Genomic DNA, 72,089 nt, shown 5'->3' on the forward strand with positions numbered 1-72,089 from the left:
AGACTATTTAGTTTAAACTAATAATAAAGCAAATGAACTGAAATGTTTCCCTAAAGTTAAAAGGCTCCGAAGGTAGTCTGTTCTGGAGTCTGACTCAACTGCTTTAGAATTTCCATATGTGAAAAGTAGATATATAAAGTGTCACAGATTTTTCATTTAACATTGAATTTAATAACTTTTCTCGTTAAGGTGTGTGATTTAATAATATTATTCATAGATTGCCAAAAAAATGCATTATATTCGGTAATTAGAAAAATATAACTCCTTTTCGCATTTATACGAAAAAGAGTCCTTTTCGCACTTTAGGCATACCGATTATAGAAGATGAAAGTGATATTTGTATAAAATCATTCGTAAATAGAGACTGCCGAAGAAGCAATTATGGATAAAAATACATTGTATCATATTACTGCTGCACATTTGGGATATATTACTATGTCTCTACCTGCCTTAGCAACGACTTTTGCGGTTGCATATTCAGTTCTATATGACTTCCACGGATCAACAGCAACTCACTGTCGAGTATGTTTTACGATCTTTCGGATATGTCACTTTTTGGATAGGATTCACCAAAGAAGTATAAAATACTTTTATAGCTCTTTGGATTCAATTAAGATACACATGTACGAGGATAGTTATTTTTAATTCAAGTAAACAACAAGTAGACTCTATATGTCCTGTGTTACATCCTTGTATTGCATGATCAGGATCATCCATGGCATGACATCACTTTCTAAAGTAAATGTGTCAAACGATAATTGTGAATATCCTACCTCTGTGAGCTATTTGTCGTCATTGTTTGAAAAGTGTCGTTTTATAAAATATACGCTTTACAGTCGACTCATCCCCTAGTCAACTCGTCACCCCAGTCAACTCGTCCCCGATTTGGTCATTTCGTCCCCCTCGGCGATTTCAAATGGTCATTTCGTCCCTCCTTTTTGTCCCCCTTTTTTAAAACGTATTTTTGAAAAAAAATCAAAGTATGATAAATTAAGTCGTTGTTTTTTTCAAATAAGTATATTTTATGCTAGAAATATACATAAGTTTCCGTTTGTTTTAAGAACTTTTTGCTTTAAAAATTATCGATTTAACAAGGAGAATTTTCTGTTTTTTTTCCTTTGTTTTTGTAAGTCTGCTATGTTGGACAACATGATTGCTGTTTAAATGTCCGTATTTGATGCTGCTTATTTTCAAACTCTTGAATAAGATTAAACTTTTTATTAAACTTTTTTTATAACAAATAATTTCCTCACTCTAATCAATCATTAACACATTTAATTCTACTAGGGGAAAATTTTGACACATTTCATTTGGCCAATCAACAACTTTTCATGCAATAAAATACCATTAACACCTTCCAGTCAGCCCAATCAACGCCTTTTAATGTGATCAATAACCTTTAACACCTTCCGTATGCAGGGATATGCTCATTCTACTTTTTTTTTAGAAACCACTGTCTCCCTACATTTGAAGTATTTATTTTATTTTAATGACAAAAATGAATATAAAGCATGTTGGTTATTTTTAGTTAAACATATGTGACAGATATTAGTTGTTTATTTATTCTTTATTGTATTTCTAATTAAAACTTTCCTTTATTATGACCAGGTGTAAGGATTTATTGCTCTCTCTTTTCTTACTATGATTTTTAAAAAGTTAATTAGATTTTCTATTATATTATATTTTTAATACTAAGGGCATTGTATTTAGTTATGTTATTTCAGTTAATTGTCTTTTATTTTCAGTATATTTCTTTTATTATTTTATCAAACCTAATTATTTAAAGTTAACTATTTCCAATATAACTCCTTCAAAACTCTCGATGATTTTAAATACAAGTTTTCAAAGTCAAAATATCATAAAAAAACAAAAATGCCTAAAATATTAATGGGGACAAGATTACCAAAAGGGGGACGAATTGACCAAAAAGGGGGACGAGTTGACCAAAATGGGGACGAGTTGACCAAATTTTATCATGAGGGGGACGAAATAACCAATTTTGGGGGACGAAATGACCAAATCGGGGACGAGTTGACTGGGGGACGAGTTGACTAGGGGACGAGTCAATGTTGGCAAAAAGCCGGTCAATATGAGTTTTGACCGGGCCGGCGGTCAATACTGGTTAAAACCGGTCAATACCGGTCAATACTGGTCGATTCAATACTTTGGTCACTCTTGGGTGGTTAATACTGGTTTATTCAACACTTTTACATAATGCTCATTCACAGATTAGAACAGGCTGTAACATTAATGCAAAAATTATAAAGCAATCTGAATAATATAGATGTTGTTCCATAAAAAGTATAGTGGTCAATACTGGTCGATTCAGTTTTGGTCCTTGGCAATGTGTCCTGGTCAGGCTCAGTTCTGGATAATATACTTAGACTGGTCAGTGGTCAATACTAGTTTTTTCAATGCTTTGATAAAGTTACCATGTTCAAGCACCTCATTAATACAGAGGGATTATTGATCATGACAGCTAATTAGTGACTAGATAGACAGACCTGCAACATATCATCTATTGTATATTGTAAGACATGGTGTCAGTTACTAATTGTCACATTGCATTAGACTAATGCAATGTGACACTTGCTATCAAAACACAAAAAAAACCACTTCAATGAAAGGGTCCAGTTGTAGGCAGCAATTTTTCATTGAATTAAATACTATTAAAAATAATTAGATTTATTACTTGTGAATCAAACACTTAACTGCTACAGTTTATGAAATACTTTCTACAAATGAAGTTCAGTTAAAGTAGCAGTTTAATGACCAGTATCAACCAGTGCTGACAAACTGACCACTTCTGACTAATTTGGGAGTATTAATTTGGTTGCTTGAACTTAATATAATTCATGCAAACACCTTCATCAAGCCTCAAATGCTCTTAACAGTCATTATTTAAATTGTTCATAAACTCTGCAAAATATCTTTACAGTAAGTATTGACTAATTGACCAGTATTGACCAATCGACCGGTATTGACCACTTCAGGGAGTATTGACCGGGGCGGTTTTAACCGGTTAAAACCGCTGGTTAAAACCGGGGGCGGTTTTAACCGCCCAACATTGGGACGAGTTGACTTGATACCAAATATACAAAGATTCATTTAAAACTTATCAAAAACTGTAACGGCATCATATCACTTTATTTTAAAACCACACAAAACTGGTAACCTATTTTGCTGCACTAACATATATCTCTTTGCCAAAAATCGCTTTACACCATGTATTTAAATTGCTGACGCTTTTTCATTAAGATTTTTTATTCTGTTTTTTTTTGTACTTTCTTGTCAAAAGTCTGAACTTTATGCCCATAGAATGTATCATTTATTTACTCTTTGAAAGAAATAAGTACTGGTACTGATGATAAACCCGAACAGAAAATGAGGTTTTTTACATGTAACTTTTTTATTCTGCAAATTGTAATCAATGGTAGGTATCAAAATAAAGCTTAACATTTGCTGAAAACTTTACATAATCCAAATTTATTTTCTGTTAACAATCTCACACGAAGTGAGGCCTTGAAGGGGGTTTGTAAAATGTGGACTGTATGAACGTTGACTGATGATAAATTCGAACATTTTGTCATTTAGATCTACAAAATTTTCTTCATACAATTATACTGAAACCTCCCAAAAGCTGCAACATTCATTCCTGGTCAAGTAATGAAAAGTTATCAAATGTCAGGCCTTCATGTTTTGACAGTGAGCATGTGCAAAAAACACCCTCTTCCCCAGTAATTTTGGATAACTATTTTTTATAGAAATAAATGTAAGTCATTTATTTATACAGAATATTTACCAATTTTGCTTTTGTTTACACCAGTTGGTGTTGTTAGTGGAAACTATTAGATGGTGTGTTCAATTTTATGAATAACTGATTGCAATTGAAAATTTCCCAGGTGGTCGACTTTATCATCTGTCCGGGTTTATCATCAGTACCAGTAATTAAGATCGCACGTACTGTTTGAAATTTTACAAAGAACTAAATATCAATTTGACCATTTTTATAGAATTTTGCCTACATTCCTGTCGATTTCTTATTAAAGTCGTTATAGAATTCAAACTATATTACAAAAGAATTTAAGCAATGCTAAAAAATATTGAAGCGCTTATAATAAAAAATGAATGCACTACGCGCGTTTTTTGTGTATGTGTAAACAAAAGCAATGTCGAGCGATGTAAATTAGATATTACGATAGGTCGCACGTGCTCGTGGAATGGAAAATTACCGGCATGACGTTTTGGTAACTACGATTCGCGGGTAAATTAGATACTAGATTTGTAAAAAGATGTCCTTTTGTCAGATTGCCTTCCGGTTATAAGCGGTTTGGTTGTCGTCTGCATCCTATTGCCTTGGGCAACGTTATCGGCATAATTGACACGTGTTCGGAATACACGAGATAATAAACAATCCGCTTTATCGATTTTCTACTAGCTGACCACGGGTTACTTTCTCACTTGCCATAATTATTTATGCATTATTTGTTAAATAAAATAATCGCCAGTTTCAAGCACCAAAATAAGTTTTTCCCTCTGATAAGAAAATAAAAATAATTATTTTCTCTGGAATGCAATAAAATTATTGAGTCAGGGCAATTTTATCGGGTCGGTAGGTAAAGGTCAAACAAACTTAATTTTATTTTAAGCCTCATACAAATAGTCTGAGTGACATGAAAATGAAACTGAAAGTGGCACATAGCAACCCCTTTTGATTCAACTTGTCACCAAATAACCAACCGCTTTCAATTTAGATATTTCTTTGAAATATTCAGAATTTGCAGTTGATATTAAAAAAATTACAAAGGTAGCTCTCATACCATTTTTTCAACCAACAGAAGTTGCTTGAGCCCAGCTTATTGGCAGTGAAAATGCCTGCGCACACTGGGAATTTCGCTCCTTAAAGTTTAAACCTATCATTTTGATGGAGATGATTTGAGAAGTGCAGCAGTCCACATTACTCCACGAGTGTAGGACAAAATCCCCTGCGGACAAAACCCCCTTCGCTCATTTTTGCATAGGCGGACAAAACCCCCTTCATGTTTTTTACAAGGAGGACAAAAACCCCTTTGCTTAATTTTACAAGGAAGACAAAACCCCCTTCGCGTTTTTTACAGGGAGGACAAAACCCCCTTCTTCCTAGAATCAAAAGGACAAATTATATAATAATAATTATATAACTAATCAAAGTGTCTGAGAGTTATTTAACAAATTACTTAACAGTTTGGTGAGAAAAACATACAATTAACAAATTATCAGGTCAATTAATTAAGAGATATTCAACACTTTTTTCAACAAACTAAAATAATAGTATATGTATAGTCTGATTAATTTCAAAGTTATTATGAAACCAACTGAAATAATTGTATATTATAGAATAATTAAATCAATTATCATTATTATAAATATTAATTATAATTATGTTCAAGACATCTCTTTTTGTTTGCCCTTTTGATTCGTTATAAAAAAAGCAAAGGGGATTGTCCTTGTAAAAAATGCGAAGGGGGTTTTGTCCTCCTTGTAAAAAATGCAAAGGGGGTTTTGTCCTCCTTGTAAAATTAAGCGAAGGGGTTTTTGTCCTCCTTGTTAAAAACATGAAGGGGATTTTGTCCGCCTATGCAAAAATGAGCGAAGGGGGTTTTGTCCGCAGGGGATTTTGTCCGGATCCCTTACTCCACCAGTCCCCCACCACCACTAGTCAAAATAAGTTGAACTTTAGATTGTTTTGTATTTGTGACTGGGCAGTCTAAATGTCAAAACTTTGAAGGACCAAAATAATGGAGGATAAATCACAATACACAATCTTGTAAAGTTATTAGTTTTATCCCCAACCCCCACCCCCCCTCAAAAAAAATAAAAATCACTTTCTTAGAATTTCATCACTGCTGCTGTACTAGACACCACAAACCCACACCCACTGCCATATTACAATTTCCTCTGCCACACACACACCCTCCTCCTCTGATTTAAATCTGCTGGTGTCTATTGCTGCACTTTGCAGGGCTCTTATTTTTAATGAAATTAAGAGTCAAATCATAGAAAGACTTGGATAATGTTCTACCTGATTTACATAAAAACATTGCCAGAATGTTTGTTGAAATGAAATCAATGACATAGCGGACACTTTAGGTTACCTGTGACAAGAATTTAATCAGGTGAGCGATACAGGTTTTTTTCAGTACTCTTGTCATATGAATGATAATAGTCATGATTTTAAGAAACAGTGTAATCATATACATTGCATAGATCTTTCTATAATTAAGTTCTGTAACATATTATTGTTGTAGGTTCGGAATATTCTACCAAGTATAAGTGCAGCTATTGCGAGATCTCCGCAGCAGTATATATGGAGAATATTTATATCACTGCATGCTGCACCAAGATTCATGTATGCTCTGGCTTACTATGGATGGCATAAACAAGTTCATGTTGGTAAGCCCCGTTTCTTATAGAATATCTCGTAGATGAGTTTTTTTTCTGGAAGACATTGTTTAGATGTAAAAAGAATTAATAATTCAAAAGTAGTATTAAGAAGGAGTTTTATCCAACTTCTTTATTTTTCATTGGAACTTACTCAGAAATACCAGCTTTACTTTAGGTTTAAGGTAGTTCTGCACGTTTGATAAACTGGAAGTAATGGCATAACATCATTTATTCGGAAAACAGAATAAAGCCTGGAATCGGCGTACAAAAATGAACATCATTTTACGAATTAATGGCAACCAGTAAGTAAATTTATTACAAGGGCAACGTTATTATCTTTCTAAAGTTAAAATATGATATTAAAACATCTTACATGTTAAACATGTTAAATAAATACTAATTTCAAAAAACTTCTTAAAATCTGACTGAAATGTGCTGATCTTGTTAATCATGGGCAAATAGCTAAAAAAAACAAGCACACAGGCCTACCAGTATTCATTTTATTTAAGAAGTTCGCATCCAAACGACTGCCCATGTTTTATTAATTGATAAAATTATTGGAACATATTTATTATTTCGAGTCTAACAACGCAAATAATTCGCATTTTACAGTACTACATTTTCAGCGTAATACGTCATTCGGGTTATATGCTGTTACAATTTACCCCCTGTGGTTAGAAAGAGTTGCATAGCCAATGGAACGTATAGATATTTGTTTCTTTTTATCAGAATTTTGAGAAGTATTTATAATTTAGTAATCTAACATCCCACAAACTAATTATGAAGAGAATCATCAAATTAAGCGATTTGACCCTGTGTTACAAGTTACGAGCTTAACTTTATATGACGTCACATCATTATGACGTCATACTTTATGTCATACATTTATGACGTCACCGCTGAATCTTAATTATGCTAATTGAATTCGCTCGTAGAGATCGAAATGTGTTTTACGGTCCTACACACAAGTCAGTATGACTTTTTATCATATTTATGTTTTTGAAATGCTGTTTTCAACCGTTTGGCCCTAAAATAATTCGTATGTAATGGAACTGAAGTAGAATCTCTTATGCCACAATCATAGGGGGTGAAATGTAACAGCCAACCATATTTAATCGTAGATTCATGTATAGGCGATTTCGCTATATGTTTATATAGCAGTTGCTGCAGATCATGTTAGAATTCACCATATGATAGGCGGCATATGATTATTTACAAATGTGAGAAGTTTTATTAAACTCTACATTGTAATAAAAATTCTATTTGCGAAAATGTTATCAAAATTGTTATTTTCCCATAGACTCTGTCCCAAACCAATCCAGCAAATAATCGAGCACACAACCCTATCTTACTTAAATTTCCAAAGTTACTAAGTATATTTTGAAGTTTTGAAAAGTTATGGTTTGACCTGAATGTGCAGAACTACCTTTAAGTTTATGGCTATTGGATTTGGGCCATTTGAACAAACTTAAGAATGGAGTGCAGAAAGAGACATTTTAGTATAAGATAGGCAAATATGGAAAATGTTTGCCATTATCGGTGAAGTACAAATAGGGCTGAAATTTTTGTAATTTTTTGCTATATTGCAATTTGAAATTCCAAAATATGCAGCATAAGATATGCTATAAGTTTAATATTTGTTGTGCTGGTACTCTTTTGTGCCGTGCTCTGTTATATTTATTCCACACATGACATTTTTCAGGGGCCAGGCAGACAACCTACATTTTTCTAGCGAAAGTTGCAGTGTTTTTACATATCATGGAAAATATGATGTTAGTTCTTCTCACATGTATCTCTTCAAATGACAACAGAGGTAAGTTTGTGGTAACATGTTTATTACAATTTTTATACAGTGAGACTCTTCTCGCCCGAGAACCTAGTCTGACTCTGATCCTCATTCCTTATGTTTCCTATGTTTAAATCTCTTGAAATTCTAGATAACCCAAGCCCTGGCCACTTCAAGCGATTGGTGTGTTACTGTTTATACAGTGAGACACTTCTCGCCCGAGCACCCAGCCTGACTCTGGTCCTCATTCCTTATGTTTCCTATGTTTAAATCTCTTGAAATCCTAGATAACCCAAGCCCTGGCCACTTCAAGTGATTGGTGTGTTACTCTAACTTAATGTTAGACAAGATCACTTGATCAGTTCTCAGAATTCTGTAATTTGTATATACAATTATTTTAACATCTTTCTGTAAGTAAAGGACTAGATAATGCATCCTTGCAGAAATTGAACAAAACTGTGAAACAAAAGTCAATACATTAATACCATAATATAGGCATGTCAACTGTTAATCCTAGATAACCCAAGCGATTGGTGTGTTACTGTTTATACAGTGAGACACTTCTCGCCCGAGCACCCAGCCTGACTCTGGTCCTCATTCCTTATGTTTCCTATGTTTAAATCTCTTGAAATCCTAGATAACCCAAGCCCTGGCCACTTCAAGCGATTGGTGTGTTACTGTTTATACAGTGAGACACTTCTCGCCCGAGCACCCAGCCTGACTCTGGTCCTCATATCTTAAGTTTCCTATGTTTAAATCTCTTGAAATCCTAGATAACCCAAGCCCTGGCCACTTCAAGTGATTGGTGTATTACTCTAACTTAATGTTAGACAAGATCACTTGATCAGTTCTCAGAATTCTGTAATTTGTATATATAATTATTTTAACATCTTTCTGTAAGTAAAGGACTAAGATAATGCATCCCTGCAGAAATTGGACAAAACTGTGAAACAAAAGTCAATACATTAATACCATAATATAGGCATGTCAACTGTTAATGGGTTAACTATTCAAATGTCTGATGATTATCAGATAGTTAAATTAGTAACTAGTTACTAACATTTTACCTTAAAATAATTTTCCTGCTCTCTAACTTATATTAACCAAACTTGATCACAGTGTTTATGTGCATGATATTTTGGCCAGGTTCAATAAGGTGCAGTGACTCTGAAGTTATGGCCCTAGGATTACCAAACATTATGAAAAATTGCCAGTGTCAGCTCTCTAACTTGAGAAGTTCTTGTCCAGTGTTCATTAAACTCTGCCATAATGCTAATGGGCTAAGTATCTTGGCCAAGTGCAATAACCAGCGGGATAGTCCCAGTCACAGTTACAAGTGAGTTATGACAGTGTTCACGTAATAGTTAGAAGTTCATATTACATTTTCTCCAAACTTAGTCAGACTGTTTATGGGCATATTATCATGGCCAAGTTCAATAACTGTGCTGGATTGTCTGTGTCACTCTGGAGTTACGTTGTATTTTAAAGTACTGTAGTTTATTTTGAAAGTCAAAATTAATTTCGTTTGAGGGGCATATTTTTCTAACAGTTTAGCACTTTTGTTGCCTGAATTAAAATTATTATCCAGCGTTAACAACGGGTGCAGACATTAAACTTGGAAGTAATAGTCACATTCGAAGAAAAATGTAGTTTTAGTGAAAGAGTAAAAAATCAGGCATTAGAAGAGAAACAAGCAGTATATTTTATTTAGTGAACCTGTTAACTGTTCAGAAGATTTAACAATTAGCAGTTAGACCTAAAAAAAGACTGTTTGTTTCTGGTATTCTGACCTAAACTAAATTTTTGGCCCGACCTTGGAGAAGTTTTTTTTTTCAACTGCACTTTTTATGCTTTAAACATGGTCAGTGATGTTAGAAATCAACTTACTGATGCTCTTAAGGCATAACCCTCTTATTTATTTTATTTTTTTTACATAAAAATATTTTCCGAAAAGTCCCACTAAATAAAAAAAATTCCCCCCCCCTCCCCCATAAAAAAATTAACCGACCTACCTACCCTATTTTTTTTTCAGCATGTTACCGGAAACAATCTTTTTTCAGGCCTTGTTAAAATAAACAAATAATCATGCCCCTACTTTGATCCCATAAAGTAAAACAAGATCTATTTTAACAGAGTATAGTAATATTTACTCACCAATGCTCCAGAAAACATGTGAAATTATGGAATAGATTAAAATATTTCATATTGATTGATTATCACCATTCACTCATCCATGTTCATTCAATGATTTATTAATTGTAGTTATGGAGTAGTGTTTTCATTATGTTTATGTCTGCCATTTCAGTTTTAAATTTGCAGAAATCTATTTCTGAAACAATTTTTCAGACTTGAGTTATTCTGTCCTATTAATATTTCATTGTTACACGTTTATCATTTGAATCAATGATTTAATGAATTGTCCTAGAACAGTAACATTTGTGAAAAGCTTTAGTATACAGTTAAATTGAGTTTACTGGTAAATAATTGATGTCTCTTTATTCTTTATTTATTGTGTTTGTATTCTTTATTATATGCCCGAAGGGATGTATTATGTTATAACCCCGGTGTCCGTCAGTTCGTCCGTTAGCAATTTCGTGTTCACTCTGTAACTCTTGAACCACTCAAAGGATTTCAAAGAAACTTGACACAAATGTTCACCATATAGGGACGACGTGCAGAGCGCATTTTTTGGATGTCTCGCTTCAAGGTCAAGGTCACATTTAGGGGTCAAAGGTCATATGATTGTGTTTCGTGTCCGCTCTGTAACTCTTGATCCCCATGAAGGATTTCAAAGAAACTTGACACAAAAGTTCACCACATTGATACGACATGCAGAGTGCATGTTCTGGGTGACTCGTTTCAAGGTCAAGGTCACACATAGGGGTCAGTAGTCTGTGTCTCAGTAACTCTTGACCTGCTTAAAGGAATGTAAAGAAACTTGGCAGAAATGTTCACCACATCGAGACAACATGCAGAGCCCATTTTCTGTATGTCTCGCTTCAAGGTCAAGGTAACTCTTGAAACCCTTGAAGGATTTAGAAGAAACTTGACACAAATGTTCACCACATAGACATGATGTGCAGAACACATGTTCTGGATGGCTAGCTACAAGGTCAAGGTCAGACTTAGGGGTCAAAGATCATATCTTCAGGCGTATATTGCTCTGCATTGCGGTGCTCTTGTTGATGTTTCAGATATACATGAGAACACCTTTATTGATGTTTCAGATATACATGAGAACACCTTTATTGATGTTTCAGATATACATAAGAACAGTTTTATTGATGTTTCAGATATACATGAGAACACCTTTATTGATGTTTCAGATATACACAAGAACAGTTTTATTGATGTTTCAGATATACATGAGAACACCTTTATTGATGTTTCAGATATACACGAGAACAGTTTTATTGATGTTTCAGATATACATGAGAACACCTTTATTGATGTTTCAGATATACTCGAGAACAGTTTTATTGATGTTTCAGATATACATGAGAACAGTTTTATTGATGTTTCAGATATACATGAGAACGGTTTTATTGATGTTTCATATACATTGTATACACAAGAACAGTTTTATTGATGTTTCAGATATACATGAGAACAGTTTTATTGATGTTTCAGATATACTTGAGAACAGTTTTATTGATGTTTCATATATACACAAGAACAGTTTTATTGATGTTTCAGATATACATGAGAACAGTTTTATTGATGTTTCAGATATACATGAGAACAGTTTTATTGATGTTTCAGATATACATGAGAACAGTTTTATTGATGTTTCAGATATACTTGAGAACAGTTTTATTGATGTTTCATATATACACAAGAACAGTTTTATTGATGTTTCAGATATACACGAGAACAGTTTTATTGATGTTTCAGATATACATGAGAAAAGTTTTATTGATGTTTCAGATATACATGAGAACAGTTTTATTGCATTTATAATTACGTCATGGATGTACATGCTGCTGACCATTGGTCTATGCAAGTGGGCAAGAAAATACACAGACAAAACACACAAAACCGTAAGTACAAGAAATAAAAATTTCTTTTCATTTAGCATGAGTAATTGATGAAAGTTCTCACCTGTAATGGATGGAGCAATTTATTTCTCCTTTAGAGTCCATGTTTGATGTCTTATTTACTTCCCAAGCATCTGATCTAGGCCTTTACTGCTGAAAAAATACTAGTTTTAGTAACTCACCCAGCTCTGAACATGGCCTGGTATGTTAACCATGACCAGGTGTTGAACCTGTTTTATGGTGATTTCAGAATTGATGGAGATATTTCAAGTTTAGTGGTACTACATTAAGAATTTTTTTTAAAGTAGTTTATGTATGATATCAGTAGTATTGCCTGATATTAAAACAAAATGAAGAAAAATATTAGTTCTAAAATAAGTAAATCAGAAATGTCAAATAAACATGCAATACTATTTACTGTTTGTACATGCAAATTACAACAAAATAACATGATAAAAATTCAAAAGAAAGCAGATATACATGTTATTTCCATGTATTTTTATGCCCGCCTTCGAAGAAGGATGGGTATATTGTTTTGCAGATGTCGGTCGGTCGGTCTGTTGGTTGGTATGTAGACCAATCCGTTTCCGGATGATAACTCAAGAACGCTTGGGCCTAGGATCATGAAAGTTGATAGGAAGGTTGGTCATCTCCAGCAGATGACCCCTATTGATTTTGAGATCTGTATGTCAAAGGTCAAGGTCACAGTGACCCTGAACAGTTAAACGGTTTCCGATGTTGACTCAATAACGCTTGGGCCTAGGATCATGAAAGTTGATAGGGAGGTTGGTCATGACCAGCAGATCATCCCAATTGATTTTGAGGTCAGTATGTCCAAGGTCAAGGTCACAGTGACCCTGAACAGTTAAACAGTTTCCGGATGATAACTCAAGAATGCTTGGGCCTAGGATCATGAAAATTTATAGGGAGGTTGGTCATCACCAGCAGATGACCCCTATTGATTTTGAGATCAGTCTATCAAAGATCAAGGTTACAGTGACCAGGAACAGTTAAACAGTTCCTTGATGATAACTCGAGATTGCTAGGGCATAGGATCGTGAAAGTTGATAGGGAGGTTGGTCATCACCAGCAGATGACCCTAATGATTTTGAGATCAGTAGGTCAAAGGTCAAGGTCACAGTGACCAGGAACAGTAAAATGGTTTCCAGGCGATAACTCAAGAATGCTTGGGCCTAGGATCAGGAAAATTTATAAGGAGATTGTTCATGACCAGCAAATGACCCCTATTGATTTTGAGGTCATTAGGTTAAAGTTCAAGGTCTCATTGGTCAGGAACAGTTAAACGGTTTCTGGACGATAACTTGAGAACACTTAGGCCAAGGGTCATGAAAGATGAAAGAGAGGTTCATCATGACCAACAGATGACCCCTATTGAATTTGAGGTCAGTTGATCAAAGTTCAAGGTTACAGTGACCCGGAACATTTAAACCATTTCCAGACAATTTCTTGAGATCACTTGGGCCTAGGATCATGGAACTTGGTAGGGAGATTGGTCATGACCAACAGATGACCCCTGTAGATTTTGAGGTCAGTAGGCCAAAGATGAAGGTCACATTGATCCGGAACAGTTAAACCCTTTCCAGATGATACCTAGAGAACGCTTGGGCTTAGGATCACGAAACTTAATAGGAAGGTTGATCATGACCAGCAGATTACCCCTATTGATTTTTAGATCAATAGGTTAAAGGTCATGGTCACATTGAACCAGAACAGTAGAACTTTTGTTTACAGTGAGCATATAATTTCTGTTCCTTGTGCAATTACTGAATGCATCAATGGGGGCATTTCTTGTTCAACGAGCTCTTGTTACAGAGTACAATGTACACTGGGACCCTGTTATAATGCTGTCGTCAGGGTCCAAGGTTCAAGACCCGCGGATCTAGTGGGGTTAAATTTATAACGCGGGTTGGCCTTAAGCGGTATATGTAATACCCCACCCACGTTTATGTATTAGACGTATTTTAAACACTGTTTTATATTACATAAGAAATTCTAAGCGTTTAAACGGGGCATTTATTTACCTTAAATGCTACTGGAAGATGCATTAAAAGAATAATAACGCTATGTCAGCTTCCATTTCGTCGTGATTTTAAAAGAAATGTGGAATTGTGTATCCCGGAAGTAAACATATAACACTGTGTGAGAAGCGCGCGGTCGTGAAAATTACATGTACAACGCAGGGGTTTTCTGTAACTAAAAGAGAAAAAATGCGGACAGTCATAAAAAATAATTTTGAATACATGTAGAAAATGGATAAAATAAGAAAGACAATTGTTAAATCACCGGCATTTCGTTAATTCCGATGTACTGAATGTGATGATTACGGAAAACGGCTGCATATTATTACAAAACTGGGCCTGTTGTTTCATTTTTTATTCACTCAAATGTTTGTGTCATCCGCTTAATTGGTGCAAACTTAAATGGTTTGATTGTTGACTGACCAATGTTACACGATTGTTATGCAAACAATCTAATTTTGACACGGTACTGATTGCCTAATTGTCACATGTCTACATGTATTAAAACTTTAACAAAGGCAATACGCAAACAAGTAAGCTAGCAGACATTTATTGATTTTTAGCTCACCTGTCACATAGTGACAGGATGACCTTTTGTGATCGCCCTTTGTCCGTCGTCCGTCCACAATTTCTTGTCTGCACTATAGAGGTTTCATTTATGATTTTATTTTAACCAAACTTGCACACAACTTGTATCGCCATAAGATCTCGGTTCCTTTCTTGAACTGGCCAGATCCCATGATGGGTTCCAGAGTTATGGCCCCTGAAAGGGCCAAAATTAGCTATTTTGACCTTGTCTGCACAATAGCAGCTTCATTTATGATTTGATTTTTACCAAACTGGCACACAACTTGTATCACCATAAGATCGCGGTTCCTTTCTTGAACTGGCCAGATTCCATTATGGGTTCCTGAGTTATGGCCCCTGAAAGGGCCAAAATTAGCTATTTTGACCTTGTCTGCACAGTAGCAGCTTTATTGATGATTTGATTTTTACCAAACTGGCACACAACTTGTATCACCATAAGATCTTGGTTCCTTTCTTGAACTGGCAAAATCCATTATGGGTTCCAGAGTTATGGCCCCTGAAAGGGCCAAAATTAGCTATTTTGACCTTGTCTGCACAATAGAAGCTTCATTTATGATTTGATTTTTAACCAAACTGGCATACAACTTGTATCACCATAAGATTTTGGTTCCTTTCTTGAACTGACAAGATTTGATTATGGGTTCCAGAGTTATGGCCCCTGAAAGGGCCAAATTAGCTTTTTTGACCTTGTCTGCACAGTAGCAGCTTTATTTATGATTTGATTTTTTACCAAACTGGCACACAAATTGTATCACCATAAGATCTCAGTTCCTTTCTTGAACTGGCCAGATCCCATAATGGGTTCCAGAGTTGTGGCCCCTGAAAGGGCCAAAATTAGCTATTTTGACCTTGTCTGCACAATAGCAGCTTCATTTTTGATTCGATTTTAACCAAACTTGCACACAACTTGTATCACCACAAGATCTTGGTTCCTTTGTTGAACTGGCCAGATTGCTTCATGGGTTCCAGAGTTATGGCCCCTTAAAGGTCCAAAATTGGCTATTTTGGCTTTTGCAGCCATATAGAGACTTCATTTATGGTTTTTTTGATACAAACTTCCAAAATAACTTCAACAACAATAATTCTTGGATTCCATGACAAATCAGATCCAAGCGTAGGTTCAGAGTTATTTTATATCTGATTACCTCCCCTGATTGTAATCAAAATGGATTTATATCAGTAAGGACTTATAGTACTTATTTGACATTTCATTATTGTCATTAGTTGGACTGAGCCAATCAGGGTAGATAACTATGGACTGATTTTATGTCAAATTACCTCCCTTTATTTCAAATTAAAATGGGTATATCTCTGTAACTAATGAAGATACTGATCTGAAATTTCATTTATGTCAACAGATTTATTTGGCAGATCCTTCCTTTCTTCACTTACAATAATTTTTTTTTAATTACTTCCCTTTTACATTACTATAAATAGCTTATTTTTAGTAACTTTTTTATTATTGGCCGTAGGGAAAAACCAAGACCACTTTTCTGTGGTACAACATTGATGGTACCTCCAATTTGTAGGTGTATTTTGACATATCTGTACCTTGTAAGAATTTTTTTTTCTTTTTGGTTAAATTTCTTCTCTTTGTTTTTACTGTCCTTTGGACTTAGATATTTTTTCTGAGGACCTTCTTGTCCTCAAGTGCAATGATAACAGGTGAGCGATATAGGGCCATCATGGCCCTCTTGTTTCACAGTCGTCATGGCAAAGGTGTTAATGTACACTGGTACATGTAGTTTTAACCCTGGTTATGATCAAATTAAATAACATCCGCGGACTTGGGGTTTTTTTTTTTTTTAGCTCACCTGTCACAAAGTGACAAGGTGAGCTTTTGTGATCGCGCGGTGTCCGTCGTCCGTGCGTCCGTAAACTTTTGCTTGTGACCACTCTAGAGGTCACATTTTTCATGGGATCTTTATGAAAGTTGGTCAGAATATCTTGATGATATCTAGGTCAAGTTCGAAACTGGGTCACGTGCCTTCAAAAACTAGGTCAGTAGGTCTAAAAATAGAAAAACCATGTGACCTCTCTAGAGGCCATATATTTCACCAAGATCTTCATGAAAATTGGTCAGAATGTTCACCTTGATGATATCTAGGTCAAGTTCGAAACAGGGTCACGTGCCGTCAAAAACTAAGTCAGTAGGTCTAAAAATAGAAAAACCTTGTGACCTCTCTAGAGGCCATATATTTCAAAAGATCTTCATGAAAATTGGTCAGAACATTCACCTTGATGATATCTAGGTCAAGTTCAAAACTGGGTCACATGCCTTCAAAAACTAGGTCAGTAGGTCAAATAATAGAAAAACTTTGTGACCTCTCTAAAGGCCATATTTTTCATGGGATCTGTATGAAAATTGGTCTGAATGTTCATCTTGATGATATCTAGGTCAAGTTTGAAACTGGGTCGCGTGCAGTCAAAAACTAGGTCAGTAGGTCTAAAAATAGAAAAACCTTGTGACCTCTCTAGAGGCCATATATTTCATGAGATCTTCATGAAAATTGGTCAGAATGTTCATCTTGATGATATCTAGGTCAAGTTTGAAAGTGGGTCACATGCTGTCAAAAACTAGGTCAGTAGGTCAAATAATAGAAAAACCTTGTGACCTCTCTAGAGGCCATATTTTTCATGGGATCTGTATGAAAATTGGTCTGAATGTTCATCTTGATGATATCTAGGTCAAGTTTGAAACAGTGTCATGTGCGGTCAAAAACTAGGTCAGTAGGTCTAAAAATAGAAAAACCTTGTGACCTCTCTAGAGGCCATACTTGTGAATGGATCTTCATAAAAATTGGTCAGAATGTTCATCTTGATGATATCTAGGTCAAGTTTGAAAGTGGGTCACATGCTGTCAAAAACTAGGTCAGTAGGTCAAATAATAGAAAAACCTTGTGACCTCTCTAGAGGCCATATTTTTCATGGGATCTGTATGAAAGTTGGTCTGAATGTTCATCTTGATGATATCTAGGTAAAATTTGAAACTGGGTCACGTGCCTTAAAAAACTAGGTCTGTAGGTCAAAACATAAAAAAACCTTGTGACCTCTCTAGAGGCCACACTTTTCATGGGATCTGTATGAAAGTTGGTCTGAATGTTCATCTTGATGATATCTAGGTCAAGTTTGAAACTGGGTCAACTGCGGTCAAAAACTAGGTCAGTAGGTCTAAAATTATTAAAATCTTTTGACCTCTCTAGAGGCCATTTTTTTCAACGGATCTTCATGAAAATTGATCTGAATGTTCACCTTGATGATATCTAGGTCAGTTTCGAAACTGGGTCACGTGCAGTCAAAAACTAGGCCAGTAGGTATAAAAATAGAAAAACCTTGTGACCTCTCTAGAGGCCATATTTTTCATGAGATCTTCATGAAAGTTAGTGAGAATGTTCACCTTGATGATATCTAGATAAAGTTCAAAACAGGGTCACGTACCTTCGAAAACTAGGTCAATAGGTCAAATAATAGAAAAACCTTGTGACCTCTCTAGAGACCATATTTTTCAATGGATCTTCATGAAAATTGGTCAGAATTTTTATCTTGATAATATCTAGGTCAAGTTCAAAACTGGGTCACATGAGCTCAAAAACTAGGTCACTATGTCAAATAATAGAAAAAACGACATCATACTCAAAACTGGGTCATGTGGGAAGAGGTAAGCGATTCAGGACCATCATGGTCCTCTTGTCTTTTTTTTTTACTCTCGAAAATTTGGGCGCCAAGAGTATACCGCATTATAACGAATACCACGGTATATCGAGTAGCGTTATAACGGGTTTAGAGTGTATAATTGTATTTACTTAAAATGGTTTTTGTTTTTTATAACAAAAATGTATTGATTTGACATTTTGTAGGACTGTGGTTCATACAGGTACAAGAAATTGTTTGCCTTTGGCAATATCTCATCATTTACTCTGGCTATCTATCTGTACTTCAGACACAACTGGTTCTGTGAACCCTACAGTAAGTATCATAGTTCATTTTGTGTTTCAGCATAAAAGTAAAACAGTAGGCTTTAGTTCCATATCAATGTTTACCATGTGACAGTCTTTTATTTTTTGCTTGCTTAATGGGGTTTAATGAGAAACTTTAATGTCATTCTTCAGTAGTATTTCATTAATTTAACAGTGCTAACTTAGTGTAACCAGTGTTCTGGATTGAGTATCAGTACAAACTTGCTGAGTAACAGACATCTTCGCATTATGGAGATGTGGCAGAGAAATGACTTCATACACTCTGTCTTCAGAGGACATGTTCTGCTCGCTGTATTTGCACTTACAACCTTTAGATTCAAAATCTTGTGTTCTACCTGCTGAGCTATTAGAGGTGGGGTACTTTTCACTGGTTGTTTGAAGGGAGAAATTACAGTTGCAATATATTCCCATAACATTTCAAATAATTTGCACACTTAGGCCATTTTAAGAGCTAATAATGATCAATTTTAAAAATGTATTATTTATAAAATAGTGACTGTTATAAATGTATAAATCATCTTTTTCCTTTTTAATTAAGATACTGTATATCATTTTGCCTTGAAGGTTAATTAAAATTTGTGTTTTTAGCTTGACTATTCAAAGAATAGGTAGAGCTATTGGACTCGCCCATGCGTCGGCATCCGTGTCCCGATTTGGTTAAGCTTTTGTATGTAAGCTGGTATCTCAGTAACCACTTGTGGGAATAAATTGAAACTTGACACAATTATTCACTGTGATAAACTGACTTACATTGCACAGGTTCCATAACTCTGTTTTGCATTTTTACAAAATTATGCCCCTTTTTTGACTTAGAAATTTTTGGTTAAGGTTTTATATGTAAGCTGGTATCTCAGTACCTGCTAATTGGAATGGATTGAAACTTCACACACTTGTTCACTGTGATGATCTGACATGCAATGCATAGGTTCCATAACTCTAGTTTGCATTTTTACAAAATTATGCCCCTTTTTTGACTGTTTTTGGTTAAGTTTTTGTATGTAAGCTGGTATCTCAGTACCCACTATAAATGGGAATTGATTGAAACTTCACACAATTCTCCATTGTCATGAGCTGATATGCATTGTACAGGTTCCATAACCCTGTTTTACAATTTTACAAAATTATGCCCCTTTTTAAACATTAAAATTCATTTAGTTGACAAGACTGTTGAAAAGTCGAGCGTTGCTGTCCTCTGACAGCTCTTGTTTATTGTTGAAAATTATGTGAGGTATTAAAATTCAAGCCCTTGATGGGATGAGCACATGTGTAAATTCATATAAAAGATAGGTGCCTATATTTATTGGATAGCAAAACATTGTGTTAATGTACAATATATCAAGTCATTCCATTTAATGGTTTGAATGTTACTTGTCTGACAGGTCTCAAAAAGTATCTGTTTCAGGAACTCTCTCATGACCTCTGAGTGTATTATCTGGAGTTCCACAAGGATCTGTATTAGGACCTGTCTTGTCCATTACCTATATAAAGGACTTACCCTCACACTTACCACACTCAGCAACAGACATGTTTGCTGATGACACAACCCTAACTGTGACAGATAGCCAAATTGAAACAGTAAATTCATATCAGACTACTCCTAATTACAAAACAAAATTAAAACAACACCAGAACTACAGCTATTCTTAAACAATGAAAAATTAGAATTTACAGAAACTGGAAAGATTCTCGGAATCCAGGTTGACATTTGTTTGAAATGGAAACTTCAAGTATAGTGCCAGTGTATATTGAATGTTACAGTTGAAATGTTTTGTAAACCTGCATGCCCACAATCTGTTCTACAATGCATATATTTTACCAACCTGGACTTCTGTTGTTTTGTTTTGGGAAACTACTCAAATGATCTGTTAGACAAAGTTATTAAGTTTCAGAAAAGAGCTCTTTGCATTTTCGAAAAAAATTAAAATGGATGAAATTTATTGACAGAATCGAATATAGAAAGGCTACCTTGATCTTCAAGTCACTAAAATCAAGAAAACTCACCAACATGCATGAAAGAAAAAATTCAGTTAACATCTTCCATTCATGACATGGCAAATTCCTAAACCAAACTTGGAATTTTAGTAAAAATCTTTGTCCTATTCTGGTCCTAAGATTCGGAAAGACATACCTGTCGGTGCGTCAGCCAGAGTATACTGAGAAATTTAAGAGGACTTATTTACAGCGGAAGTACTCTGTATGTGATTTGTAGTATCTTCTACTCTGTATACAGGTTTTTTGAGTTATATTGTTAATTATTGTTAATAAAAATGTTGTATGATAAAAACAAACAAAACAAAACAACTATGCATTGAATACAAATGTACTTCTATACTTTGATGATTATGTACAAATTAAATATTGTTATCATGCGTATGACTAGTATATATTTGTAACTTGTAAAGATTTATATTTAGAGGCCCACATTGAAGATTGGACTTGCCCAAATATGCAGCCTCGTGAAATAAAATCATTATTATTATTTTTTTTAATATTCACAGTTTACAGTTTGTTTGCGTTGTGTGAGTATGTGACGATCTTTACAAACATCCTGTTTCACGGTACTGCAGTGTTAGACATGCGGGAGTATTCTGCAGGCATTGTGCTCACAGACCTCTTGAACAAACACAGATAATGCAGCTATGATACAGTTAAGGCGGCAGGGAGATGTTATGTAAACTCCGCCCACTTGAAAATCTCTGGCTCAAAAACGTGTATTGACTTAAGACAAAGCTGAGCATATATACAAACAGGAACATAAAAATATATGCATCCCAATTTGATATGTATAAGAAATCTGTAAATCTAATAGAACTCTTTAAGCTTTGTTCAACGTAAATATTGTGATATAAAGTTGTTATACATGATAATGTTTAAGTGTGTAGAATTTGGTTAAAACTGTAAAAAAAGAGACTTAAATACCGATATTTCATCAAGGTTATGACATAGGCAGCAGGAAAAAATGTGTGATACAGTGAAACACTGCTAGCTTGAGTATCTCTGGCTGAAGCACCTGTGCATTTAATGTTTTTCACATTTGGATTGCTTAACTCTGTATAATTCAAGCATTTTACACATGCCCTTTCTGCTTCAAGGATCAGAGTTTTTACTGTAGACATTTCTGTGATTTTAAAAGATTGTTCAAATTTGAGTTGCAGAGTAATCTCTTTATGGGTATTATCTTATTAAGTATTAAAAGGCAATAATGATTTTTATGCCCCCCGGCATCTACTGATGCTGGAGGCATATAGCGATTGTCCTGTCCGTTCGTTCGTTCGTTCGTACGAGCTCACATTTGCATACTTAGGTGGCTATAGGAACAATAGGTAACTGTACTTTTTCTTTGATGTCATTCATTCCGTAAGGCTTTTATGTGGCTATTTTTCTCTTACGTGGCTAAAAGAACAATAGAGAGAACAAAAGAGTAGCCACATACGGTAAGTATCCATATGTAGGAACGTGCGTCTGTACGAGGTTAACCAAATGGGACCGTTTCGTCTAGCATCAATACCCCTTACTAGAATGACATGATACTAATGCAGATGTAACCTGTGACAATTCCTCATCTTCAGACATCACCTGACCTCAGTTTGACCTTGAACTTGACCTCGTTTTGGACTTGGGTTGCTTTGTATCGACAAGGATGCCACCGGGGGCATCAAGCGTTTATTGAACGCAGCTCCTTGTTAGTCCCCTACTGGTTGAAAACCAGTTTTGGGGACTATAGGAATGCACTTTTCCGTCATTCCGTCCGTCCGTCCGTCCGTCGGTCCGTCCGTCCGCAATTTCGTGTCCGGTCCATAACTGTCATCCATGAAGGGATTTTAATATTACTTGGCACAAAGGTTCCCCATGATGAGACGACATGTCATGCGCAAAACCCGGACCCTTAGCTCAAAGGTCAAGGTCACAATTGGAGGTCAAAGGTCAACGGGGCTTTTTTCCTGTCCGGTCCACAACTCTCCCATCCTTGAAGGGATTTTAGAATTACTTGGCACAAATGTTCCCCATGATGAGATGATGTGTCATGCGCAAATCCCGGACCCCTAGCTCAAAGGTCAAGGTCACAATTGGAGGTCAAAGGTCAACAGGGCTTTTTTCCTGTCCGGTCCATAACTCTCCCATCCATGAAGAGATTTTAATATTACTTGGCACAAATGTTCCCCATGAGGAGACGACATGTCATGCGCAAAACCTGGACCCCTAGCTTAAAGGTCAAGGTCACAATTGGAGGTCAAAGGTCAACAAGGCATTTTTCCTGTCCGGTCCATAACTCTCCCATCTATGAAGGGATTTTAATATTACTTGGCACAAATGTACCTCATAATAAGACGATGTGTCATGCACAACTTTCAGACCCCTAGCTCAAAGGTCGGGGTCACACTTAGCAGTCAAATGTTAACATAGCATGAACAGGGTCTGTTTCGTGTCCGGTCCATAACTCTGACATTCATTAAGGGATTTTAATATCACTTAGCACAAGTGTTCCCCATGATGAGACGACGTGTCTTGCGCAAATCCCGGACCCCTAGCTCAAAGGTCAAGGTCACAATTGGGGGTCAAAGGTCAACAGAGTTTTTTTCCTGTCCCGTCCATAACTCTGCCATCCATGAAGGGATTTTAATATTACTTGGCACAAATGTTTCCCATGATGAGACGACATGTCATGCGCAACACCCAGTACCCTAGCTTAAAGGTCAAGGTCACACTTTGAGATCAAAGGTCAAGAGGATTTTTTTCCTGTCCGGTCTATAACTTTGTCATGCAAAGCAGGATTTAGATATCAGTTGGCACAAATATTCCCCTGGATGAGACAACATGTCATGCGCAAGAACCAGGTCCCTAGGTCTAAGGTCAAGGTCATATTTAGAGGTCAAAGGTCAAATTCAAGAATGACTTTGTACAGAACATTTCTTCTTCATGCATGGAGGGATTTTGATGTAACTTGGACCAAATGTTCACCACCATAAGGCACCCTTGTTTTTAGAATTACGTCCCTTTGTTGTTACTATAAAAAGATTTTATTGTAACTTTTTTATTACTGGCGGTAGAGAAAAATCGAGACCACTTTTCTGTGGTACAGCATGCATGTTACATCCAATTTTTAGGTGTATTTTGACCTATCTCTACCTGGTAAAGAGTTTCTTGTGGACTTATATTATATATATTTTTTTTTTTTTTTTTTTTTTTTTTAAAGATTAATTTCTCTTTGTTGTTACTATAAATAACTTACATGATAACATTTTTATAATCAGCCAAAAAAATTCAATATGAAAACAACTGGGGGGTTTTATATATGCATATTTTAATCCAAGTGTGTTGTTATAACATATTGTATATGTAGTACAATATTGTTTATACATCATTGACAGATATCAGTTCATTATGTTATACTGCAGTAGAGAAAATTAGGTGCCTTCCAGTAGGGGACTTTGTATTGCATGGCAATACTTCATTCACTTGTTTTAACTATTTTAGATACATATATATTGACAGGATAATTTTCATATCTGCTAGCTATTAGAGTTTATTGTCAACTTTCGGCAGCACTCAAGATTTTCTTTTGTTATAATAGTCAGATATGTATATTTTGTTTTTTTCCATCTAGTTAAAAATCCAGCTTTTTATGCATAACATGTTTTGAATAAGTGAATAGGTTAAGTTATGAAAAGATTCAGTACTGTTATTTTTTGTTGATGTTCAAGCTGAATTTATACATACATATGTCAGTGTCTTTTACCAACAATACTTAAGCTAAAGGCATCTTGATTTTCTTTGTAGCATAAATTTTGTCTATGTTTATATTTTTCTTCTCTTTCAAAATAGTCTTCCTGCAAAAAAATGTTAACTTCCATATTAGATCATTTTAAAACAAATGATTTAATGAGATATTTTTTTCTAAAATCTTAGCAAGACCTATGATATTTACAACAGTGCAATGTATAATTCTGTAGGCTGAAAGAAATAATTGAGCCGCGCCATGAGAAAACCAACATAGTGCGTTTGCGACAAGCATGGATCCAGACCAGCCTGCGCATCTGCGCAGTCTGGTCAGGATCCATGCTGTTCGCTAATGGTTTCTTTCATTGCAATAGGCTTTGAAAGCGAACAGCATGGATCCTGACCAGACTGCACCGATGCGCAAGTATTATTTCAACTCTGTTATTCTTAGTAAAACTGCTTTTATTTTGCTTCATTAAAATGTTTACATTCTTTTAGCTACAATTTTTTATCCTTTAATAAGAAATGCCGCTAATATATCTCATATTTCTTTATGTAGTTACATTGACATTACACTTTTTATGTAAATTTATTCACAATTAAAATATATGATTTAGTAATCGCAAATTTGGATTGAAAGCTTGCCATAGAAAAAATAAAAGACAACTTGAAAAGCCACTCTCAAAGAACACAGCGACCCTTATAGCTGTCCATGTAGAAATGCTAACTTGTATACAGACTTTGTACAAATACACATATAAAAGATAAACACAATCATGAAAAAAGACAGATATGCTGTGAAACACAAGAAGATAAAATATAAAGTTTAGTGTTTGCTTCACAGAGTTTTCATTTCTGTAAAATGTAAAATACTATATTTTTGTGCCATTGCTTGTAAATTGCTCAAAGTATAACCTATACAAACCAGTTGATGACTTTTGCTGTAAGATCCTGTCAAAGTTATGCCTTGAGAGTATACTTTTATTTTAAAGCAATTCTGATAGTTTCCATTGTATATTGTTTGCACACAGTATATGTTCCAGTACTTTAGATGCCTTGAAATTTAGTTTCACATGGTTTTACTAATGAGCAGTTTAATGGCATTTGTTTGCCAGCTGTAAGAAACCATTTGTTTGTGTATATTTTTGTTTGGTATTTTGAGCTTGCATTACTCTTGATTTATCTTTTTAGCTCACCAGAGCACAAAGTGCTCGGGATGAGCTATTGTGATCGCTTAGCATCAGTCGGACCCTCCACTCTTTCCTATAAACATCATCTCTAAAACCAATTGATGAAACTTGGCCAGGATGTTCTTTGGATGGTCCTCTTCCAAAGTTGTTCAACGGTTCCCTTTGGTTTCACATAGGGGCTGCCAGAGCTAAAAATCTTCAAAGGACATCTCCTCCTAAACCGCTGGTACGATTTTGAAATAATTTCACACAAATGGTTCTGATGTAACCCTCTATCAAGAATGTTCAAATTATCCGATTTCTAAGAAAACATGGCTACCATATTTGTATTGTGGAAACTTTAAAGATCTTGAGAAACCGATTTTAAAATAATTTCACGCAAACTGATCATGTGTGACCCTCTGCCAATATTATTATTCTGATCCGTCAAAAAAAACATGGCCACCAGAGGGTGTGGTATATTTTGGAAACTTTAAAAATCTTCTTGTATGAAACTGCAGGCCTGATTTCAGAATAATTTCACACAAATGGCTCTTGTGTGACCCTCTACCAAGATCGTTCAAATTATTCCAAATTGTCGAAAATCATGACTGCTAGAGGGCAGGGTCACTTTTCCCTATATGTATAAATTGGAATCTTTAAAAATCTTCTTGTTTCTTGTATTAAAGAAACAGCAGTCCCAATTTTGAAATAATTTTACACAAATGTATCTTTGTTGAACCTTTATGAAGATTGTTCAAACAATTCTTATTGGTCAAAAACATGGCCGTCAAGGGGCATGGTCAGTTTTCCCTGTATGCATATAATGGAACCTTAAACATCTCATTATCAGAAACTGCAGGTCGTACAAAGGTTGTACAAATATATTTTTTCAAGATTATTTCATAGACATTTTTCTTGCATAATTTTCTTCCAAAACTGTTCCAAGCAAGCAGTGTAACTCAGGTGAGTGATCTAGGGCCATCATGGCCCTCTTGTTTTTTGTTGGTAAACATTTTGACTGATATTGAAAGGTGCTTGCAATATTTGGTGTACAGGCCTATACACCCTTTTTATTGTTTCATTGTATTTATAAGATTTAATTACTTTTCAGATATTTTGTGTTTACTGTTATACTATTTTTGTATAATATCTCGGGTATTTAGTGATTTTAGCGGACTTTGTTTGCAATATGCAATAGGCTTATAAAGGGCTTACTATGTAATATTATTAGATTTTATTCATTGTTGTTAATGTTCAGTAAGCTAAAAACTTTTTGTATCAATTTTTATAAGCTTAACGGGTAAATGATGCAAAGGTGCTAGTAATCTATTCGTCTATTAGCACTTTAGTTTTTGGTAATAATAATTATGTCTCCCACTATGCAGTAGTACTCCAACACGTAAACAGTATATAAAGACAGACTTACTATTCAGGTGATTAGGCAGTTTTGGGAGACATGCGCTTTTCTCAAAAGCACCTCTAGTTTTTTAATGTTTTTTTTTTTCTACAAACCTCAAATGTTAGTGGCAAAATTACTCATAGGTAGAGGATGACTCCTATTGATTTTTACATCTGGGGTTCAGAGGTCAAGGTCACTGACTGTTAGTACAAAAACATTTCCCCGTCATGTCTTCTGAATCCCTGTACCTACATTCGTCAAAGTGGCAAGAATATTGCTGATGTCTATGTCCAGCCTTAATTCATTTCCAGAGGTATATCCGAAACAGTTTGATGGATTTTTAGATAACAAGATATAAATGTTCACCATGATAATAAGATGAAAATCAGGTATGACCCATGCCCCTAATCCAAGGTGAAGGTCACATGTGGAGTTAAAAGGTCAAATAACTTAACTTTGTGTCTGCGCCATATTGTCTAAATACCTAGAAGGATTTTCATAAAAGTAGCATTAATAGTTCACCTCATCAAGCCGACATGCAGAGTGCACAACTCACTAGGCCAAAGGTCAGGGTCACACATGAAGGTCAAAGTTCATAAAGCTTTATATCAGACTGATAAATTGATTTTCAAATATCTACACTTAGATGTTCACCATAATAAAATGGCACTCATGCATGACCAGGGTCAGTATGTCCAAGGTCAAGGTTACATATAGAGGTCAAAGATCAGATATCTTAGCTTTGTTTCCCTCTATTTCTTCTGAACTGCTGGAAGCTTTTTTTATAAAACAAACAAATTGTTCAGCTTCTGATGATGATGTGCAGAGCACACAGCTCTGGTCACTAGGTCAAAAGTCAAGGCACACTGAGAGGGCAAAGGTCAAATACCTTTACTTCAGACTGTTTAATTGATTTTTAAGAACTTGCACATAATGTTCACTTTCATCATATGACAAGAATCATTCTCAATCAGTGTCACTAGATCCAAATTCAAGGTCCTACTTGGGAGGCCAAAAGTCAGATAGTTTTATTTTTTGTCCACTCTGTATGGTTTATACCACTAGTTCCAATGTTTTAGCACACACATGTAAAATATCAGCATCTTTTATTCAAGTGCTTACCTGCTACAATGCAAGCTTTTTTAGCCTTTAATTGCTCCTGTTGTATTAAAGCATCAATAAGGACTGGAAAGAAAAAAGGCAAAATTAATTCTTGTGAAATATCTTGAAATAATATTTCAGAAGTATATATTTAACAAACTGCTGCTGCAGTAAACTTCTAAAATATATATCGGTATATATTTTATTAACTGTGTTTGAACTATCATTTTATAAAGTGTTTTTTAGCTCGACTATTCGAAGAATAATTAGAGCTATCCTACTCACCACGGCGTCGGCGTCACACCTTGGTTAAGTTTTTCGTACCAGTCCACATTTTGACAAAGTCTTTTAAGATAAAGCTTTGAAACTTTCAACACTTGTTTACCATCACCATGGCCAGTTATAGGCAAGAGCACATAACTCCATCAAGGATTTTGGCTGAATTATGGCCCCTTTTGACTTAGAAATCATGGTTAAGTTTTTCGTACCAGTTCATATTTTGACAAAGTCTTTTAAGATAAAGCTTTGAAACTTTCAACACTTGTTTACCATCACCATGGCCAGTTATAGGCAAGAGCACATAACTCCATCAAAGATTTTGGTTGAATTATGGCCCCTTTTGACTTAGAAATCATGGTTAAGTTTTTCGTACCAGTTCATATTTTGACAAAGTCTTTTGAGATAATGCTTTGAAACTTTCAACACCTGTTTACCATCACCATATCCAGTTATAGGCAAGAGTACATACCTCCGTCAAGGATTTTGGCTGAATTATGGCTCCTTTTCACTTAGAAATCTTGGTTAAGTTTTCCGTACCAGTTCATATTTTTTGTAAAGTGTTTGACATTATGGCTTTGAAACTTTTATCACTTGTTTAGTATAATAGTCTCTATCTGTAGGAAAGAGTACATAACTCTGTCATCTACTTTGGCTGAATTATGGCCCTTTTTGGACTTTGAAATTGGTTCTGTTTTCATACAAGTCCAGGTTTTGTCAAAACTATTTGACATAAGGCTTTTAAACTTTGAACACTTGTTTATCATTATGATTTCCATCTGTAGGCAAGAGTACATAACTATTTTGACTGAATTATGGCCCTTTTTGGACTTTGAAATTGGTTCATACATTGCCATTTAGTGCAAAACTTATCGAAATCAAAGAAATACAGGAACAGTGTTTGTCTAATCTATTTATTTCTTTTGTCTGAATATCTGTGGAAATGTTTTGACCCCATTCTTCAATCAATTCTTCGAATAGTCGAGCGCACTGTCATCAGACAGCTCTTGTTTAAATGTTGTGTTCAATACAACATTGTTCTTTATATCCATGGAATTGTTTATTCATTTTAATACTGTAATTGTATTTTATATTTTGAAAATCCTTCTTATGCATGGAAAAGGGTTTCTGTTCTTGATAATGTTTGGTATTGGTTTTTTTATTAGAAGATTTAGCAGAATTATATACCAGTATATTAGTTTATATAATTGTATGCCATTATATTAGTTTATATAACTATATTTTACAATTCTACAACATTTATACTTATGTGCTATAGAGATACAGTTATATTGACAACTTTAATACATATATATTAACCAGAAGTGCTTTGTATTTATATACACCTTGATTAACTTTAGATTGTATAGGATGTATATTGAATGTATATTGTTATGTAGCTCAGAGCTTTATCTTTTTTGAAATAAGCGTATGTGATAAATAGTAAGAAGTGCCATTTTTATTAAAATCTATAGAATTGGACGCATAGAATGCAACCAAGCAACATAATAGCAGACTCAGTTTGGTTGAGTCTGTAATGAAATGTGCAAAATCCCTCACACCCCTTAGCTATGGCTTAAGCTGAATTGTGTATAGTAACAATGAATGTTCTCCATGATCTCAAAGGACCAAAGATAATAACGGAACTAAGTCTAAGTATGAGGAGACTTTTTACAGCCACCTCCTGGCACTTAAAGACTGCTGTTGTAAAAACCATTAATTTGGGAACTAGCATGTAACAAAATATTCTGTTACTATAACTGACTTTTTTCCTCAGTACATTTCTTCAAAGGTAATGTCATCACTTGGACGAAAGTTTAATTTTCCTGTGTCTGCCCTTCAAGATGCAAGATAAAAATTTGCATAACGTGAACTTACCTAAGAACTAATTATTGAAAAAATTATTATGGTAAATGCATTTTTGCAGTAAAGGATTTTGATCTCTTTTTTTCATAATGTATAATGTTTAATAATATCTTGTTTATTTATGCCCCGCCACTCCTGTGTCAAAGATCTGGAGAAATACTGTGTCTGAACTGCCAGTCCATCAATCACACTTTGTGTACTCAACACCTCTTAAAGTTTCGACCCATTTGAAATGAAACTTGGTATACATCATCAACATGAAGTGGGCATGCACATATTGTTACGACTTTCTTTCTGATCAGTGTTCTTGAGTTATGGCCCAGTCTTGAACTTTGAAATATTACAACTTTTGTGTACACAACACCTCCATCCTATTGAAATGAAACTTTATTTGTATCAATTTGAAGTAGACGTGTACATATTGTCTCTGGACTTCCATGTAAGGTTAGTTTTGCTGGAGTTATGGTCCTTTTTTTGGACTTTATTACTACAGTTTCTCCCCAATTTAAATGAAACCTGTAACCATTATCAACATCGAGTTAAAAATGTGCATTATTTTAGTAATACCCTGTTTTTATACTTTATACTATTGTTTTAGCAACCATTCTCAAGGGGCATATATCATCTAATGTCGAGTTTATTCTTGTATACATCTCATTAGATGGAGACCTTAGTTAAATTTGTCATTTTACCTCTACAGAACTGATGTCAGGTAAAGATTTATATTTACAATATGTGTAATAGTATAGAATTAGCTAACGTTTGTTGTAGCAATGGTATGGCTGTGATTTAGAGACTGAACTTAGAGGTTTACACATACTGAATAGCAAAATGGTGAACAATAGGTAGATTCAAATAGTTTTCACTTGTTTCTGCTGTATGGAGCACTTTCCTTTAACTTGATTTTAATTATCTTGCTAAAATCATTTAGCAGGTCTATGCTTGACATTTTTTGTAGCATTTTCACCATGAAATACTGTTGGAAAACGGCGTTAAACCCAAAACGAACAAACAAATAATAAAATAATTGTTCTGTAATCTTAGATCATACACCATCACTACAATTTGGGGTCTTGTTTCAAACTTATGTTCGTTGTAACAGAAAATATAGTTGAAACTCGATATCTCGAACTCATTTATTTCAACTTTCCAGCTATCTCAAAGGCAAGTTCAAGTACTGTCTAAAGCCCGCCCGTTTAGCTCAGTAGGTAGAGCGTCGGTCTACGGATCGCGGGGTCGTGAGTTCGATCCTCGGGCGGGGCGTATATTCTCCGTGACTATTTGATAAACGACATTGTGTCTGAAATCATTAGTCCTCCACCTCTGATTCATGTGGGGAAGTTGGCAGTTACTTGCGGAGAACAGGTTTGTACTGGTACAGAATCCAGGAACACTGGTTATGTTAACTGCCCGCCGTTACATGACTGAAATACTGTTGGAAAAACGGCGTTAAACCCCCCCAAAAAAAAACACAAAAATCAAGTACTGTCAGGAATACATGTGTATAAAATGACATTTTAAGTCGATTTTTTAGTTATCTTGAAGTATAACGCTTGATCCTTTGGATTAGAGATACTGAGTTTCAACTGTATAGACCTTTTTACGATGCTATTGGTTGCTATGTATTTTGTTGCTAAGGATCACACGATGTGTTAATCCGTCTATATTTCCTGCATCAGACATAGCCCACAATTTGCTACTTTGCTTTTGATTTTTTTATTCAGCGCTGAGAGTGCTTAGGAAAATGTAAATTGCAGCAATTTGAGGTTTGGTAATTTTGTGTAGAATAAAGAAGGCCAGATATTTATTGTGTTTATACCCAGATATGATCCCTTTTATGCAGAGGCAATGTGCAAACATTTTATTAGTTTTCAATGAAACACAGATAGTTTAAATGTGTTTATATGTATATTATAGTCGTGCAATACTAGTAGCTTCTGTTTTCAAAATACTTTTATAAGGATGTCCATCTTCCTATCGTTTTAGATATTGTTGTTTCTTGCTTTGTTAGAATTTGAAATTGAAACTATTGACGAGATAAGTAAAATCATAGAATATGAAAGTGTGCAATAATGAAAGTGTATAGATGGAATGTAATCAAATATAAAAAAATATATATCTAAAGCTAATTGAAGATACAGGACTGTAAATTTAATACGAGATATGTAATTCTTGCCTCAAGCATATGGTCTTGCCTAGAACGCTCATTTTTAGCTCACCTGAGCAGGTGAGTTTTTGTGATTGCTCGATGTCCGGCGTCTGTCGTCTGTCTATCGTCTGTCTGTCCATCAACATTTAGCTTGTGTATGCGATAGAGGCTGTATTTTGCAACTGATCTTCATGAAATTTTGTCAGAATTTTGTACCTTGATGAAATCTAGGCCAAGTTCGAAAATGTGTCATCCTGGATCAAAAATTAGGTCACTAGGTCAAATCAAAGAAAAACCTTGTGTATGCGATGGAAGCTGTATTTTTCAATTGATCTTCATGAGATTTAGTCAGAATGATTGCCTTGATGAAATCTAGGCCGACTTTGAAAATGGGTCATCCTGGGTCAAAAACTAGGTCAAATCAAAGGAAAACCTTTTGTATGCGATAGAGACTGTATTTTTCAATTGATCTTCATGAAATTTAGTCAGAATGATTGCCTTGATGAAATCTAGGCCGAGTATGAATATGGGACATCTTGGGTCAAAAAGTAGGTCACTAGGTCAAATAAAAAAAACAAAACTTGTGTATGCGATAGAAGCTGTATTTTTCAGTTGATATTCATGAAATTTGGTCAGAATGATTGCCTTGATGAAATCTAGGTCGAGTTCGAATATGGGTCATCTGGGGTCAAAAACTAGGTCACTAAGTCAAATCAAAGAAAAACGTGTATGCTATAGAGGCTGTATTTTTCAGTTGACCTTCATGAAATTTTGGTCAGAATGATTGCCTTGATGAAATCTAGGTGGAGTTCGAATGTGGGTCATCTTGGATGAAAAACTAGGTCACTAGGTCAAATCAAAGAAAAACCTTGTGTATGCGATAGAGGCTGTATTTTTCAATTGATTTTCATGAAATTTAGTCAGAATGATTGCCTTGATGAAATCTAGGTCGATTTCGAATATGGGTCATTTAGGATCAAAAACTAGGTCATTAGGTCAAATCAAAGAAAAACATTGTGTATGCAATAGAGAGTGTATTTTTCAATTGATCTTTATGGAATTAAGTCAGAATGATTGCCTTGATGTAATCTAGATTGCAGCTGAATATGGGTCATCTTGGATCAAAAAGTAGGTCACTAGGTCAAATCAAAGAAAAACCTTGTGTATGCGATAGAAGCTGTATTTTTCAATTGATCTTCATGAAATTGGGTCAGAATAATTGCCTTGATAAAATCTAGGTCTAGTTCGAATATGGGTCATCTTGGGTTAAAATGTAGGTGACTAGGTCAAATCAAAGAAAAACCTTGTGTATGCGATAGAGGCTGTATTTGTCAATTGACCTTCATGAAATTTGGTCAGAATGATTGCCTTGATGAATCTGGGCCATGTTTGAATACGGGTCATCTGGGTTCAAAATAGGTCACTAGGTCATATTAAAGAAAATACTTGTTTAAACTCAAGAGACCACATTTTGGGTCCAATCCTAATGAAAATTTGCCAGAATATTTGTTTCCATGAAATCACTAGGTCAAACATGTTTACACTGTTATGGTTTGTTTATCAGGTGAGCAAACTAGGACCATCTTGGCCCGCTTGTTAAATCCCCAAGTACCCCTACCAATTTTTCATTGGAAAGGATTTATGGTTTGCCCCCTGTCTGTGCAACCATCTTTCTCACAAATCAAAAACAGTGGTGTTTTTCCACCTTTTGGTGTTATGCACCATATAATTTTATTCTATACACATTTAAACTTACGCGCGTTTAAAATTATTGTTATGTTAGATTATATATTAAAGATATATGCACAACCTATGTACACTGTCGATATCAAAACAAATCTGCATTTTCTAGGTGCTTGGATTTATATTTTGTTACCTTATTGGTTGTTCTTTCACAGTGACTAATTTCGTAAATAAACATGTTCAAAAAAAATTCGTTGTTTTGCATTTGTTTCACGAAAGTGAATGTATAGTTATATGTAATAGTGGGCATAACGTCAATAGTTTAAATATAGTACTTAAGGGATTCCTGGTCTAAAAACACAACGTAAGGGTATAACTCTCTTTAATAACGTCATCTGTTTTTGGTAGTAATCTTCAAAAACAGTAGGTGTTATTGCTTTTCAGACGGCAGTTGAAAGTCTGGTTGTTAAATTTCTGGTACTTTAGAAACATGAAGTCGTGCAACAGTATAGCAGAGTTTCACTTAAAGACTTAGTATGACCTTCGTTTTTGTAAGTGTGGGTAAGTGGAAAGCATGCAAAGTCAACCCAGGTTAATAATTGGTCATGTTTGAAACTGCAATTTGAACACAATTGGAATTATGAAATGCTCTTTAGCACATTGTGTCTATGAATAGTGGACCTCGGATGCGTTATATTTATTCCCTTGAAAATTACTTTTTTTACCACTGGTCACGAAGAAAGCAGGTATAATTATTACTACAGAAGGAATTCAAAATGATGTATTTATTGATAATTCCTTTCACAATGTTAATTAGCTGCCCTTATGCTGCGGGTCAACATAATCGAGACTGCAAGATGTGTACATGGGCAAATAAAATAAAGCATATCCTTTCCGCACCTGTAACGTATTATGGCCATTTCACGCTTAATTAGAATCAACATTTATTACACGGAATTCATTTTGAAAATATTTCTAAAATCTCAAGGTCTGCACCTCATAAATTCGGAAAGGCATATACTGACACTTTCAGACAACACAGAATGACCTTTTGAACGATTTGACGAAGTTCCAAAATCTCCATATACCTCTGCTTTGCTCCGTTACGGACCCCTGTGGGATTTGTGTTGTGTTGTTTCTTTTTTCGAGTGCAAATATTTTTTGTAGATGAAAAGCCTGTATGTCGTGCTAAAGCCTAGGTATTTTCAAATCGTAAAGAAGTGCTGGAAATTGACTCCCCATTAGCACACGCACGTACCTTCCTTTAGACAGGTGACCCCTGGGCGTGAACCCCGACTACAGACCAATACAAATGCGACTTAGCCTTTTATTTACATCTAAGAAAAGCTGAATGTCGTCTGACGTCATTTTCTGTATGCCTTGCGAGATTGTGTAAAAATGTGCCGGAAATAGAATAACACAAGATAAAACTTTTTACATACCGTCCTCTCATATTTCCCTGTGCACTACGCATAAATATTGAAAAGCACATTTCTGGAAAGAAAAGTACTTCTGAAAGCTCAAGCCCTTTTGTCAAGTCACTAGTAACTTTAATGTCGAACACATATATGTACCGTAGAATATGAAGCATGTTTTTAGGAGTCTCTGGGTTTAATATTGCAAGAGCTTTTTGTCAGCTTGCTACTCGGCTTTTCAATATAGGGAGCAAGGTAAATGAAACCAATGGTACTTACCTGAAAGCTTCGGTCATGTTCGTTGTTTATAAGTAAAATTCCTGTCAAACTACTGACCGGAACGAAATCAGTAATATCATTTGGAAGCATAGAACTCTACCAAGCAAAATGATAGCTGAGTCATTTTCACGGAGTCCGTTCATGAGATGGAATGAAATGTTCAGCTACCGCCATGCCCCTATCACCTCTATTTTACATAATCATTGAGTGGACTCCGTGATCCTGAACGGCCAAGAAAACATTCGAATCCAAAGACTCTGAGAAATAAGTCGGTACAAGGGGCGATTTCAATACTTCTATTTAAATCGAGCACGTTATTATTGTGCTTGATTGCGATCTGTGCTCTCAATGGAACTTCTCATATATTTCATTGCCCTTTATCATCCGTGTTGATGCTTTCAATCAATATAATATTTCGATCTCGGCTGAATTTGAGGTTAAATTTTAATAGCAGACTTCAGTAGAATTTCAAAATGAGACTGACCGTCAATACTGAAAAGTCGCTTGAAAATAGTCATTAACTTGACATTTAAACATGTAGTTGAAACATGTAGTTTAGATATTAATGAAAAATAATGTTTCATTATCAAACACAACAGAGACTTAATGTATAACGTAAGTCTGTATAGATACATAATCTGTCACATTACATGTTTTAACAATTGTATTTTAATGATTGCAAACAAAAGCATTTCATGCATAGAAAGTAGGAAAGAAATATATACAGAAGTCTCAGAAACATCCACATCAGTTTCAGAACACACAAGATATATTCAGTCGTTACTGGATATAATCAGTTTCCATTTTCGTGGTGCTATATAGTGTACATAAGTGTTTGATTGTCACAATCTGTAATTCAATGACTTTGGCCAGCGGCTGGGGTCAGACTCAGTCGTAACCGGACCATTTCTCTCAACTGCTCCAATTTGTCAAAATGTTTGTAATGCTTCAGATCTACATCGGCTTCCCGCTGTAATTTAGTGACACGCCTTACATGTTCTTTGTACTTTGTCATCAGTTCCCTGTAATGTAATTTTAATTGATAAACCATTGACTACCTTATATATGAAGATACCCATTGTGTTCGAATGACTTAAACAATCTATTTTGATTGATCGGCTAACAGTTTTCCATGTTGCCATTCAAGTAGCGTTCTACAAAAGCATATTGTGCTCATTGTTGGAAGAAATGTTAGCGATCAATAATTTAGAACATTTAAATAGCATCATGGTCTTTATAAACACAAGTTTCTAATCGACGGTTTATATGTGACTTTCGTATCATATAAAACACTTTTATTAAGCACGGGTACCCTGCAGTTGGGAAAATAGCTGTCGTGATTTAACGTTATTATTCTTTGCTTATATAGTCGCCAAATAACTCACAACTTTCGATTTAAATGCTTCTCTGATGTATCCAGAATTTGCCGATGATATTATAAAATGTAATTTGGTGACTACATAATTATGTAAAGATTCAAACAGGAGAAATAACTGTCATCACTGCGGGTAGTCAACACAGCGCTTTATGTCTAGCCGCAGAGTACCCATGTTATTAAGCTGTTTAATTTCTTCTGGTACTAAAAAGCGGACACATAAACGCGACGTATTAATTTCAATATGAGCTAATTAAGCTTTTAACTTAAGAATGTGACCGCATTTTCGTGGCAACAAAATAGTGGAATACATTACATGAAATCGACTTGTCCGTCTTTGTTCATGTCTAACTTTTCCATCAGTATGTCAAGAGATCGTCGGCTAAGCGGAACGTCAATTTCCTGAAAGAGAAAACCTTGAATGGTACAGACAAGTGCCGAGATCATTCCGTTTCAATAACTTTCCATTATAAATTCATGCCGAAGACAGAAAATAGAACAGCAGGTTGTACATTTACTAGAAAAAAGACAACTTTAATTTAAGTTAAAGTATAGTAAAAAAAATCAGTCATCAAAAAGTTCGTTTTCATTGGATTGTAAAAAGAAAAGAATATGCAAATGTTTGATGAATGCTTTCAGTTTGTTTTCACTATTAGCCTGCTGGCGACAAGTGTTTCTGCCTTTGCGACCAGTGCAGACCAAGATCAGTCTCCACTGTCCGCTATTCAGTCAGTAAATTTTCAGTGAACACCCCTTCGAGTAATAAATGGTATTGCCCAAATTGAATGATGAACCAGTCCATCTTAGAAAATTGGCAGACTAAAGCTTAAAGTTTTGGAACGCAGATATTCCTTCTGAATCTTTGTACTTATCTTTTACACACGGAGTAAGTATAATACGTTTCCAAATACCAGTATTCGTTAAATTTGTTTCCAAAGTACATACCGAGAGTCCTCTATTTAACTCTTCTCTTGACAGCGTATCACTGTTATCTTTATCTAGATTCTTCATAAGGTCAATAAGTCTAAGATTCTTTGTTTTCACACATTCAAACAGTATTGTAACAGGATCATCGGTATCCAAGACAACAGGATTGTCTCCCTTTCTTAGGTCATCATGTCGTAACAGGTTACCGTGTGTTATGTGCAATGGTCGAATATGCTGGACTTTTTTCAAAAGTGTAACAAAGTCATTGTCAACTGACACATCCTGTGAATGTACACAGCATTTCATTTAATGTAAGTAATATTAAATGTACACGAATTAAGATCCTTCGAAAGCATATAACTCAACTCAACAAAGCAAAATATTAGCAAAGTCGGGGTTGATAATCTGTTCATTAGAGGTAATGCAGTGTATTCACCCTTGTACCGACTCTAAGCGGAAAAGTGTTACTCTATCTTTTATATACATTGAATAGACTGACCAGAAAAATATAGCGTCCATGTACTACCCACATGACACTGTTTGTAGATCTGTTAGATCATTGGAGCGTAGAATGCTACGTAGCAAAACAGCAATGAAATTTGCACCACCCCTCATGTCACCTAGCACCGGAGTAGGGGAACTATTATGCGTACACGTGTATTGACTCCGTGACAGCACAGAACCAGAAAATATAACAACACGACTTGTTTAGACACAAATCGGAATATAGTCACCTTATGTTATGCAGATACTTTCTAACTTTTTTGTCAAAGATGATTTGGTAGTCTAAATTATCAACTTTGACAATGTCCAAAACGGTCAATGTGATAAAGAGATATTCAGAATTGAACCAGAATGGTGTTAGAGATTTCCATAGTATTTTAAACACAAGATGGGCAATATTTAAGAAAATGCTAATGCTCAAAGTTTTCAATGAAATCCTCCATACCGACATATCAAGGGTAGTGAGGCTTTTACATCTGTCATCTAACACTGCTCGTAGTATAGACATTGCACCGTCCGTAGTGATGGGATTGAATCCTATCTGTGAAAAATATTCAAATAACTCAACATGCTAGCAAGGTTTCTTTATCACAGAGACAATAGCACAAACACACGGAAAATGGAGCACCACATTTTTCGTTATTTTTGTCAATTTTTATGGTGTATTGGCGTTCATGTGTATTCATGACCAGCAAAGGGCGCAAATCGGTGCATTTAATGTGTTAGTTAAACAATGATATTTTCGATTACCTCTACAAACCATCAATAAAAACTTCACTTCGAAAATATTGATAAATGCATTGGCATAACAGCACTTTTCACATTTTTGCTTTTAAGTGATGATATACAGTTGAACTTCAATGGCTCGAACTCGGATCTTTCGAACACCCGGGATCGCTCGAACTCTTCGCCTGGTCCCGAATTTATTCCTTCTTTATTCTATATAGTTCTACCTCGGATCGCTCGAACTTCGAAAATTCGAACTCTCGAACTCATTTGGTGGTCCCTTCGGCTCAATTACAGTGATAATTACACCTATTCAGTCGAACGGCCAATTTGTTGCCGGAATGGCTTGTGTTTTAAAAGTTTTTCACACCTCTGCCTGACATTCGCCTTTAACCGGCGCGTGCGTAATTTTCACACGCTTATGTAATTAGCGTATATATACGACAAACAAATTAAACAAAGTGACTTTCGTTCACTGCAATGCTTTAATGGGCATTGATTAATACGAATAAAAGTATTTAAAATTATTGAGCAATGTCTGTCTTTATTTTTTCTGCATAAAAACGGGAGATTCGATGTTAACTTTCATACTGCTTTAGAATGGCTGAATACTTTGAAAAGGACCCGAAAATGGGGAGATTGCTAAGTCGGCTACTGGAATGCAAGGAACAAAACGAAAATAAGATCCTTTAGAAACAAAGTATATAACGCCATCATCAAATTGAAAAACTCAATCTCATGTGCTCTATGTACAAATCTCTCTCCAAATTAGAGTTCAACAAGCGTTAGGCGGTTCAGTCCTCCATCAAGGATTTCTTCAAACAATAAACTGTAAAACTGTATACTGTACATGACTCACTGATATTGTGAATAATCTGACGTATGCTCATTAATGTTGTGTATTGATTTCATGTGTCTATTTATAGCCTATGTCTACATTTGACGTCATTTAGTACCGTTTTCAAATATTTCTGTGTACATGTCCGTGAATTAATTGTTTGCGTTTTAACGTGTTTATATTTGAAAATATTTGCGCTGGACTATGATTCATAAAGGTTTGCTATTCATGTCTTTCTATTTGATGCTGTCTTCACCAGATTTCTTATGATTATATATATAATTAGTGTTTTATCTGTGTTTTTTTCGTATCTATGTCATGTTTGAAAATAAATAATAAAGACTATTTCAGCGTTCGTTTTTACAAATCATCGTATCATACACACATGTAGGTACAATATTACAATATATTACGATGTAAGGTTTGTAACACATCATGCCCTCGAATTCCCAAATTCAAAATGGCCGCCATTTGGATGGCTCGAACAACGGAAAACTCGAACTTATTTCAACGGGACCCTCGAGTTCGAGCCATGTATTTGGGTTTCTCATGCATTCAAGTCTGATCTAAGCATCTTAGCAATTCTTAATTGTTTACTTACCTTTATTGTTTTCAGTGTTTTGTTTTTCACTAATCCACGAAGCAGTAGCTTAAACGCATCGTAGTTGACCCTGTTTGACGAAAGGTCCAGATCTGTCAGGGATCTATTTATCTTTAGTGTTTTACCCATTTCATGACAACCTTCCAAACCAAAGCCATTCCAGCTCAAGTTTAAAACCTCGAGTGTATTGTTATTCTTGAAAATAGAAACAAAACTCAAAATACTCCTTATGCTTTCTTATCGATATGTGATTGCATTACACTCAAAACAATTTCTTTTAGGTCACTTTTAATTTTCAAATATTCATTTCAGATATAAATACATATTTCTGTATGTATATTACATAAGTGTTTGTGGTTTTTGATATTAAAACTGATAATAGTCAATAAAATTACACGGCTTTTGTTTTAGTACGCAGATTTCCAGATTATTATAATGGAAGTTAGCTGTCAAATTAGAGTATTAAAAGCTTTTTGAAAATTTTCAAATTACTCCCTTTCATATGAAAAATATGTATGAAATTATAGTTGCTGTATTGCAAAGACTGCAATGAAAGAACATTATTATTGGCAAGAAAATTGTTTATAAGTGTTTTCATTTAGCCCATTAGAGATGTTTCCAATCATGATAAAGTAATAACCGCCTGAAAATAACGTAAACAGCTCTTGATGAATATGCAATTCCGTAACTAACATATAGTTCAATTTTGAAAACATCCGCTGGACTCGTACGGAATGCCTGAAATGTTGGAATCAAATTATGCTCAACGTTTTCAAATACTGGAGTAAAACCTGTTCAGTATCATGTAGTATCTTGTACTACGAGAGGACATTCTGACCAGTCAGAATTCATTTGTTTATGGTTCATATAACCTTTTATACAGATACTATAATCAACTGTACACAGAAAAGGTACAGAGATGCTTCCTTGATGGCTGGTGCATCTGATAATATATATTCAGAAGTATTTAATAGATGACCAGTCAGAAATTTTGTGTGTTTATTAACATATTCGCTGTCACCGTTTGTTCTGATATCATTATATTATTATATATGTCGGATATCTAATAACGGCAATATCAGAACTATTTTCAAATGAAGTACTGTAAAGAAAAGAAATACCATAAATTACCATATTACTACTATAAATGCCTACTATTAACAACAAAATATCTTAGGAAAATTAAATATTAGAACTGGCTTTTATTACGCATGTACCACATACACATCATCTGTCACGTGATCTGTTTCCTAGCATTCTTCTAAGTGGCATAACTCTGTATCTCGGTGAAATGAAAATCATTGACGTCAAACGAATATAGATCAAGCTTTGTATGTCAAGATAACAGTCAGCGGCAAATTGTTTCAGACTTCTACTGGTATAAAAATGTAATTTCATATTGGCACCAACTGTTCATTTGTAAATACGTTTTACAAAGCAAATAGTGCATTGAGATAATGAAAATACAATACGGCAATGTGGAGATAACATATCGATTTGGAACTTTTTGTCTACCTGCAATCCATGACAGAGTTCAATAGCTCCCTGTTGTCGCAGATGGTTCCAACTGATATCAAAATGTATCAATGTGGTGTTGTGCTCTGAAAGTTAAATCAGCTATAGAGAAACTTGATCAAAATTATTGACTACTTTTTATAGGTTTGAACAAAATGGAAACTGGTCCTCTTGAACTGTTCATACAGTTGTGCATAAGAAAATGAAAGAAAAGTGCACTTGTAGACATAACGTGAGTTTTATTATTGATAGATATATATAAAAAAAAAACATAGATCTATCCACGTCAATTTACTATCATTATTTCCAGATAAGACGTGTTTGGAGCTAGAAATACACGGCTTAACAACACTTAATATACGCATCAACAACCGGTTTTCACTCCTTTTATCTTCGTTTTGTTATTGTTTTACATTGTCTTTGCTTTTCTATCTACCAATACAAACACTGCTATAGTTATTTATTTCTGTGAGGCTGCGTTCTTCCTTTTATTCATCTTTGCCCTTGTTTTTACAGACCTCTTTCACTGAAGACCTCTTTCACTGAACGCGCTGATGGATGACATGAATATATTGACATCAGCATTTGCAATAACAAGACTTACCAAGAGCTTTTCCAAAATTTGTACCAGCAGTTTCACCAAAGGCATTTCTACTGATGATCAATACTTGTAAAGTGATATTTTCCTGCAATGCATGTACGTTTATGTATTTGTCATGTTCATCTGTATATTAAATGTATGTATATCTGTGTATTTTGTAAGTCTTTTAACATGTGTTGGCGATTTGTGTCATTTACTTGTGAAATGTATTATGCATATATTTAAGATAAACATTTACTCTTACCAATCAAATTAAGATTGCGAAGAATTTTAATTGGCTGAAACTAAATTACTGTATACATTCAATCAGTACAGATGTAAGCTGAGACTATTCGTGACCTTACTTCAATAATTTCAGCAAGACAGCGAGAATCTTCATCTTTGAATTCATTTCCTAGAAATAGAAAAAAATGAAAAAATAAAATGTAAAAGCACTAAGTAAGATATTAAGCTACAGCTAGATGTGTTTAAGAAACCATAGCTGTTTTGTACATCATTGTTGTGCACCAGTATTTATTGAGTACTAGCTAAAGTCAAAGCTATAGACAAGAAATTTAAAAGCGTTTTTCTGAAAATTGAACAAGCCATAGCAGTTTAGATAAATCCTCCTCCCGTCCTTACTATAATGTCTATTTTAATAACTTGTAAAATCTTCATTGATAATTTTTGATGAGTTGAATCTGTAGACAAAAGTATGAGTAACATGCCTGAAATATTTAACTTTTTGACTGTTTGATTATAGGTGAACGCATCGGAAATCTGTTTTGCTCCTGTAGAATTGAAAAAGTTACTGGATAGATTCTGAAAATAGAAAGTGCAACAAAATTTATTAAGGCATGGAATGAGATTCGAAGACATTACGTTATCCTTAAACGGTAAAATCGATCAAAAACAAGAAATATACATAAACACATTTTAAATGATAATATTCATAGCTATAGAAACACGAGCATCTATGTGTTATCATCATTCTTAGAATTACATATCTCTCTGGAAACATCTATTCTCCGAAAGTTGCTTTTTTATATTTTTTCTTTTACACGTTTATAGCAAGCGTCAAAATTTCTTATGACTAAATTGTTGTGTTTCTTTTTCTTGTATGTAATATAATTCATTGCCTGGTTAGCTCAATAGGTAGTATTCGAGACCATGTTCTCCGTCACGATTTAACAGTGGACAGACTGAGTGTATTTCAAGCCATTCGTCATTCACCTCTGAATCATATGGGAGAAAGTTGCACCTTACTTGCTGTGCACAAATCAGTGCGGGTACTGGGTATGTTAACTGGTCCTCGTCACATAACTGAAATACTGTTGAAAACTGCGATATACCACACCCGAACACGTGCGTCTTTCACACGAGTACATAGCCTATTCATACCACTTCCAATATTTGATATCACTTACAATATCTGTGATGCTTGTGTTTTCTTCTAACATTTCCAGAATATATCCAAGACCCACTGCTGTGATCCCTGTTGAGGAGAGGTCTACAATTTGTACTTTTTTGTTTTCCTGAAATAAAGCTTAAACATGTTCTAAAAACCTAACAATATTTCGGAGCTCTGGTTGCTTTCTACAGTTTGTTGTACTCCACCCAGAAAAAATTCTTTTTTCAGTTGGGGTTATGCGATTTTCACCACATTTAATTAATAGAATAAATCGGTATTCACGTTAGGTATTAACCTGAACTATAAGCGGTGTGCGCTTTCTAATTTTCAGCCCATGGTAGCAATAATGACGAACAGAGAAAATGCATTAATAGATTGCGAAGGCGGGTAATAAACTATCAGAAATGCATTCATTTTAAATCAACATTAAACTTATCTCCAAATATTCCTTTCACTTATGTTGAGAATGATACAAGTAATGCATTGCATGCTCAGTATTATGAAGTTAAACATAAAGATAGTATTCAAGTGAGAATAAAACACATGCATTAACTTAAAAGGTAGGAATAAATTGAGATAACTAAGTAATAATTAAAATGAGCCAAAAATGAAATAATTAAGTATCAGTTCCATACCACTAATGCTGTAGCCATTGCCTTTGCTCCGGCGTCTCCTATCGCATGGTTCTGTAAAGGTACTTTCATTGTAGTAAGATGACGATAGAGAAATGTTGAAGGAGTAACTTTAAACAGGACGCACGCTTTCGTGTATATTCTTTGACTAGCATCGTTTGTGGCGGTAAAGTCTCGCTTCTGGTCATCTTCATCGTCACTGTCTAATATTTTATCTTCTTCTGGAATCAATGAAATAATATTTCGTTGTGTTCCATTAGAATTATTTCACAGATCCCAGTGTTCAGTGCACATCTTGTGTTTGTCTGAATATACTTAAACTGAGAACACACAAATTGAAATGAATTAGCCTTGCAAAAGAGAATCGTACATATGAATATATTTAAGTGAACTGTATACTTGATTCCGTTCCATTTTTAATGAACTTTTATTAAGATGGCTATTTCACTCCATTTTTATTAATCTATTTAATTCGAAACACGTATGCAAAATATTATACAGGTAACTGAAAATATGACTCGAGTCTACCAACATGCAAACAAATATAATATAAAACTGTTCTTTGTTAATTTTATTGCAAAGTTTTTGTCGTTGACAGTAAAATATATTCTCTCAAAATGTAATGAACTTTCTGATACGAATAACAGCCGAGCCTGCAATTATTTTGCTTGTTCGCATTATATATTTCCAAAGGATTTTCTTGTACATTTATTTGTTATATTTTGCATTGGGGTGAAAAATGTCCGCAAAAGTCTTTTCCCCCTGTTATTTAATAACATTACCTTTCCATTTAAGACTTAAATGTTATTTTTGTACGTTTAGACGGGTATGAATAAAATCTGCAAGAAGATCCTTTCGAAGCATGGAATGCAATCAAGCAAAATAATAGCAGACTCGGTTTGATTGAGTCTGTTCATGAAAAGTAATGGGAAATGCAACACAGAACGGGTAGACCTTTTAAGGCCGCTACACGGCACTGAAAGATTGCTGTTGTGATAGTTAATAAAATCTGTAAAAAGATCATTTGAAAGCATAGAATGCAAGCACATATAGTGCTAGTTTGCAAGAAGTCCCAGTGTGGTTTATGCTCATCTAAAAGCATACAAAATAGCAGTCAGCTCTTACCTTAACATTTTTACAGCTACTGCAACAAAAATGCGATTTTTGTCTGTGGGTATCAGAAAATCAAAAGATATGTGAACCGCGCCATGAGAAAATCAACATAGTGGGTTTGCGACCAGCATGGATCCAGACCAGCCTGCGCATCCGCGCAGTCTGGTCAGGATCCATGCTGTTCGCTTTTAAAGCCTATTGGAATTGGAGAAACTGTCAGCGAACAGCATGGATCCTGACCAGACTGCGCGGATGCGCAGGCTGGTCTGGATCCATGCTGGTCGCATACCCACTATGTTGGTTTTCTCATGGCACGGCTCATGTAATGATAGGCCTATTGATCTTTTCAACACATAAATAGAACATTCAAAAACCCGCCCCGTTAAATTGTTCTTAACTTTATAATAAAAATACAGTTAAAATATATTTGAGTCTTGGACAAACCATGTAGTCGTGTCGATTCAGATTTTATCTTCACTGTCAGTAAAATAGTTTGGGCTATGATTTAATGTTCTTTTTTGTAATCGTGGTTTCCAGTCTTGGAAGAGTTTTTTTTTTGAAAAGTTGATATACAAGAGTACTCGCCATATATCTCTTGTATATTTTAGTGAATTATTGAAATGTTAGAGTGGGAGATATTTGATATTCCACAGTGAAAATATGAAACATATTTTTATTTGGTAGCAAATATCTGATATACAAAATTAAGTTAAAATCCATTAAAAACCATGAAATACAATGGACATTTCTTTGTTTTACATGTAAGATCGAAGCGAGTGAACACAAGAAAGAACATTTTCACAAGTGGCGTATATGTGCTTTATATGTGTTTTCCTAGACACAGTTGCTGGTTTGAGCATTCAATATTGTTTTTATGGTTATAATTGTAACGAAATCTATACTACTGCTTTTTGAGGGAAGTCACTTACTACTTTAATACTGTTATATTTATCCCAGTCAAGAAATGATTTCCAAACACGGTACAGGACATCATCTATTATATGAGCTTCGTTTTCAGTCCGTCTTTTCTTTAAAAAGATCAAATTGTATTGTTTTGTTTAAATTTGGAATATTTCTACGCATGTAGTATCGTTCTTTGCAGAGCAGTTTGTAGATCCTTTTGCATTACAGGCGTTGTAGAGACATTAAAATCTTGGAATTCATAGAACTCTGGTTTTAATCGTTGTAAAATGTGTAGCAGAATGACAAATGACTACATCACTGCGTCAATATAAATCATATATAATGATATTATAGTTTTCAAATGCATTCTAAAAACATGTTTGTATAACTTGAACACAAACACACATTTGAAATATAATTATTATTATACCAGATTTGTTGAGCGCCCTATTCATATGTAATATACGTTCAAAATATGTATTACGAAAAACTGTATACAGATGTGTCATTCTGCTTTAATAATCCTCAATTCGTATATCAAATTGTATTCGCAATTCAATTCCATATTCGTAACTTAATTAATACAAATGGTTTTATTTGTACCGTTTTAATCTTCAAGATTTATACATAAGCATAGGCGTCAGTTAGACATGGCCGGCTATGTAAATTAAACATTAATGTACATTAACGTAAATATAATAAAACATAATTTATGCAAATCAATGAAAATTTATAAAAAGATCGTACAACTTCATTTGAAATCAATGACTTTCAAGAGATGAAACATTGTTTGCTTTTCAAAATGGTATTCCATGTCGATTTATTTCCGGTCTCATAAAGAAACTCAAAAACGACACCATTGTATTGTTAGTCTATGTCAGCAACGTGCAAATAAGAAACTACTCAGGTTATGGTTTTAGATTTTAATTAGCTTAACAAATAAGTTTAAAACAGAAATTATTGTTATCCCTTGCTAAAATATGCAATATGCAAACTGCTTCAGTTAGGTTAAATCAATTAATGGGAAAATGCTGGTAAATCGTTTATCAACTGACGTCGATTCTATTATTCTTTTACTTTTTCCTATGACGTCACACTTTCACGATAAGATATTGACGAGTTATATGAACTATTTTTCCATCCGTATTTTATTGTAATGAAACGACAAGCCTTGAATTCCCTACTTTACTTATGTAGCGTTTTGTAGACCTATAAAGACGCTGAGGAAACTTTAACATCTAGAAAAATATGTATAAATAATTTCACCCATACTGCAAATCGTTGATCTATGGCAAAATAAAATGATCAGTCCGTTTGTAAATATTATTGTGACCAAAAGCATGGCGATAATTTCAAAATGAAGCTTTTCTTTTTAAGCATACAATTTTATATAAAGTAAAAGAAAATACCAACCTGTCATGCTGTAGAAACAATCGGTCTACTGGATAAAGAATTTCTTCATATTTCCCTTAAATATCCACGAAGTAATGTGTATTCAAACGGGAAATGGGTCGCCAGATGTTAGTTCAAAACTAACATGGGTATCAGTCAGAGATCATGGCCGGTTATCTTCATAATAAATTTTAACGGAAATATTATTTATGCAAGTCAATGAACTTTTAATAAAGTCCTACAACTTCACTTAAAGTCAATTGTTTGCATTTCAAAATGGTACTCCATGTCTATTTATTGCCCTTGTCTGCTTAAAACTGCATTATGATTCTATATCCTCATGATGTGCAAATATTATATAAGTGTTCAGCTTTCATAATTATAATATCAATCGAGTGTGAGTCGTATCAATGTGATATCAGATTGTTTTTAAAATTTATATTCACTGTTAAAAGAAAAATTTAATGTTCGTTTGCAAGTTGCGTTTTGTTATATTTCCAGAATAATGCTCCAAAACGAGATTTGTAAATGAAGAAAACGCTGATAAATCAACTGGCGTCGATTCAATAGTTATATTATGTTTTCCTACACATACCTTGTTATATCGGTGTCACACTTTCTCCAGTTTGTTCAAATGATAAAATATTGACAAGTTTCTTTCATTTTGTCATAAACCACTCTACCAAAGCTTCACTAAGTGCCATTTGCTTCCGGACGGTCACAGTAGCTTCCAATAAGTAAATGGATTTAGTTTTGTCTATTTAAAAGTATATCGACAAAGTCCGCCCATTTGTGGAAAACCTATAAATACGGTCAAACTTTTTAATTCATTTGTAAAATTGTAAATGCAAATCTTCTCATATATGAGATATAATAGGGAAATCACATTGCTAAAGTAGTTATAATTTGTAATATCTTAAATGGCGAAATTTCAAGCCTAATAGAACTATATCATTGTCAACTAGGATTCTAAAATTAACATTTTGCTTGACAGGCACTCGTGCCGAATATCTGATCTTTACAATAGACGTAAATATTGATATATCTATTGGTATGATAAGTAACAATTACACTATAATATTTTTAAGTTCAACTTTGTGCTCAATAAAAATTTCTTTAATAGACTGGTCTTTTTTAAATGGAAAATACGAAACATTTTGTGTGTATTTAAGATTTTACGTCCCATTTCCAAATACCATCAACTAACCCAGTTTCCCTTGCCTAAATTTTTCCTGAACGACGTTTGGCGGTGCAAACAGGCGAGTCTGGCGTGGCGAAAAGACGGACCTTAAAACGATCAGTGACCACTACATATTCACATAAGTAAACCAGAATTTATTCAGTTTACCAGTTATTTATGCGGATAGCAAAATAATTTTCTTGTCAAAACATATTGTCTCACACTTGCGTCTGAAAATAATCTGTTTTTAGTTAACTGGCTAACTAATATCCATAAACCTTACGCGATTTTCAAATATCTAAGTCAACATGCGGCGGCAGTGGCAGGTACTCACATATGCAGTTTTGTCTAGTTTTGATACTTGTTTCGATAACGTGAAACGTTTTCACTTTAAAATAATCTGTTTATGTGAAATTCCTTTTGAAAAAAAGGTCCTTTAAAAAGAAGTAGACAGTATAGTGCTATATGTAAGCAACAATATTATCACTGAGCTTTTTGTATGAATATTAAACCAGCAAATCTTTATTCAAGACAAACACAGTTTCTGAAGAGTAATGCGATTCTTCGAATTTGGGTGCCAACATTTCATTTAAATTGTGGTGATGTTTGAATAACTTCAATGGAGTATAAACTGCACTGAAATTTAAAGAAATGAATCAATTGTAATAGTTTTGGATTAGTCAAAACTTGACCGTTCGTCATAAAACTCTTGTATACATATATTTGGCGTGTATTTCCATAAATACAGTTGCGAGTTTCACCACTCAAGATTGTTTTATGGTGATACTTATTTTTAATATGAAATAATCTATTTATCAGCTTTAAGAAAGAAATGCAAAACGCAGGAAGGACTAGACAGCATCAAAAATATGTATTATATTATAGAACTTTGTTTTGAATCCGTATTTTATTCTAACGCGAAAACCAAGCTTTATTTTCTAGTTTATGTGAAACAGCTTTCCTGATGGAGCAGTTAATAATTATTTCGAATCACAAATACAGTGAGCAATTTGATATCTGGAAACTTATATAACAATGATTATGAAGTGCTGAAGCTGATCAGTTCGCTAAATATTATTTTCATTTAAGGCATATAACACATGCTGTTTTTAATTTTAAAATCTATTAAATAGTTAGAAATGTATATTAGGCAAAGAAGATACATACCTCTCATTCTACTGTAACAATTCTTCTTCTGGCGTATAAAATTGCATTCACATTTCACTTCAACAATTAACAAGTAATTAAAATTTGTAACATTGTTCCAATAAAAATGGGTCGTCTGCGTTTATTGGTATTAGTTTAATCTGCAGAATTTATATAAAATCATGGGTGTCAGCTAGAGAGCATGGTCGGCTATGTACAAAAAATATATTAACCCAATTTAAATTATTCAAATCAATGAATTTTATAATAAAATCCTACAACTTCTCTTGAAATCAATTCCTTCCAAAAGGAAGTATTGTTCGCTTTACAAAATTGTGTTCCATGTTCATTTATAGCTCTTCTCATTACGAAACTGGTAAATAGATCTAGTACCACAATTGTATTCCTGCATTTGCATTGCGATCCAATGTCCTAAAAGTGCAAACATTAAAATGTCCAGGTTAAGTAATTAGAAAATATGTAACTGATCAATTTAACAAACAACAGTGGGTGTAATTCGTGTCAGTGTATGGTATAAAATTTCTTCTTTTTTTTTTCAAACTTTAAATTACTGTTTAAATAAACGATCGCTTGCTGCAATATGCGATTTGCAAACTGTTACTCTGCAGCAGTATCCAATTCCAGATTATGGAATGCGGGAAATGCTGACAAATCGTATATCGAATGAAATAGATTTCGTAGTTCCAGTATGTTTCTTATGTACCTTGTTAACAGTGTCAAATAGTTCTCAATTCTATTCCAATGATAAAATATTGATGAATTTCTTTCTCTTTATTACAAATCATTCTACCACAACTTTCCTAAATGTTGTAAGTTCCAGATGGCCACACTGGTTTTGTAAAAAAAAAAAATGATTGAGATTTGATTTATATACAAAGCACATTGACGGTTTCCGTGACTTTTGCAAATAAACCTATATTATATTTAAATTAATTTGTAAGCGTTAAAGTGTCACGGCACAAAGTACATATGTGAATATGTAAGATATTACAAGTAGGCCTAAAGACTCGGAACATCGCTAAACTTCTACAACACATTTTACTACAGATTTTTACACACGAACACATTAATTGTTTACACTGTGTGAAATGTAATAGTTTTGAGATGATGAAATGTGTACAATACTCTTATTTTTCGTTCACTATCTCTTCAGTGTACATCCTTAATTCTAATGTACTTGCCTCTGTTAAAACACACATACGCTAAAATGACGTCACGTTAACGTACGGTGACGTCAACGTTTTTGTTGCGACCAAGAAAGAGCGCTGCTAGGCCTATATTTCATCTACTGTTTGGATTAAAGGCATATTAGAATTGAAATAATTTATAGCAAAACCGTGTTTTAACACTATTTATACTCTCAGGCGGTAATACGTCGTACAAAATAATTTCACTCGGGCTGCGCCCTCGTGAAATTATGACGCCCGACGTATATATCGTGCGTAAATAGTGTTAAAGCACTCTTTGGTATAAATTATTTCTTAAATTTTATATTCTACTTGACTGGCACTCATGCCGAGTGTTTGCCATTAAAATGTTTGAAAGCAGTAAATTACGTAAAGATGTAAAATGCTTATGATAACGATAAGTCGCATTTAGCAGAAAGTAAAGTAAGTGCCATAGAAAGTATTAAACAATTAGCAAGGCTACTTTTTTGTGGGCTGAAAACACGAAGACTGCCTGGTTTGATGGGGAAAGAAAGACTAAATCTTATACATTCTAAAAATAGAAAATACACAGGATGTGTATACAAACACGATCTCTCCTATTGTTTTGTGAAGTTTCACGTTTTCCAGATAATAACAGGTAAAAAGGTTCTTGTTAGTAACCACTTCTACCGCTACACATGTACATAGGTAAAATAAATTTAATTAGAGTTTTATCTATGAGAATAAAATGATTGTCTGAAAATTTGGTACGAACAACATAAAACGCTGTAGCACAAGCCAAACAAGTTTATATTGTAGACAGATTTAGTTTTTCAGCACAAGGTAAGCAAGTTTATAGTTTTTCAGCATAAGATAAGCAAGTTTACATGTATATTGTAGACAGATTTAGTTCTTCAGCACAAGATAAGCGAGTATATACTGTAGACAGATTTAGTTTTTCAGCACAATATAAGCAAGTTTATATTGTAGACTGATTGATTTTGTTTTTCAGCACAAAATAAGCAAGTTTATATTGTAGACAGATTTAGTTTTTCAGCACAAGACAAGCAAGTTTATACTGTAGACAGATTTAGTTTTTCAGCACAAGATAAGTTTAGTTTTCAGCACATGATAAGCAAGTTTATATTGTAGACGAATTTAGTTTTTCAGCACTTGATAAGCAAGTTTATGTTGTAGACAAACATAGTTTTTCAGCAGAAGATAAGCAAGTTTATATTATTGACAGATTTAGTTTTTCAGCATAAGATAAGCAAGTTTATATTGTAGACAGATTTGATCTAGTTTTTCAGCACAAAATAAGCAAGTTTATACTGTGGACAGAGTTAGTTTTTCAGCACACGATAAGCAAGTTTATATTGTGGATAGATTTAGTTTTTTCAGCACATGATAAGCAATTTTATATTGTAGACAGACTTAGCAAGTTTTTATTGTAGACAGATTTAGTTTTTCAGGCACAAGATAAGAAAATTAATATTGTAGACAGAATTAGTTTTCAACACAAGATAATCAATTTTATATTGTAGACAGAATTAGTTTTTCAGCACAAGATAAGCAATTGTATATTGTAGACAGAATTAGTTTTTTCAGCACAAGTTTTTCAGCACAAGATAAGCAAAGTTTATATTGTAGACAGATTTGGTTTTTCAGCACAAGATAAGCAGATAAGCAAGTTTTACTGTAGATAGAATTAGTTTTTTTTCAGCATTTTTTCAGCACAAGATAAGCAAGTTTATATTTGTAGACAGATTTGTTTTTCAGCACAAGGTATGCAAGTTTATATCGTAGACAGGTTTATATTGTCGACATATTTAGTGGGTTTTTTTTCAGCAGTATGTTGCTACACTGAGTAAGAGTGGTATATTTCATCCAGTGTCTCAAAGTCTTGTTTCTATACTTTATTAAAAAATACATTGAAATTTGAACAAATCTGTTACATTATTGTAAAAAATCTATTGATTACAAAATGTAATAAAATTGAAAACCTAACTATAACTTAAACTTCATAAAAAGTATAAAATCATTGTATGTAATGAAATTTGAACAACTCTTTGTGTTTCAATGCTATCGAACTAAACTTTTTTTATACTTTAGAGTTAATAATTGATCTATTGTTTATTTGACTATTATTATAAAACACTGCAGTCGTTATAGAAAGAAATGCACAACGCAGAGCAATAAAAGATGTTGCTAATACGTATTTTAATTAATCTAGTAATATTAACACCCGGTGTTTTCTAGTTTACACGTGGATTATGTCATGGAGCGTTCCTAGCAGTTTGTAGACCTACAGACATTCAGGATCACAGACGCTGTTGAAACTGCAATATCTGGGTCGCAAGTTCGACCACCGGGCGAAGCGTTTGTTCTCCTTGACGATTTGTTAAGTAATTGTGTCTAACATCAATCGTTCTCCACCTCTGATTTATGTGGAGAAGTTCGCATGTGTAAAAACACAGAATCCATGAACATTATCGAAGTTAACTGTCCACTATTAGATTACTGAATTACTGTTAAAAACGTCGCTAAACCCAAAAGCAACATAGTTGGTTTAACAAACTGTTGAACTGTGACAAAATAACTTATCAGTTCATTCATAAATATGATATTCATCAAAAGACCTATTGATTTTAATGCATTTCCGTCAACAGAAATTTAAATACAGTAAAAGAAGATACATACCAGTCATTTTGCAGAAACAATCCACAATTGATTATAAAGTTTCATTCATATTTCACTTCAACATTCATCAAGTTATTAAAATTCGTCAACTTGTATTCCAATAAAAATGAATCAACGTGTTACTTCAATCAGCTTTTATTGATATCAGTATATTCTGCATGATATTTTTATATAAGCATGTCAGTAAGAGATCGTGGCCGGCTATGTTTATAATAGAGTTTATAGCAAACATAAATTATGCAAATCAATGAATTTATAATAAAATCCTACAACTTCACTTGAAATCAATGACTTTCAAGATGAGGCATTGTTTGCTTTTCAAAATGGTACTCCATGTCGATTTATTGCCCTTCTCATTACGAAACTGGTAAATAGTTTTAGTGCCACCATTGTATTACTGCTTTCACTTTGTGACATCCAATATTCCTAAAGTGCAAATATGGAAACAAAAAGGCCAAGTTACCACGTTATTGTAACATTTTAACACATTATTAATTTTATAAACAACATCGAATATAGTTCGTGTCAATGTGATATCAAATTTGATTTCTTCCTTTTTTCAAACTTTACTGTTTAAATAAACGTTCGCTTGCTAACACTATGCGCTTTGCAAATTTTTAACTTCGTGATGTAGAAATGCTGACAAAACGTATATTCCCTAATTCCATAAAACATATCAGTATTCAGATTTATTGTATGTGTATATTTGTGTTCATATTATTTCCATAAAATATATATTTTAACCTTCCGCTATAATCATGCATGTTTGTAATGTATATATATGACGATGAACGTTTAATGTTCAAGTCTTTCTGTAAATAAACTTCTGTTCTGTTCTGTTCTGTTCCTAATTCCATTTCGATTCCTTCAACATAAACATGTACATTGTTTAATAGTGTCACAAATTTCACAGTTTTTTTTCTTCTCAAAGAATGAAAGTAATATCGGCGAGTTTCTTTCACATAATCATTCACCTCCCTGTGTGACATAAGTTTCCGAAAGGGCATATTGCTTTATAAATGAATTGATAACGATATTCTTTATATTCTGAGACACACTTTCAGAAGATTTCTGCAGGCAGTTATGATCGTTGTTTACATTGTGCTCAATATTATTATTTCAAACAGGCTGGTATTTATTCATTGTCTGCAAATCTTTTCTTTTTTTTCTTCGTTTAACTGTTTACTCACCGATCCTTCAGTGAAAGTGTATTTGTATTTTTTAAAGCATGCTATTTAAATTTTGGTGAGCAATAAATTCTCTGCTGGCTAGTTTTTAATGACTGTGGTATATGGAAAAATAGTGAAAGTAAGAACACAGGGAAGTATTTGGACCAAACACACAAAGTTCTGACAACGTTAACTATACGAAAAATGTGTGTGTTGTAAAACATAGAACAGAATCAAATGTAGCCATAATCAAATGTAGCCATAAATACGGGCAGTTTATACAAATGATACATCCCACAATCTCTCTTAATTTACACTGACTGAATTTGTCTTAAATGACGCTTTGGTGTTTTAAAATTTAGATTATAAAACAGTTTTTGAAAATGTTATCTAAAGTACAACTTTTCGACAGTTTGAGCTGAGACAAACGTTAATGAAGGAGACGTGAAGATGCACACAGTGGCGTAACCTTTGAACGGTTAGTTGACTTGAAAAAAATCGAAAGCAACTGCTGCACATTATCAGACAAAATATTTGATCTTAGATCAGCTTATTATCACATGCAGAGTTTAAGACAATGTACGCTAAAATCTGTCTCCACTTATATGCAAATAAAAATGCATTTACCCGCTAAAAAGCAAGCTGAATACACCAGATATATATAGAACAAGGTCCGTCACCAACTTAGGCCAAGCAGATATTCGAACTAGTGTATAAAGCTTTATCAACAATGGTATAGAGATTGGAATGAACATTTGACACCTACATTACAACAAATGAATTTGTGTGAGATATTGCCACAATAAAAGCATTAGGTGTGATACGTTAGAGTAATGGATAAAATCACAATCAAGTACAAGCAATTAAACACTTGTCACTGTTTACTTTTCACTGATAATCGATAGCACAGCTTTGACTTCGCGGTCAGGTCTGTTCTATAACATGTCTTCAGCTTTTATGTCGGTCGATTCAAATATTCTAAAGCCTTTTGTCAAGTATTAATTGCGTTGCATAAAAGTACACCATACTCTTAATAGAATTCTAAAAGCAGCCAACACTGGAACTCGAAGCTTTCTAAATACAAGTTTGCTATTATACACTTATAAAACAGCAAATGATGAGGTGCTAGTACTAGTAACAATGCAAGGCACGTTATTAACGTTCAAAGGGTTGTGTGTTTTATACCTAAACACAATCGTTTAAGTAATTTAAACAAGATACACGGCCGCATTAGCCAATGCACACTTTAAGCTACGAAATGTGCATGCGCTACGATCGGGTATTTATAAAAGCAAACCAAATGTAGTTTAAAAGTAAAATTTTCATGTTTTTTATGTAGAACATATTTTAGGTACAGATCATAATAGTATTAATCATAATCTAGGAAATTTTGACCGAAAAAAAACCAAGACTAAAAAGGAGGGACCGAAAAGTGGGGAATAAAGTGACCAATTTGAAATCGTCAATGGATACGAAATGATCAAAATAGAGACGAGCTGACAGGGAGACGAGTTGACTAGGGGACGAGTTGACTGTCAATCGTTTACGGGAGATCACACCGTATCAAAGTGGCAGAGTTGGCATGTTTGTAGTTGAACTCAGCCGTAGTTTCACTACCAAGAGGGTTCAAGTTTATGACGTAAGCTTTTTCCACAGGAGTCTTGCAACGGATTATACTGTCTAACAAGCCGGCTCAGAGCACCTGCACACACCTTAAGAAAATAATTATCTATTCCATTCAAAAACCTGCGAAATATTCCATCCACCAATCAAAATGTACAGTTTTAATCAGCTGTTAAATGACTTTCATGAAGATGTTATAGTACGAAATGAACATGCGCTAACGTTGTTCTAGCATAAAACGTGTACAAACTTATAAATGAATATATTGACCTTAATCTAGACCCAAAATTAAACAGCTTCAAAAATTGTTTGAAACAATGGGTACCCAGAAAACTAACATTACTAGGAAAAGTGACAGTAGTAAAAATCTTTGCATTACCGAAACTTAGGTATCCTTTTACAGTTTTATCGAGTCTGTCTAAAGAGAAATTAAAGGAAATAATAAAAATATGCATAATTTCATATGGAACAGTTAACCAGAAAAAAATGAAACGAGATGTACTACAACTTGATTTTAAGAATGGAGGTCTCAAAATGATATATATTAAATGTTTTTTTGGTGTCAATAAAAGCATGATGCGTAACACTGTTAATTTTATGTGTAACACTGAAAGTGCCCTTTGGTGTACATTTTACAATGCAGCTCTTAAAACAGCTGGGGGTGGGGGGGGGGGGGGGGGGGGGGGTAGTATTCGAATGTAACTTGAATGATAAAGACATTGAAAGCATATGTAAAAACAATGTATTTCTTGAAGATATTCTTATTACATGCCATTAAAAAGGTCAAACCAGGTGACATAAGCGGAAAACAATCATCTTTAATCTCTCTAACATATAAGAAATGGGAATAAGTTGTTTTATTATAAAGAATGGCATGGAAAAGGAAATTAGATATTTAGAACATTTATTTGATTACAGGAAAAATGATTTTTATTCATTTGAACAGTTCAAGTACTTACCAGCATTAAGCCGGACCTAAAAGAGTCATTTAAAAAAGAAAACATTATCTACACTCCTACAGACAACCTTCTTAATAAAGTTCAGACAGCTAAAGCACCAAACAAACAACTATACACTAAGCAATTAAAAGTGAAACTAAAATCTGAAATAAAATATGTAATGAAATGGGGAACTATTCTTGAAAACAATAACATAAAATGAAATATAGATTATGACAAATTTTAGAGCAACAATAAATACAAAAATTGGAAACTTCCAGTACAAATTTTTTACGCGAATAGTTTCGACCAATAAGTACTTGTTAAAAGTGAAATTATCTAGAACAAACTTACGTGACTTTTGTAACATGCGAGTGTGAAGTATAGAAGTGTAATCATGTTCAAATTTTGTGTAACAGATTAAGTAATTTTCTCACAGCAAATGGAATATTTGTCTTTCTCAATCTAGAATATATAAGTTTTTGGCATTTTGCAAAATGAGTTGAAAAGCATTGTAATAAATTTCATGATTTATTTGATGAAATATTTTATTTTTCAAATGAAAAATTGACATAGGGTTCCCGTTTTCAACCAGTTTTTGTCCTATTTAAATATTAGAATGTGTCTAGAAAAAGAACTGGCAACTATGCAAAATAAAATTGATTATCATTTAAAAGAATGGTGTTTCTTAAATCTATAGTGTGTATCTTTACTATGAACAGCACAGGGACCCATGTAAAAATATCTAATTTTAATTGCCATGGCAGAATCTTGTCATGGCAAAATTGCCATGGCAAAATAAAATACTGAGTTACTGATATGGAACATCATATTTCTACCTTTACATTCGTTTGGAAATAGTTAAAATCATTTTTTAAGAAAAATGGGAAAAAAATGCCATGGCAAAATGATGAATTTTCTTGCCATGGCAAAATCGGTTTTGCCATGGCAAATGCAATTTTCTCTTACTTATTTACAAAATAAAAAAAACTAGTAATGACATTATATCAAAACATATTAACTTTAAAATAGGTAGGTTAATGTAACAATTTAAGGCAGTTTTCATTTTTGTAAAGCGCGTATAAATATGGACTGAATTTGCCAAATACAGGCGTGGCAAAAAAGAAACCGGCGGCTGTTTAAAACAAACTACTTAAAAGCAATCATTAGCACATATGGGTATACTCTATTATTTCTTTTTTTTTTATTGTATTTATATGGTGTTAACTTTACACTGTGTTCTCGCTTTTAGCGCCTTATCATGCAAAGTGGATACACTTTTTGACAATACAAAACAACTGTATATGCAAAACTGAGTGTGAAATAAATAAATTGGAGAAACAAACATAAACTTATCCTGTTCTATAAAATGTCTAATCTTCTGATTCCCCATTATCTTTCCTCCTTGGCTCCAGATGCCGTTGGCCAAACATCTGTATACAATCTAAGAAATGCAAACAATATTAGAAACTTTCAGTGTCATACACAAGTATATGCTAACTCTTTTCTACAATCAACCATAACTGAATGGAATCAATTACCACTAGATCTACGAAACTGCCCCACATTAGCCACTCTTTTCTGGAGGACATAAAGCCCCCGACCACTACTATGTTGGTGACCGCAAACACCAAATTCTCCATAGCAGACTCAGGGAACATTGTAGTTCTCTAAATTAACACCTCTTTTCCAAGAAAATTGTTAATAGCCCACTATGTATATGTGGTGAGGTTGAAAATACATACCACTATTTCTTCAACTGTCCTATTTACACAAGACAACGCACGGAATTATTCAACAGCGTCTGTCTAATTTCCAACATAACACTACATACATTGCTATATGGTAATTCATCAAACACAAACACACAAAATAATTTCTACACGTACAAAAATACATACAGCAAACAAAAAGATTTGAAACATAACAAGACTCCAATTAATCTAATTTCTTAATTCAGACCCTTTAAGAGTATGTTATAACACAAATCCGTCAAACATAACCAAGTGCTCTAAAGTGAGAACTACAACCTGTCTTTTCTTGCTTTTCTGTCCTCTCTCATGTTTTTGTCTTTAATTTTGCTTTAAATACAAAAAGAATACACGTATATTTGTTTTCCTACATTTTATGTCTAACCGGTCTACATATAATACTGTTTATTGTGAAGTTAACATGTTACCGAAACAAAATATCAAAATACGCAAGGAGAGAGTTTCAAATAAGCTTGGCTTTCTGCTCAATCCTTCATGCTTTAATTATGTAGCGTTTCATGTTGTAAATGTATGTATATATCAATAAAATATTGTTTAAACCAAATAACTAAATGTTTCGTATATCTTAATTTACTTTTGTTTTATGATTTGATAGATCTCTAGAATTGTATAAAGAACAATAACATGTATTGTATGTATTGTATTGTATTGATATAATTTATAGCAAAAGAGTGCTTTAACACTATTTATGCACGATGGGCGGTTATACGTCGGGCGTAATAATTGTACGAGGGCGCAGGCCGAGTGAAATTATTTGTACGATGTATTACCGCCCGAGTGTATAAATAGTGTTAAAACACTCTTTTGCTATAAATTATTTCGATTCTAATATGCCCTTAATCTAAAACAGTAGATAAAATATAGAAGCGCTCTTTCTTGGTCGCAACAAAAAATTTGACGTCACCGCACGTTAACGTGACGTCATTCTAGCGTAAGAGTGTTTTAACAGAGACAAGCATATTAGAATGTATTGTATTGTATTGTATTGTATTGTATTGTGTGAGCGTGCGTGTGTGTGTGTGTGTGTGTGTGTGTGTGTGTGTGCCAGAGTTTTTGCAAAACAATTATCCGAGCACCGGATATTTCCATCCATATCTATAAACAGCGATAAATTCCTTTTCATTGCATGCTCTATATTCTTCAAATGACCAAAAAATAAAAATACAAACAAATGCTTTTCTTTAAGGTACTCCTTTATTACAGCAGCGTATGACTTTATGCATTTATTCATAAATTACAGCACGATAGTCATCTTACATTAACAAGAACAAGGAAAAATTCTGTCCGGCATGCAAGAAAATGACTTATTTTTAAGTCATTCGGGTAAAACATGCTAAATCAGTTATCTACTGCATCCAGTTAAAGAGTTCTTAACTAGTTGTAAATGGCAAAAACTAAGTGAACGATTTTGTTACACTGTTACATTGCGCATGCCTGTTTTTCAAAAAAGAAAAACAAAAAAAAAAAAACAGTGGCAAACCCAACATTCCAGAGGTTGTACTGGTTTTCCCTTTTGTTTAAATTCGGTAGTTACGGTGAAATCAAATCTCATTTTAGATCTAGCCCGCCCGTTTAGCCCAATAGTGAGAGCGCAGATCTACGGATCTCAGGGTTGTGAGTTCGAGCCCTGGGCGAGGCGTTTGTTCTCCGTGACGATTTGATAAAAGACATTGCGTCTGAAATCATTCGTCCTTCACCTTTGATTCATGCGGAGAACAGGTTTTTCTGCTACAGAATCCAGGAACACTGGTTAGGTTAACTGTCCGCCGTTACATAACTGAAATAGCGTTGAAAAATGGCGTTAAAACAAAAAACAAACAAACAAACATTTTAGATCTGCTGCTACATGTATTTGGTTTGTAAATGTATATATGTATAAATATTTGTATGAACGATGTAACTATACTGATTAAAAGACTTAACCCGCTTGTAATTGTTTTGGTCGAATGTGGGATAACTTCGACAGTTAAATGTTATATAATGTAACTTATATTAACCATACTTTCAAGATTGGCTGAGAAAAGGCAATCTATTTCCTTTGTTTGCACGTTTTGTCCTTGTTTGTAGAGAGCAGCGCCATAAGCTATATTGTTACAATTATCATATGTTACCTATTTCAAACTTATCATTATATGGGATGTTCTAGATGATACTAAAATTCAGCAATTTTACTTGATGCCCAAAACAAATTTACAATAGATCACATTTTAATTATTTTGTAACTGCACAATATATCAATGCATTGCTTCAAGGGAGTAAAATGAACGAAATGTTAATTGAGCTAACCCGCTTGTAATTGTTTTGGCCGATGTGTGATATCATATCAAGGTTCTGTGTATTATATTTAACTTGTATTAAGTTGACGATATTGCAATAATAATGTTCTTTCTCCATACTTTCAAGATTGGCTGAGAAAAAGGCAATCTATTTCCTTTGTTTGCTCGTTTTGTCCTTGTGTGTTTGCTGTGTCTGAGTGTGTACGTTTTGCTTGTCGTGCGCATGTCTACATGCTGAGAGTTGCAGTTTGGGGACGATGCGTTTTTTTATGTGGCATTCCCTATTGGATATTCATCCTTTTTTTATTGATAAAAAGTCTTGTTAAACGAAAATAAACATGAAAATACAATATTTTAGAATAGCATGGTCAGCATAATGATATAGAACGTTCTTGGATTATTTTGTGTGAGGCCATTGTTATGAGGTATGCCAACCGCATGTAAGAAACAGAGCGGTATCCGCTCTATTGCGTTGAGTAGTGACCCAATCAAAACTGCGTTGCGTTTGGTTTTCGGCCGAATTGTTTGGAAACTCGAATAATTCTATAAAAATATACATGGTTTGCTCTAAGAACTACCCTTTTACCAATGAATTGTTTTAATAATTGCTTGATCCAGAATAGCACTGTATGTGATGTGATACCCTCAAAAATAACAAAACTTTGCTTCCCCCGCCATACTTGTACAGAATTGTTTAAATAAACGATAAAAATCTCAGCTAAATTAACACATATGCTATGAAGCGGACACATCTGCGCTCCAGGTGCACACATCATTTTCAATTAATTCAGTGTACAAGGGGTAGGAATTCCTTTAGATCATAGTTACAAGACCAAAAGTGTATGATTTCTTCCATTATTCGCCACTTGTTCTACGTAAAATTCACCACTCAACGTTGGAGCCACTTGATCCGATAAAGCTATGGCCAGTGTGAGACATCCCTGCGTATTTCATTGGAATTTAATGACATTAAGGGACAATATATATATATATATATATATATAAGTTTGTACACGTTTTATGCTAGAACAGCGTTAAATTAGCGCATCTTCATAATCACTTGGGATACGTTAGTACCCTCACCTTACCGGGCTTTGCACCAACCGCGAAAAAAACATGCGATATATATAAGCAACATGTAAATTCCCTTAGCGTTTTAATAACTGCACTGTTATTACAAAGTTATCTTTCACTAACTACCGTGTTTGCCAACTTTATGAGGCATCGTGTATTATTTTGTATTTCCCAGGAAATGATCTGAGACTATTGCTACAGCTTTGATTTTTACATACAACAGATATGCTGTATACACATAGCCTATGATACCTCGTTTTTGTAATTAATTTTGCGGTTATTTAAAGAAGGGTTTATAAAACACTCTAACATGGCTTGATTTGGTTACCAGTTTAACAAAGAAGAAGAACAAGCTCTGTACATTCTGCAACAAACAAAGGTTGACGCGCAGACAGCTATTAGGTAAGAAAGTATTATTACGCCAATTATGACGTCAAATTGCCGCATTCGTGACGTCCAGTTTATTGATTACTACTCAGATAACATACCCAACATAATTCTTATCAAAATATTTCAAAAGTGAAAACAATCAAAGTTCTCTTCAATTCCTGCGTATCTGTGGACCGTTTTACCGAAAAATCTTTACACAAAGCGTAAGATATATTTTACGCTTGACTTAAGAATTTGGGGTTGTACTAAAAAAAATTAACTAAGATATCTGAAGTTTTCTCGTAACTTTGTGACTGCTCTAGGGCACGCTAAGTCCTGTCTCGGACGTTTATTGGGTATGTTACATATTCGTTAATTGTATCAGGAAGGTCGTTCCAGCTATAGCATCGTTTTACATTTGCAGTGATAAAAGAATCATTCTATAATTCGTAGAAAGTCGGAAATTTTTTCCTTAAGATAATTTTACAAAAATGAGTAATTGGGTATATTCTGTTTGAAATGTGATCGCATTTATTTTTTATTTTTTCAGATTTTCTTAGAGAAACTGAGGTTTAAAAAAATGTCGCGGTAGGAATTTTGTGAATTCGACAGGAAGTGAGTACGAATGTATTAAAACTTGCGATTTATCACTTCCGGTTGTCATTTCCACGCGTCAAAACAAAACTTTGGAATTTATAACCATTTTTGAGCTTAATACGTTAAAATTATTACAGAACATGAATGAACATTGATAAGCTTCTAAAGAGGCTATACAAAATTACTTTGCAAATCTTCAATGCCCTCGGATTTATGAAAAATTTATGCAGCAAAACCAAATATTTTGACTTTTCAGTTTTTTGATTAGAGCGCTGTAGTTGAATTTTTTTACAAATAACATTTCAGTTCTAAATAAAGAAGTTTCAGTAGTTTTGCAGCATTATATATGTGTTGAAAATTACGCTTGTTAAGGGATAAATTCTTGAAGCCAAGGATTTGAAGGAGGTTGGCTCGATAGTTGATAGGAAGATAAGGAGAACGTGACAATGACTGTGGCAGGCGGTTCGTCTGGGTCTGGCTCAAAGAGCCCAGTGAAAATACTTGCAAACATCTTCATTTCGTTTATTGGTGCTGGTGTTCTTGGTCTGCCATTTGCATTTAAGGAGGTATTAATATGTTTAACAACTTGTTGTTATGCATTTCTGCAAAGGAAGTGTCTATCTGTACAACGGTCGTGCCCATTATTTTTCTTTTTCGCACGACGGTAATACCATTTACTATTCCTATCCGCATGACGGGTGTTTCAGTAGTGTTTCTATTTTGGCGTAAGGTATATCTTAGGTAAAAAACTAACTATTATAGCATCATGTTCATTGTTAAAGAATTAAATCGACTTAAATTAGATATTAAAACAGCATGCAACTAATACCATTATTCTATTAGTAAAATCAATTGAATAATTTATCAATTGCAAATAAATCAAACGAATGCACAGAAAACATCCAGGGGAAGTCTCCAACCTAATTAATCAGTCGGGGGTGTAACTCAAGTTATCGCAGTTTATAAGTTATAAATTATAACCCATTTGGGTTATTGCTTATATTTTCATAACTTGTTTCATTTATCATAAAATATTACAAAGCCCTCCTTTGCCAATTCCTCATTTTGAATGTGACTAATATTAATGCAATTATTTCCTGAATCCTTGAACTCTTATCTTTCCAGCTATGCAGTAAAATTTTTTACGCAAGGCTGATAAAGTTTTACACCAAAAGTTTAAAGCTATAAAACTCTTAGCATCCCATTATGCTTATCAGGTCATGATCAGACTGAAAGAGAATTCAATTAACCACTGATTGCTACTTATTTCACTGTATAGGTCGCTTTGTGAGAACCTGTAGCAAAAAGGCTTTTTTTAAATAACTTACCTGAGTTTACTTATATTTTATAACTAATACAGGTTATAAAATGCTTGGAAAAATAACTGAAATAGGTTACATAACTTAAAACAGTTACACCCCTGACTGTTAATAGTAGTTAAGTTATCATACCTAAATGCCGTGATACTACTTTTCTTATTATGTTTTTAATTCAGTAAATCTAGTGTAAGTGATTCAACATCATGCGGGTAGGTACATGATAAAATTGTTAAATAATCGGTACTTTATGGAGATCTGATAAGCTGGGAAAACATCAGAAAAGATTTACAAAATCTTACATGTATGTCTACAGTATTTTTTAGTCATATCAATAACAAAAATAATCAACATGATTTTCCAGGCATGATCATCTTGAGAAAAGTCAGCGAAAATAATCAGCATGACATTCGTGCGAATGACGAAAATAATCTGCATGATGGTCATACGGATAAGGAAAGTTATCAGCACGACCGTCGTGTGGATAGTCTAGGCCTTCTGCAAATGTAGAAATTGTGAAATCAAATTGAAAAGTTAAATTAATATGAAAATTGACATCACACTAAACCAGTCTATATGTTGCTTAAAGTTTAATTGTTAAAATTATATATGGATTATCATACATGTAGATAAAATTTTCTTTTCTTGAACTTTGATAGAGATTAATATTTATTTCTTTAATTTTATATTTTCTAAAGGATTGAATTATGCAGCTCATCGGTGGGTCTAAATAGTGGAACGAATATGAATGAGTCTAACTCATTTAGGTACAAATATTATAGGGTTTGCATCCACTAAATTATACCAACATTGAATTTCTTGCCACTCTGAAGTTTTATTGTTTTGTAGTATCCAGTTTAAAATACTTTAAATAAACAAAAATTGAATTTTAAATAGCGTGATATTTTGTTTAGAAGACACTGTATGTTCATTGTAAAAATGTTTCATTTTACCCATGTGGAAAGTGATAGGTGCATTCTGAATGCAGCTGACCGATTTGTCAGTCAGATTGAAGCTCAACATGTGTTATTGTTAAAATCCAACTTTTCAAGCACCAGGGTTTCAGCCCACCTGCTTAGATTAATAAGGAGACCACAGTACACAGATAGAGGTGTTATGAATTTTACCCCAATGCAAGTTAGTTGAAGTTATATGTTCACTGTGATGATTTGTTAACAGACATCCCCTTCAAATCATGCAGTTTCCCCCTAAATTTGACATTTATACATAGAATTGAATTCTAAAAATATCCCGTTCGGTGAAATTCTGTTTTAATGGAAGAGCTTTTAACTATTGCAGTAGTATTGAATCCTGATTTTCCAACATCAGAACACAGTTGTATAATCAATTTGCTCATTATGTTGACTATGAAGTTAGAAAATAACATGTTAATACTGAAATATTTTGATTTCAGGCTGGTATATTAGAAGGTGCAATTGTGATGAGTCTTGTGGGCATGATCAGGTTAGTAAAAACTCAATTTTTTGTTTTATTATTAAATTCTCAGTATGTACATAACATTAATGATAAAACCAAAAAAAAATAATATTTTGTTTTTACTATTGTGAATAAGCCCCTTTATAATAATACCATATCTGTTGACTGAAAATAAAACAATTTTGTCATCTGTTGTTAGCGTGAAAGCCATGTTGCTGCTGATTGACTGTAAGTACAGAATCCTGGAGAAATACCATCCGCCAATCAAAAAGCATGGAGACAGCTTCATCACAGAGGTAACACTTGATCACACTGAGGAGACTGATGGCCTTATGGATGGTGAAGTTAAAACAGACAGTGACATGGAAATTGAGAAAAAGGTTTGTGTAATGATACTCCCACTAACCTGCCTAATGATTGATTTAACCAGTGCTTTTTAGAAAATATATATATTTGTCTATTATAAAGCTGTCTAGTAATAAATATGATATAGGTGTAATGTTGTCTAGACTTTGTGGCTGTTTTTCATCAGTTAGTTACATCAGTATTAATCAATTCCTTGGACATTCTCCTAAATTGTATTGCAACTTCTTTTAAGATGAAATTACCCAAAACAGAAAAAATATGAATTCATGAGCAAGCATGATTTTCATTATATAGGATTAGTTTTACTGTCCTAGGTTATAGTTGATGTTGTAAGAAGTTTGTTGTAATTATGTTTGTTTGACTTGTATAATTAAACTAGACACATTGTAGTTTCTTTCTAACAGAAATATTTTCTTATAACCTTCCTAAACACTAAAATTACATGTAATTGTCAAATATCAACAATAAAAATGATGGGTTGTAGTGCAAACTATTGAGATACATTTGTACCAACAGTACCAAAGCATAAAAAATACAGTCAACACAGTAAGAATCTCTGTTTATTTTGTTGTGTTGAATGAATGGTGTTGAATAGCTATACTGTATTGGAATACATTTTGACAAAGGAATACATTATCATGTAAAGTTATCATACTTTTACATAAAATAAATATTCAAGTTTTACATGCAAAATTGACCAAAAATAGAAATAGTTTTAAAGAAAATTCTAATATACATTTTTCCTTTATTGTGTATAACTTAAACTAGCTTAAAACAAGGTCTGTCAACTAGACAAAAATAGCTAAATGTAATTTTGGCATTATATGTCAAAATATTATTTCCCTTTCACAAAAATATACATGAATTTTCCAACTGTATAATTATATTTTAAGTATAGCCAAATAAGCATCTTTCTACATATTGCAGAAGTCACCAAAATAGATTGTATCAATTAAAAAAATATTTTGTTTGTAATTTTACTTGTTATTTACCCTGTGGCTGTTAAAAACAAAGAAGCAAATAACTCCTCAGGGTCAGATAGACATCTCTTACTTGTACATGTACACGTAATAGCACACTGTGATATGGACAGAAAACTAAATGCATCGTCAATAATTCTTTTTCGCTTTGGGTTTTCATCAGTCATTTTCTCAACTTAACCTGTCTAAGTCATTACCAGGTACTGCTAACTAAAGTATAATAATGCACACATGCGCACAAAGATACACAATGAAAACTGTTGGATGTACCTTTAAGAAACTTTTCAACCATTATCCTTGACAGTATAATTTATACTAATCATACTATATTAAGTCACAAGACTTCATTTTGTTGTGAAACATCCATTATATTCATTTGAATATTAAATTTAATTGATTAGACAAAAATTAACCCTTATCATGCTGGACATAGCTGATTCTGCTTTTGCGACCAGTGCAGAGCATGATCACCCTGCAGTCTGATCATAATCTGCACTGTTCGCCATTCAGTCAGTATCTTTTTTGTATGCACCCCTTTTAACAATTAATGGTAATATCCAAATCGAAGGTGGACAAGTTCATTATAGGAACTTAGCAGGGTAAGGGTTAACTTCTGTGAAAACTTGAACTGATTTTCGTTGATATTGTGGTTGCGTCAGGCCATGAAATTTAACCCCAAAAAACAAGTAAATTTCCTGTTCATTTGATCAGTAAAATCTCAAATCCATCTTTCGCGCCTACATTTGACCAAACCACACAATTAGGGGCCTCCGTGGCCGAGTGGTTAGAGTCGTTGACTTCAAACCATTTGCCCCTCATCGATGTGGGTTCGAAACCTCATTTGGGGCGTAGAATTCTTCACGTGAGGAAGCCATCCAGCTGGCTTACGGAAGGTCGGTGGTTCTACCCAGGTGCCCGCTCGTGATGAAATAGTGCACGGAGGGGCACCTGGGATCTTCCTCCACCATTAAAGCTGGAAAGTCGCTATATGACATAAAATTGTGTCGGTGCGACGTTAAACCCAACAAAATAAAATAAATAAACCACACAATTCATTATCAATGAAATTAAATGATTCCACAATATTAGTGCAAACTTTAGAAATTCCAAATTCTTGAATTGCTCAGTTGAAATATATTCTGATAATAATTTTGTTTTACGATTATGTTCAACAAAACTAGAACTCTTGTCTATCTTTAGACTAACAGTATCATAACAACTTAATGAACTGAAGGTAGTAGACCTCAAGTCCAGAACAACTGCACATTCAAGGCATGGTCTGTCAGATCCTTTGCAACACATCTTCATTATTTTAGAGCATGCATAATGTTATACCCAAGAAAACAAAATTTTGATTGTTGTATAGGAGTCATCTTATCCGTTGGCTGGTCATTCAGTTTGTCCGTCTGTCTGTTGCAAAAAACTACTTCCACAATTTTAAAGGGATTCCAAAGAACCGTCATACATATAATCACCATAAAGCGTAGATTTTTAATCCCCCGCCGTGGCGGAGGGATTATAGGAATGGTCTGCGTCCTTCCGTCTTTCCGTCCTTCCGTCCGTCCGTCCTTCCGTCCGTAACAAAATCGTGTCCGGTCCATATCTCCTAAACCCCTTGAAGGATTTTCATGAAACTTGGGTCAAATGATCACCTCATCAAGACGATGTGCAGAACCCATGAGTCAGCCTTGTTGGTTCAAGGTCAAGGTCACAACTCAAGGTCAAAGGTTTGAGCCTGCCATTTTGTGTGCGCTCTATATCTCCTAAACCCCTTGAAGGAATTTTATAAAACTTGGGTCAAATGATCACCTCATCAAGACGATGTGCAGAACCCATGAGTCAGCCATGCCGGCTCAAGGTCAAGGTCACAACTTAGGGTCAAAGGTTTTGAGCCTTCCATTTTGTGTCCGCTCTATATCTTTTAAACTCCTTTGAAGGATTTTCATGAAACTTGGGTCAAATGATCACCTCATCAAGACGATGTGCAGAACCCATGGGTCAGCCTTGTCGGCTCAAGGTCAAGGTCACAACTCAAGGTCAAAGGTTTGAGCCTTCCATTTTGTGTCCGCTCTATATCTCCTAAACCCCTTGAAGGAATTTTATCAAACTTGGGTCAAATGATCACCTCATCTAGACGATGTGCACAACCCATGAGTCAGTCATGCCGGCTCAAGGTCAAGGTCACAACTTAGGGTCAAAGGTTTGAGCCTTCCATTTTGTGTCCGCTCTATATCTCCTAAACCCCTTGAAGGAATTTTATAAAACTTGGGTAAAATGATTACCTCATCAAAACGATGTGCAGAAATTATGAGTCAACCATGCCAAGGTCAAGGTCACAGGTTTGAGCCTTCTATTTTGTGTCCACTATGTATCTTCTAAACCCTTTGAAGGATTTTCATCAAACTTGGGTCAAATGATCACCTCATCAAGAACTCATGAGTCAGCCATGTCAACTCAAGGTCAAGGTCACAACTGAAGGTCAAAGGTTTCAGCTCTGTATCTCCTAAACCCCTTGAAGGATTTTCATGAAACTTGGGTCAAATGATCACCTCATCAAGACGTTGTGCAGAATTCATGAGTCAGCCATGTCAGTTCAAGGTCAAGGTCACAGCTAAAATCAAAGGTTTACCCTTTCACTATCCATAGCAGTGGCGGGGGATTTAGCTGTCTTTCAGACTGCCTTGTTCTAGTATGGGCAGAGGTGGGTGGCAACCATATCTCCCCACCAACCCCCAAACATTTACTGATTGAAAACCTTCTGGCCATTTTATATGCATTTTTGGGAGTATTTATCACATGCATAGTAGTGACAGTTGTAGTTGGAATTAAAATTTATGTGAAACTGTGTGCACTTAATAAGATTTGTCTTTAACACAGAATCGATAGATTTTCAATTATTTTATTAGGCAAATTGCACTTGGCACGACAAAATTGAAGATAGTCGTAATGGCTTTTGCACATTTTCTAACATGAAGGTATTATGGTGCTATCTTTTAGCGTTCTAGTTGCTTTGTTTACAAATTTTGCATGGGATTTTCATGTTTCAACAGGACAACCAGCATGTATGTGGGATGTTATTTCCAACTTTATGTTTTTACATTCCAACTTTTATTTGCTTTTGCAGACATTATTTAAATGGTTTACCTGGCCAGTGAAGAAGATCAATCTAGTAAATTTTATATTGGTTTCCCCTGTTCATATATAGATTATATATAGTGAAACACTGTCTGCTCAAGCATTGATTGCATGGGTACACAGGCTGGAAGCCCTGAATAACTCATGCATTTTGTTTATCTCCTTGAAGCTTCGAGCAAGCAGTGTTTTACTGTATCAGGGTTTTTCTGAGTTCAAAGCAGAGACATTTCACCATAATCTATCATACTGATATTTACATTGAATTTTCTAAACAAAAATTGTGTTTTTCTCACTTGCCTTTGCAAAGTGTCAGAGATATTTATTTATCAAATGTAAGGACATGATCATTATATAACATGGTGCAAGCAATAACAGTGAGTTATTTATTAACAATCTTTTAGACTTGAAGGAAGGCTC

At 34.2% G+C, this 72,089-nt stretch overlaps 3 protein-coding genes across 6 annotated transcripts in view; 2 read left to right on the forward strand and 1 right to left on the reverse strand.

Annotated features, from left to right (window-relative positions):
* Positions 1 to 358: 358 nt before the first annotated feature.
* On the forward strand, positions 359 to 26,166 carry LOC123558890 (post-GPI attachment to proteins factor 2-like). Its single transcript, XM_045350734.2, has 6 exons — positions 359 to 522; positions 6,288 to 6,432; positions 8,126 to 8,236; positions 12,137 to 12,249; positions 18,731 to 18,839; positions 21,349 to 26,166. Exons 1-6 carry the CDS (start codon positions 382 to 384, stop codon positions 21,480 to 21,482), a joined length of 753 nt encoding a protein of 250 aa, XP_045206669.2. The 5' UTR covers positions 359 to 381; the 3' UTR covers positions 21,483 to 26,166.
* Positions 26,167 to 36,515: 10,349 nt separating this feature from the next.
* LOC123558291 (leucine-rich repeat-containing protein 74B-like) lies at positions 36,516 to 55,919 on the reverse strand. 3 transcript variants are annotated; one of them, XM_053543189.1, is made up of 12 exons: positions 54,621 to 55,919; positions 45,021 to 45,238; positions 44,402 to 44,509; positions 43,703 to 43,796; positions 43,340 to 43,389; positions 42,999 to 43,080; positions 42,395 to 42,480; positions 40,880 to 41,074; positions 39,160 to 39,255; positions 38,229 to 38,492; positions 37,600 to 37,685; positions 36,516 to 36,930 (listed from the first exon to the last, which is right to left on the reverse strand). In XM_053543189.1, exons 1-12 carry the CDS (start codon positions 54,625 to 54,627, stop codon positions 36,765 to 36,767), a joined length of 1,452 nt encoding a protein of 483 aa, XP_053399164.1. In that variant the 5' UTR covers positions 54,628 to 55,919; the 3' UTR covers positions 36,516 to 36,764. The 3 variants fall into 3 exon arrangements, with proteins under 3 accessions (XP_053399164.1, XP_053399165.1, XP_053399166.1); XM_053543190.1 differs by lacking the exon at positions 54,621 to 55,919 and adding an exon at positions 50,773 to 51,366; XM_053543191.1 differs by lacking the exon at positions 54,621 to 55,919 and adding an exon at positions 48,447 to 49,140.
* Positions 55,920 to 64,490: 8,571 nt separating this feature from the next.
* LOC123556878 (uncharacterized) overlaps positions 64,491 to 72,089 on the forward strand; it is a 20,359-nt gene continuing 12,760 nt past the window's right edge. The window contains exons 1-4 of one of the 2 annotated variants that reach the window (XM_045347937.2): positions 64,491 to 65,004; positions 67,169 to 67,218; positions 67,391 to 67,571; positions 71,444 to 71,512. In XM_045347937.2, the coding sequence (XP_045203872.2) occupies positions 64,885 to 65,004; positions 67,169 to 67,218; positions 67,391 to 67,571; positions 71,444 to 71,512 (420 nt within the window). In that variant the 5' untranslated portion in view covers positions 64,491 to 64,884. The remainder of the gene's footprint in view (positions 65,005 to 67,168; positions 67,219 to 67,390; positions 67,572 to 71,443; positions 71,513 to 72,089) is intronic. The other variant, XM_045347938.2, reaches the window with a different exon arrangement.

Source organism: Mercenaria mercenaria, chromosome 5, assembly GCF_021730395.1.
Source record: "Mercenaria mercenaria strain notata chromosome 5, MADL_Memer_1, whole genome shotgun sequence".
Classification (NCBI taxonomy): Eukaryota; Metazoa; Mollusca; class Bivalvia; order Venerida; family Veneridae; genus Mercenaria; species Mercenaria mercenaria.

Bases quoted from the DNA above. Each gene is read 5' to 3' on its own strand.
- LOC123558890 (XM_045350734.2), top strand. From the start codon at position 382: ATGGATAAAAATACATTGTATCATATTACTGCTGCACATTTGGGATAT. The intron at 6,433-8,125 runs GTAAGCCCCGTT...GACATTTTTCAG, and splicing joins GCATAAACAAGTTCATGTTG to GGGCCAGGCAGACAACCTAC. The intron at 18,840-21,348 runs GTAAGTATCATA...TAATATTCACAG, and splicing joins CTGGTTCTGTGAACCCTACA to TTTACAGTTTGTTTGCGTTG.
- LOC123558291 (XM_053543189.1), bottom strand. The intron at 43,797-44,401 runs GTAAGTGATATC...TTCTATTTTCAG, and splicing joins ACACAAGCATCACAGATATT to AATCTATCCAGTAACTTTTT. The intron at 41,075-42,394 runs GTAGACAAAAAG...TCTATTTTCAAG, and splicing joins AACTCTGTCATGGATTGCAG to AATAACAATACACTCGAGGT.